Consider the following 72,089-nt stretch of genomic DNA (forward strand, 5'->3'; position numbering starts at 1 on the left):
AGCCTAACTATCAAGAAAACATCTAATTCTGAGTATCATTATAATAATAATTGTACATCTAAGACTTTAGTTCAGAACTCACTTTTAGAATTGAAGAATGGGTAAAAAAAGAATAATACAATGAATACTTGTATAAATTTAACGTCAAAGCATCAGACAAAAACTAAGTTAATAAATTATTATTTGTAAGTTAAGTACACAACAACTTAAATATCTGTAGTAGCATAAAACTTTGGCCAATTCATTAAGAGAATGAATGAATTTTTGGGTTCGACTCTTGGCTGCTGGAAATTTTTTGAATGTTAGTATCTATTGTAACAACCCACATTTTTGACAATATAAATATAAATAAGTTATAATTTATTTTTTAAATTAGAGTTCTTTATTTTTAGAAATTATTTTATTATAAGTAATTAAATTAATTTTATAACTATTTAATTTTAATTAAATTCATAATCTTATATATATTTTTGTTATGATAAAATATTTTACATAATTAAAACTATAATTTTAACCATTTTTAAGTAATAAAAATTATATATATATATATATATATATATATATATATATATATATATATATATATAAAATAATTTGAGTAAATGATATTTTGTTTTCATTGAAAATATCATAATTTAACAAATGAATAAGATGAAAAGTTTTTGTAATTAGAGTATTATATTTATTTCATTCTAAGTCAACCTAAACGTACACAAAAAAGAAGCTTACATGTTAAACATAAATAATCTTTTGACATATCTAGAAACATTACCGATACACATAGTTATATTTTTTACTTAATTTCCATCACGTTTTATGTACATTTTAACCTCCATTACTTCTCTACACAAAGTACAAAGCCTAAATACCCAAAACATTATCCTTACACTTGGTCCATATACACACATGATCCTCCTATTTTATGACCATGACACATATTCATAAACTCACTAATTATCATCATCATTTTATCTTTATTCAGCCAAAACATTTGAAGAAAGAAAAGAAAGAAAACCAAGAAAGAGGACGTGGACTTCATGAAAACATAAGCCTTCTGGCTTCGATTTCTTGAGATTTGTAACTCTAATAAAAAAATCTAATCCAATAAAAGTGTTCGTATCTTTCTCCTTTATACATTGGCGTTATTTTTGTCCAGTAGTAGTTGACGATAACGTAGTTCCTCTTCCCCTTGAGTTTGTCCAATTGGAGTTCTAGGGGCACAGACAATTTCTGATGATTTCTTCTTCACCAACTCGGTCGAAAAGCTTCTCCGGAGTTTTGAGTATTTTGATTTCGTACGGAGGTAGAGTTTGATAACTTTATAATAATTAAATGTGAATTTGACAAGTGAATGTTGATTTGGTTGCTTATTATTTGAGTTTGAATGAGTTTATGTTGAATTATTGTTGTTGCTTGTGAATTGTTGGTTTGGCTATATATAAACGGTCAGCTGGGGTGTTTTGGTAAATTTTGGGCTGGAATATCGTTGAGAATAAAATATAAATTTGGTGAGATTTGATAGTCGAGGGATTAAATTAAAAGTTACGAGGAATCGGTAACTGAGAAACTCGAGAACGGATTAAAATATAAGTAATATTTTGAAAGAAAATGGCCAAAGGTTTCGGTTTTGATATAAGAGAAAGAATAGTATTTAAAATTTATTTTTGAAGGGGTAAAAATGGGTATTTTGTAAAAGATCAGGGTTGTTTTTATAAATATGAAAATAAGTGAGGGTTCAAATATAATTTTATAAAATATTGAAGTTAAAAATAGAATATTAAAAAGTTCGTGATTTAGAAAGTCATTAATAAAAGTTTAAAGTAAGGTTTTATAAACTAAGCTTTAACAGAAGATTATAAATATTATTTTAAATACTTCTTTAAAATTATTTATTTATATTAAAATAAATTATTATTATAATTAGTATTTATCAAAAATATTATCTTGTAAGAATATCATAATGTGTATTATTAATGATAAAGCAAGCAAGCAGAGTAATCTTAAAAGCTTTAGAAAACACATACTTAATTAAAGTACTTTATAATTCTTTTTCATAAGACACTTAGGGAAAGGCGAGGGAATAATGCGAAGATAAATTATATTATGGAATGATAGAAAAGAAAATAAGATGAAAGAAAAGAAAAGGAAAGAAAAATACTAAAGAACCTTAGACAAAAATTAATTAGTAAATTAGGGTTAGTAGGATTTTGGTTCCTAAGGTAGGGGTTGAAAAATTTTTTCGTCCTCGGTCATTTTTTCGCTACAAAATGGTCACAAAGGTTTCAATTTTTTTAAATCGTCCTTCGAACAAAAATGTCCTTCCCCCTTCTTCCTCAAAATGCAGAACAGAAGCAGGCAGAAGCAGAAACAGAATGTAGAAGCAAAAAGCAGAAGCAGTGAAACAACAACAACAACTAGAAGAACAACACCAACAACAACAATGGATAATGAAATTAGAGCAACAACATAGCAAAACCAGAAGCAGAATCAGAAGCAAAAGAAATCCAGAATCAAACCAACAACAATAACCATTTCCTAAAATCCACTAACAGAAAATCAGCATCCAACTAAACTAATCTAGAGTCAAACCAAAAATAATAACCTAAATTATGAAAATAAAAAATAGAAAACATTCTTCTTCTTCTTCAATGAAATCAGAAACAAAAACAGAAGAAATAGAAGTGAAACAGCATCGTCTTCTTCTTCAATGGAATCAAAAGCGTAGAACAGGTTCTCCGTGGGCTCAAGTTGTCCGCGGAAACCAGCCCAAATCCACTGCCGAGATTCCGCAATCGCCGCCGCCGCCATCGTCTGCCTCTTCCTCCTCCCTTGCCACCAGCGTCGTATCAGTCTCAGACCAGCTACCTTCTTCAGATTCTTCATCACTAAAGGCCATAGATGCCTCCCCAATGGTGGACAATAAGAGTGTTGTGACAGCTCTTCGCCGGGGGTGAGCTCTGGTTCGAGGAGGTCCGAGACAGGGAAGGAGAGAAGGAAGGGAGAAGGTCGATGTGGCTCTGGGGTTAGCGCGAAAGGGAGAGGAGGAGCGACGGCGGCGAGAAGCAGCGGTGGTGGCCCTTCCCCTTCCCTTCCCCACCTTCCCTTCCCCCTCTTCTGTCCCTTCTTCCCTTCCCTATACTGAACTAGTGTGAATTGAATCCCTTCCCCCCTTATTCAACGTTTTGTGTTTTTATTTTAAGTTAGGGGTATTTTTGGAAGAAAAATTTAAAATTTGATAAAAAGAACGATTTAAAACAAACTGAAACCTTTGGAACTATTTTGTAACAAAAAAAGGTTGGGGACAAAATAAATTTTTAACATTTACGTTAAGGGCCAAAATCATACTTAACCCCAACTTAAATGTCCACAATAACATAACACTTTGCTCAATTTATGAAAAGAATGAATTTTTGGGTTCAATTCTTGGCTGCGAAAAATGTTTGATTATTAATTTTCTATCATACTATTTTTTAGCCAAAGTCTAATTAGCAAAAAATGTAAAGATTTAATATCGAGTATCATTATAAAAATGATTGTGCATTTAAGGTTTTGGCCCAGGACTCACTTCTAGAATTGAAGAATAACATTTTTTGAGAGAAAAAAGGAATAATACAATGAATATTTGTATAATTTTAAATAAATTTGACATCAAGGCATTAGACAAAAACTGAGTTAATAAGTTATTATGTGTATGATAGGTACACAACAACTTAAATGTTCATAGTAGCATAACATTTTGGTCAATTTATTAAGAGAATGAATTTTTGAGTTCAACTCCTAATGAATAGATGAAAAAAAATAATAGAATGAATATTTGTATAATTTTAACGAAATTTGACGTCAAGGTATCAGACAAAGCATAACACTTTGGTCAATTCATTAAGAGAATAATTTTTTGGATTCAACTCCTGGTTGCAGAAAATTTTTTGAATATTAGCTTTCTATCATACTATTTTTTAACCAAAGCCTAATTAACAAAAAATGTAAAGATCTAATTTTGAGTATCATTATAATAATAATTGTGCACTTAATGCTTTTGAATATTAGCTTTTTATTATACTATTTTTTAGCCAAAACTTAATTAGTAAAAAAATGTAAATATCTAATTTCGAGTATCATTATAATAATGATTGTGCATCTAAAGTTTTGCGTAATGTTAACTAAATTAATATTGAGCTTTTTACATTGATAATTTGTTTTCTATTTAAATAAAAAGTTAATAAATTTTATTTTTATTCATTCAAAATCGCTTGTTAAAGATCTCCAACAATTATTCACATAGTTATTAGTAATACATTATAATTACTTAAATGAACAACAAATGCAAGCCTACCATTTTCAAGGAAATTAAAAATCTCAAATAACAAAATAAGAGAAAAATAAATTCTAACAATAATAACTTAACTCGCAGTTAAACTATTCTATACATCTGTAGCTCCGCTAATAGGCTCTCACATCTGTAGTTGAAAAGGTTGAAAATTTTGGGATAAAAACTAAATCACAAGTTCTTAGTAGAAAATGAAAATATCATAAAAGTAACAAATAAATGCACATAGTTTACTTATTTGTCAGAAGTAATTTCTTTTATTAAACCTTTGAAATTCTCTAAGTCATCTTTAAATGATTTAGTAGTTTCTTTCAAATTATGTGACTTTAAAACAATTTTCAGTTACATTAATCAATCCTCAATTATATCAGTCTTCAATCACATTTGTAAACCAATAAGTACAAATAAAGTATATAATACAAATATATAATATATTATAGTTACTCAAATGAACAATAAATACAAGCCTATTCCTCTCAATGAAATTAAAAATTCCAAACAATAAAGTGAGAAAAAAATAAATTCTAATAATAATAACTTAACTCGCAGTGAAACTCTTTTATATATCTGCAGCTCTGCTAATAGGCCCTCGTATCCGTAGTTGAAAGAATTGAAAATTTTAGGGTGAGAATTAAATTACAAATTCTCAGCAGAAGATGAAAATGCCCTAAAAATAAAGAATAAATGCACATAATTCCCTTATTTAGTTATTTGTAAGAAGTAATTTCTTTTATTAAACTTTTGAAATCCTCTAAGCCTTCTTTAAATGATTTAGTAGTTTCTTTCAAATTACGTCATTTTAAAACAATTTTCAGTTATATTAATCAATTCTCAGTTACATCATCAAGCCTCAATCACATTTATAAACCAACAAGTATAAGCAAGGTACATAACATAAATATACAAACAATTCACACAAATCAAATAGCAAAAAAATTTTCAGATAACATAGCACAACAATAAAAGAGACACAAGCAATTCATACAAATTCATCAATATAATAAATATCTATTTTTATACAGGCCGTAAGCTCATTGTCAATAACCTAACAACATTTCAAGATTGCAACCTAACAACATTTTAAGATTGCATTGGCGTTGCATACCGCCATTCTCATAGAGAAACCATCATTCCGGTCTCAAGTAAGAGATATGTATCACTATTCTACGGAACCTTATCCTTCAGGTCTCAAGTAGGCGTTACATATCACCGTCTCCATTGAACCTCATGCACAATATCTCAAGTGAGCGTTACGTTTTGCCATCCTTAAGAGATTATGTTCAAAATCAAATTCTTTATTCCTAAAAATATCTATCATTAACATTGAAATATATTTCAATTTTTTCATAACTTAAAAGTCACTTAAACCATATCAAAATCAACATGTTCCAAGTTTTTAAATTTATTACTTTTAAGTTGAACCAGATTAATTTTTCATTGTTCACCAAACATCAAACCAAATCAGGCATGTAACATCAAAATTTATCTTTAACTCACGAATCCAAGACTGTCACCAAAACAGTCTCGACAGTCTAACTTCCATTCTATTTTTAAAATTTCAAACGAACTCGGAATCACGCAAACTTTATATTTACACGTCCGTCTCGAATTAAGATTTCTAACAAATTAATGATCATAATTTTCTGATTATTCTGGCTTAAGGAATAAAGAGAAAACCGTGGTTATCCTACAATTTTAAAACCAGAAACACAGCAGCAATGTTCCCATTTCAAAATTTCATATAAAATCTAAATTAAATCTAATAACCCTAAAACTTAATATGGTTCAACTCATCAACTAGACTTATCTAGGTTTCTTTTCAATTAGTTCAAAGTCAATACCATTCTTAATAAGAAAGTTATGTAGCTTGGAGGTTGGGTAATTTTTTACAAAGTTCTGTTTTGAAATTCAGCAAACACATCCTCTTTCAAGTTCCATAATTCACTTCTTAAAATTTGGTTAGCCCTGAAATTTAGTCTACACATACTAGACACACCCAGCTTTCATTTCCAATTGGTCACAACTCATTATCCATCTAGAATTAGGAGTTATAGGCATATCAAGTTACTAATTTAGAAAACGGAATTCTGGTTTTTATTATTCAATGTATCACATTTCAAAAATTCTGAAATTTTATGATAATAAACTAAGTTTATAATAGTTTCATTCAAAATTGGTTTTATTTCAAAATTTAATTTATAGAAATTGCAGCGAAGCGAACAAATTGCAGCCTAATTTGAGAATTCTGCGGAAAACAGATTTGACGACCAAAATTAAAAAGTTCACCATAAATTATATACTTAACAAATAATTCCGAAACTTTTTAGGCTAGTCCTAGACACTCTAATATTCGCCCCAGATTTCAACCCAAGCAATTCTAATCATCATAGAATTAGTTATAGCCTTTTAAAGTTGTCCTCTTTTAAAAGTAATGCAAAAAAATCAGATTTCGCTGTCTAACTTAAAAAATTCATAACTAATTTAACAATTAATACGAACCTCTCAAAATTAAACTATAAAAATTACACTTATTCTAGTTTATTCAGCATTTAATCTCATACAGTTTTGTTTACTATCGATTTACTGGTTCGTTTTCAAAGTTACTGTATTATTTCAGAAATTAGATTTTTAAGAAAACGGTTTGGCATTTAAATTTCATCCTTCCAATAAGTCTCAAGATCAATTCCAACCGATCACAAATTAATTTAGCCGCTGTTACAACATCTCAAATAATCAATCCCGTATTAACCAAATCAACATAATCTCTCAAGGATTAAAATTCCAGCCAAACAATAATCTCTCAAAGATTCGTCATGCCGGGACTAAAATGACCGGTAAAATGCTAATTTTAAGATGTCAAGAATCTATGATGCACAAATACTGACACGGATACGGGATACGATACGACACGGAACACGTCGATACGCAAATTTTAAAATCTTACATGACACGTATATATATAAAATATAAAGTATTTTTTAGATAAATTGAAATGATATTTTGATATTTTATTGATATTAAAATATAAATTAAATTTTTTAATTGTTTTTAATGTCTTATTTTAATTATATCAATTATTTAAAATATTTTTTGTTTTAATAAATAATAATATATACTATATCTAAATTTATTTTAAGAATATATGTTAAGAATAAGACTGGACATGCGGACATGTGATGGTATTTAAGTGTGTCCAGGCGTGTCCGGAAAAAAATTTTTTATTTTTTATTAAGACACGGTTGGACACAGCAGACACGCGTGTCGGACGAGTATCGGTGAGTATCGTGTCCGAAATGTGTCCGACACGCGGACACGATAATTTAGCGAAGTGTCCATGCTTCATAGTCAATAACTAAATTGAATTCTATTTACAAAATTTTAATCAACTACCATAATGAACCTTCATCCAACTGTACAAAATCAGCACAAATCCAACATTTACTGACAAAGTAGGCTACCTATCTTTCACAATCAATGTGAAAATCAAGACCTGTAACCAATTCTTGTGGATTCTCTTCAAATTAAGAGCTATAGAATGCTCACTTCTTACATGAAATTGTTGTGGTTCGCAAACTTTCTTGCTCTATGTTAGTGACATAAACGAACCTGAGAGCAATACAAGGCATAGAGTGAAAGTGTGTTGATTTTCTTTGATCACTCTATTGTTTATTATTCTTCTATTTTTCTTTTAGTGTCTTTTGTTATGTCATTGTTTCAGCTTCAACCCTTTAATGGAATATCTCAGCTTGCAGTGGGGAATCCATTCAATACTTCAATTGCTGATAAATGTTAGATGATATAACAAATAACACTTCTTTGTTTCTAGAAGCTTACATTAATCTTTTCAAGGCATCATAAGAGTATAATCTTCTTAGAAGTTTTGGGAATGGAAGGAGATTGAGAAATGAGGTGTGTGCTTGTCATGGCATGTAACTATGTTCTTCCTTCTGAGAGATAATGTATGTTTTAAAGTCAAAAGTCAACACCCTTACAATTTTCTTATGTTGTTTGGGCTTCATAGGCCCATTTTGTTTTACGGTTTAAATTTCAACATACCATGTTTGGGCTTCACAGGTGTATAGATTGTCCTAATTCCTAACAAGCACAGCACCACAACCCAGGTGTCTCAAATGCTGGAGAATCTTCAACGTTTCTTGTAATCTAGGGCTTACTGTACAAGTAAGTAGAAGGGTCTTCTATTCACGGATTCCATGATCTCTTGGACCCTAACGGTCTCACAGTAAAGGTAACCGTCATCGGATTTCGTGAAACAGTGGTTGAAATGGGTCTTCTTCTCTGCGGGGTCCACCAGGGAAGTCTTCAAGGGATCCTTTGAGTTTGCGGGGAAGAAGTAGGTTTTGGGGAAATGGGGATTTGGAAAAGGAGTTGTTGAAATTCAAGGTTTTGGGAATGGAAGGAGATTGAGAAATCAGGTGTGTGCTTGCCATGGCAAGTAACTGTGTTCTTCCTTCTTTGCTCTATGTTATAAAGTCAAAAGTCAACACCCTTCCAATTTTCCTGTGTTTTTACTTTTTTGGGCTTCATATGCCCATTTTGTTTGTGTTTACTATTAATAGATACTGAAGTGCCTATTAATTTTTTTTTCTAATAATAATAACAACTTGAAAAAAAAGATTTTTTTGAGTTATTTTTTTTAAAAGATTTTATGTAAAAATAAAAATAATTTTATGTTTTGATATCTCGTATAAAAAGATTAGGTATAATAATATAAAAATATTTTTTTATTTATTATATAAAAAATATTTTTTTAAAATATTTTTTTAATATTTTTATTTTTATTATTAAAAATTTATCAAATATATTAATAAATAAAAAATAATTTTTTATTAAAATTTTTTTTTATTAAGATAATAACATCCAAATAAACACTAAAATTACTTAACTCAACTCACTCTTTATCATAGACGTATATTTTAAAATAACACATTTTATGTCTAAAATATTGTGATTATAACATTAGAAATTTGTCGGTGAATAGTTAGTCCATAATGTTCAGTTTAGTTAGATAAACTCATTGATGGGTTAATTGGTTTGCACCGGAGATAACATTTTTTTCCGTTAGTTCAATTACAATAAAAATATTCATATTTTTTTAAGAGTAAAGCTTTAATTCGATTTTTTCCTATTTTTACAAAGGATAAGATATTATTTTGTTTAAAAAAAAATACTTTGACTCTTAACTTTTTTTAAGATAATATAATTTTTTGTTAAAAAATTTATTAAATAATAACGAAAATTAATTTTGTGAAAATTTTATCTATAATTTATCAGGATTTTAAATTTCTATAGACTATTAATAAATTTATTTTTGAAAATTTTTTTTATCAATTGTGGTTAAGTGGAGAAAGACCATTGCTAAAAGTGAAAGTGATATCGTAGAAAAAAAAGTAATTTCTGTACAACGATCTTTTAAAGAGAAAAATAGCATCGAACAAAAAATAAAATAAGATAACAATAGAGAAAATAACGATGATAATAAAATATTGTTACACAATAGAAATAGTAGATATAAAAATAATAATGACGAAAATAAAAAAGGTAGTAGTAGTGGTCATAATTGATTATATTTTTAAAAAGAACTTTGTGGGATTTAAAAATTCAATAATTACAAATAAAACTCCCACAAATTAATTTTCGTTACTATCTAACGAATTTTTTAGTAAAAGAATCGTATTATCCTAAAATAAAAAAAATTAAGGATCGAAGTGTCTTTTTTTTTAACAAAAAACACTTTATCTTTCATAAAAATAAATAAAAGTCAGATTAAATCTTTACTTTTTTAACTCAAAATATTAGCAGCGAAAATCAGAATTTTTTATTTTTAATATTGGAGTGGTAGTAGTGTTTTTTTAAAATGTGGATTGTTGGGGTGTTATACTCAAATGTGGAATCGTTTAACTAGAAAAGCATAAATCGGACCGTCCGATTTATTAGAGGTATAAAAATCGGACCATCCGATTTGTAAAGGTACAAAAATCGGACCGTCCGATTTATAGAGGTACAAAAATCGGACTGTCTGATTTGTGAGAGGTACACAAATCGGACCGTCCGATTTGTGTTAAAAAAATTAAAAAATTTAAGGTACAGAAATCGGACCCTCCGATTTGTGTACTTTCACAATTTTGAAAAACACCAAAATTTACAATGTTAAAGTATATCACCACTTATACTTCCATAACAAAAAAAATAGCCCGGAAATCATAGTGTTTGTTTATTTATTTATTTTTATAAACCTTCCAATTGTGCACTAATTGGATGTCTAACACAAATGTTATAAACTCAAATCAAAAGAGAACATTTTAGGAACATTGAACTTTCTTCAAGGGAACAAAAATCATCCTCAAACTTACCGAATAGTTAGTTTAAAACCTTAAAAGAACAAAAATAGAATGGCTAATTATGATGAAATTTTTATTCCCTACAATTTGCACATTTTAATCGTACACTTATTCATAAATTTTCATCTTAAGGGAAAAAAAAGTTGCATGATTTATTTTCCATTGTTCATTAAACCTGCCAAAATTGTGTTCTTTGCTGAATAAAACTGGTCAAGTTTAGTATTAACCATGAAAATGTGTTGCAACAAGTACAATAATGACTGAAACTAGCAAACTTCACATTTTCAGTTTGCACATACAATTGGAAAATCAAATTCACTATTTGATTCATTCTTACTTCTCAGACAATCAATAGAAGTAATCATTTTATTCCTCTTCTATTTGTATAATATGGTAGCATAAAAAATGTGTGGAATGACATGTTTCTGCTTTAAGCATTTGAATATAACAATGTTGTATTATGGTACATTAATTAATCTTATATCTATAGCCAACCTTGCATAGGACGAGCTCGGTTGCTGTTACGGATATTAATCTTATATCCTAGAGGCTTCGGCGGTGACTTGGCTCAAGGCGATGGCAGTCTTCGAACCAGACGGGCGCCCCAATTGCTTGCTGATGAAGTCGCCAACCGACATGAGCTTTCCGAGATCAGTGTTGGTCTTCACACCAAGTCCATTCAGCATGTACACAACATCTTCAGTAGCAACATTTCCTGAAGCACCCTTGGCATATGGACACCCACCTAGACCGGCGATGGAGGAATCCACCGTACTAATCCCCATCTATTGTTAACATGCAAATTAATATATTTTTTTCCATTAATGGTTTTCAAGCTTGTTTATGGAAATCTAAAACGCATGTGATAAAAAAAAATCTTGCATTGCTCTAGGTTGAAACTAGCAACACAAAGATCAAACAAGTAAAAGGTATAAACAATTGTTTGATGACTTACTTGGAGCGATACAAGAATATTCGAAAGGGACTGGCCATAAGTGTCATGGAAGTGGACTGCGAGCTTCTCTGTCGGAACAACAGCCATGACAGCCAAAAGCATAGGAACTACAGTTCCTGAACATCACAGAATGAAAAGAAATCAATGCAAGCATATTATCAACGAGCTGATAACAATTCTTAAGAAAATTGAAAGCACAAAGTTTGATATTCATTCTCAATCTAAGTAAGCCAAGAGATGAATATTTTTTTCTTATCAAGGTCTTACTTAACAAGATACTCTAAAAGGAGACAGAATCTAGTTTATTATTGAAACAAAAGAAAATTGCTGCTAAGGAAATGTTTAAATTTTAAAGATAACAAAAATCCATCTAACTTTTTACCTGGTGTGCCGACACCAATTGTGTCACCAAGGGAGATCTCAAAGCAGCCCATATCATATAGTTCTTTAGCAACATATGCCACTTTTGAGGGAGGGATTGGTCCTTCCACTGGGCATCCGATAACACAAGATACATATCTATGATTGTTCAACACAGAAAACCATTAGAATTCAGAATAGGCAGAACCCAAACAGAATTGTAATTTTTTTAAGTGATTTTTATGGATAAATAAAGAAAATAAGAGACATACCCTCGAACAGGAATCGATAGTTCTTTAGCAGCACGGGTAACAGCCCGGTAACGAACAAGACTCTCTTCAATATTACAGTTAATGTTTGATTTTGAAAATGATTCAGATGCTGATGCAAAAACAGCTACTTCTCTTGCACCAGCTGCTATAGCAGCGTCAAAGCCCTATAAATATGATAAGTAAGAAATATGAATGTGAATCTTCAATGAATATTCCTATTTTTTATGTCTTTTTTAGAAATACATACCCTTAAATTAGGAGTCAGAACTGGCAATCTGATGCCTTCCAAGCCATGAACCCCTTGCATCACGTCCTTTGCATCAGCCAACTGCAAGACAAAAAAAAAAAAAGACCAAGAAAAAAAAAGGGATTTAAAAAACAGATCGAGAGAAAAGGAAGGATAATATCTATAGAAGTAATTCAGAATGAAATGGTTGGATTGTAATTTTATATGTAAGTGATTCAAAAATATTGTATCAATAACCATTCGATGCTTCAGATAAGTGAACACTGGAGAAAATCAACCACCACAATCACGATTAAAAGCATCAATATCAGGTTACAATAACAACAGTAAATCTACTTCACCTGTGGTACCCATTTGGGAGATACAAAACTTGTAGCCTCAATAACAGACAACCCGCAAGAAGCTAGTCTATGAATCAATTCAATCTTTACAGCCGTTGGTACAGTGTTCTTCTCATTCTGTAATCCATCCCTTGGACCAACTTCAACTATCTTCACATAACTCGGTATGCTACCCAGAAACTGCGTTATGCCATTTTGAAAATTTTTAATATTCCAATTATCAAGTCAGGAAAATATGGAAATATACAAATCACAAAGTTTACAATCTATACATAAATCAAAATGTAAAGTGCTAATGTCTATAAACCAACCTTAGTAGCAGTAAAATAACTACAAAAATACTGCAGCCGTTGAATTACCTTATGTGTTGAATGTGGTATGTCTTTGCTATTCCCCCTTGGACTAGAGTGGAAATCAGATAAAGAATCATCAATCATTCCAAACTTCATTGAGTTTCTCCCTTTGGTCGTAGTCTTTTGACTGAAGGTGCGACATTGAGCAATGTCTCTTGTGTGCCTTTTCCATGGGTAAGTCTCCGCTGTATACTCTTCATTGTCTTCACTGCAACAAGATACGATGGGGTTAATGTTATGGATACAGTATAGAGATGACTAAATAATACCATGGACTAGAATCCAATTAAGTTTCTAAACTTAAATTGAAACATTTGACTCACTCGCAGCTGTTAGATGTGCTGCAACTTCGTCCTTCAATAAAGCAGATTCCCATACCAAAGTTATCTTCTCTAGGACGGCAAGCACCAGATGAGAACCTCTGAATCCTATCAATGGTATTCATGCTCGGCAACTTGTCAAGACCAAGCGGTTCCTCCAAGCTCGACATGTTGAAGTGGATGAACTGAAGGAAATTGGCAAAAGATACAGTGTAAGCAAGGATATCCAATAACATTATAAGTATATGCAAAATTTCATCTACAAATTATGTGTCTATTTATCCTCACACAAAGATATACAGTTCTGATTTAACATTCTCCTTTGCAATCAGTTAAATTTTTTAGTTAAATTCATTGCCCCTATATATCATATACAAAGTAATGAAATAGCTTGTAATGCAAATTAAAACTCCGCGAGAGGAAACAGAAACATTATGAGCTGTAATTAAACTCGGCTCTGTATTACTTGAACAGGTGGAACATGAGGAGACAATTGAAAACGAACTCAGAATATAAAAGGTTTAAATTTTCAATCTTCAAAGGCAAGAAAATCACTTTCAACTCACTTTCATACTTAGTAACGACCAAAAAATTGTGGTGTGGAATGTAAATGAATCACATTCTTCCACTCACAACTTCCTCAAATTTGTGTTGTACTAAGCATATATTAAAGTGAATTCTTCATTCCCCATTTTATAAGATCAATATCAATAAAATTTCAACAAATAAACAGCATTGTCTGCTAAATTATCATGCTTTATTAGGGGGATTTCCAAAATTGCATGTGATCACAATTGACTCCAACTGTGATAGCAATACCAAGTTAGCAACCAGCAAAAACTTTTATTCTTTTTATTTAAAAAAAAACGCAAATCTCACAGTTAAAGGTTGAAACATAAGCTCAAATCAGAAGTAATTAATTCAACATATAAAAGAAATTTAGGGAACCAGTCATAATCAACGAAACCACAAAAAAAAGGAGGGAAAAAGCGAACTGTTTAAAATATGAATATGCGAAATCGGGTTAATTGAAGACGAGCAAACGAAATTGAGAATCGGAAGAAGCAGACGGACCTGGAATGAAGGGAAGAAAGAGAAAGAAATCGCGGGAATTGAAGAAGAGAAAGGAAACCCTAGAAATTGGGGGTGAAATAGAAGTAGGTGGAATTAGGAATCAGTTGGTTGTTGGCGTTTTCTTTTTCTCTCTACGCTTCTTTTCTTTCCCTCTTCTTTCTGCTACACACAATATCTAATTTAAAAAAAAAAAAAAGAAATTTTATATTAATTTTTTTTTTAAGAAAAAATAAATTTTCCCCTCCACAATTTTGGATCTTTGATTTTTTAGTTAGCCGACCAAACAATTTGTTTTCTTTCCTTTTTTAATTTGGCTTGAAGTGTGATTGTGATCTTAATATATAAAATACAATAAATATTGAAATAACTGTTTTATACAAAATTTAAAAATTAATAATAATATTTCAAAAATAAATTTGGTATTTAAATATCATTTTATATATTGTTATACAATCAAGAGTGTCTATTTATAAATTTAATTATAATAACAAAATCAATTTAATATCAAATTAAATAAACATAAAATTAATACAAGATATATATTTAGATATTATTTTAATATATAATATCCTAAATATATTCTAACATAAAATATTTAAAAAGAATATAATCAAATATTTAAATTCTTAAATTAAACCCCTCCCAAAAAAAAAAATTGGTTACTCAAATATTTGCATTTTGCAAAAGAATCGAAAGTATTAATTTCTTGAGGGCTTAAGAACTCACACAATAAAATTAAATGAAATATAATATTTGGTTCATTTATTTATTTTTGTCTTAAGTATGTGATATTTATGTGGCATGTTTTCACTCGATTTCCGCAACCAATAGATGGTTTTCTATTGGTCGGTGATTGGTAAGAGTTCTTCTCAACCACCAACTTAACCAAAATAAGACATATGCAATAAAGGCCTAAGAACACAAGCCAATTGTTCAATCATTATTTTTATATTATTATTATTATTTGGGAAGAATTTATTTGTTTAATTGTGGCGGATAACACTTATTTCTATCTCTTTTGCGTGTATGTTTGTTTTTCTTTTTTTTTCTTTTGTCATGAGTTGTATATAAATTTTTTGAGCTTAAGTAGGGAGTTAATTCTTTATAGTTAATATTAGTGATTTTTTTAAATTATTTTTATTCTAAATTTTAAATCTTAAATTCTAATCTTAACTCTAAATCTTTGAGGATTAAAAAATAATTTCATAGTAAAAAATTAATTAATATTGACTATTTAAAAATTAATTTTTTATATTGATTCAAAATAGTTATTAACATAGATATATAAACGTAAATTAAATAGTTTATAAACTTTTCTAGTTTTGTTTAAACATATTCCACTCCTTCAGTAACAATTAATTAACAAAACCCTTTTTTTATGGTAAGAACAAGATTACGATTAGGGTATTCAAATTTAAACCTATTCAAGTTAAACGTTCATTCAATTTAATTTAAACAGAAAATTGATTAAAATTGTACTAATTCGGATTTGATTGGATTCTATTTTTTGTAAACAGTTGAATTGAATTAGATTTTGCATCTATTTTTTATAATCAATCCAATCCAAACCACACAATGTGCTATAATATTATTATTTTATTATTATATTTATAATTATACTTATAACATGTTCAATTTGTTATATATTTTTATATTATTTATATATTATTATTATTTAATAAATATTTTATCATTTTATGTTTAAAATATTATTTATTTATTTATTTTAATTAACCTATAATTTTATTTCTATTGTTATGTTATTATTTGCTTTTTAAGATATTGTTGAGACTTGTTGTGTCATTATTGATTATTTAAAATTTGATGTTAGAAATTTGTTATATGTATTTAATTTTTTTACAAAATCGATCAAAACTGTTTGAAATTGGATCAGATCGGATCTTTTTTTTAAGACTAAAGTATTCCTTTTGTCCCCAACGTTTTGATTAAGTTCTAAAGTTATTCCTAACGTTTCAATCGTCCTATTTAAATCTCTAACATTTTAAACTGCACTACAAATAAATTTAATATTCGAATCAGATGAGTTTTTAACTCAAAATCGATCTAAACCGCACCACAAACACCCTTAATTATGATTTATTTGAAATTTTAAACGGATCTAAAGTAATACCATATTTTAGCAATAAATTGCACTGTAACACATTTAGTATAGATTAATCATAATAATCTAATGACATAAATCCTATGATGCACGAACACCGATACAAATACAGAACACGATACAATATGAAATATATTAATACATAAATTCTAAAATCTTATAAGATACAAAAATACATATATATATAAAATATAAAATAAAAATCATATAAAAATTTTTTATATTATTAAATCAATATTGTATGTCTATTTCAGGAAGGTAGCATGAGCCTATCGCACAGTCCTTTGTGCTTTCAATGTAGACATTTTTCTTGGCGTATAGTTATAGCTACCTTAATTGATATAAGTAGTGAAGTTTAAGAAACATTGGTGTGTCATGATCGTAGCAAATAAATAATAATTAAGTCAAATAACACTACTGCTCTTCTAATTTCTTACGATGAAAATGAAGGTTAATATCTTGTTTTTATGCATTTAATATAAGAAAAGTTCAGAAAACTTGTCAAAACTAAAATAGTTAATTGAAATAATGAATAAAGATTTACTTCTTAGACAATAGAAATGGTTGAATTGATTGCACTCAACGGAGACAATTGCAACAATGATTGATTGGGTTTGCTTGAAACAGAATAAGAGTAATTTAGTGTGACATCTTCGTAATGTTATTAAATAAATTTATGAATTGAACATGACGTGAAACTAATTTTTCTAGAAATATCTGTCACATTTAACCTTAAAAAAAAAATCCAATTACTATCTTTGGTATAAAATAAAATAAAATAATTCAAAACAACAGTCAACAAAAGTTATGCCATGTAATAGGAAAATCAATTTAAGCAAATTCTGTAGCGTCTATAAGTTTGGTGTCGAATTTATTGAACTTATTTTTTATGATAATAAGTTTTAAATATTTAAAAATTATTTATTTTTATAGTTTTAAATTAAATATTAATATTTATTCTTTTTTAATAAATTAGGTAACTATTTAGTATTTACAGTCAACATAACAAGCACCATCAATTTAAATGGGCAATCAGTCTCTCTTAATAGAAAAAGACACACCATGATGACATCCAGTTATGTTTTTCTTTTTAAATAAAAAATTCATTATATATATTATGTTGATTATTTTAATATATAAAATATTATAAAGCTTGTTAAAGAGATTTTAACTTTCCTGTTTAAAATTTTTTCCAATGAAAAACTCAAAATACATAGTTGTTTTAAGAAATGGATAAAATAAAAAATGCTATTTATAGTTTAAAATAACTATTATATTATAATTATCAATCATGTTGTGTATAATTTTTTTAAAACAAAAGTCACTATGTAAATTTTCAAAATATTCGTATGTTACAAGTTTAATTATTTTAGTGTAGTAAGTTTGATTATTCTAATAGTTAATTATTTAGTTAATCAATATAACATATTTGCATAATTATATCGATTAGCTTGTATATACTACTTCATAAAAAAAAGTAATAATAGTAGCAAATTAAAATAAATAAATAAATAAATGAAAAGAAAAGAAACATGAAGCATGAAAACCAGAGGAGTGAATAGTTGAGAGAGCAAACCTTTTTTGCTTATTTTCTTACTTCTTCTTCATCTTATGCATTATGCATTGTTGTTAAGGAATTGGTTATAGGCTACTATTATATATATTATTGTAGGTGCATGAAAATTCAGCAAGGTAACCCAAAATTTCAACATTGATAATAACTGCCATATTAAATATCTTAGTACCAACTCAGTTACATTAATTTACCAATTAAACAATGTACTTATACCAATTTGCACATACCAATTCACAATTTATTTGTATATCAAAACGTCATACCCTATCAGATTGATTCATATAAGCTATTCTCGTCCAGTGGGATAAGATTTTGTGTTTTGTGATCATCCAATTGATAGAAAAACCAATTTGATTAATTACTGTTTTAGGGACTAATTTAAAAATTTTTGGAATACTAAAGACTATTTTGACTATTGACTCGCTTAAGACCATTTTGATTATTAATCCACGTGAAAAAACTTTTTTAAGATTGAAGTAGAAGGGAGGCTGCTGGTGAATGCACTCTTAGACAACCAACATTTTGTGTTGTTGTCTTAAGGTATATTTTCAACCCAATTCTTTATGTTGTCTAGACTTTAGACATGTTTGGTTTGCTGGATTTAATGTTTGGCAGTTATATCTTGATCAAGTTTGACGCCATCTACACCAACTTGTGTAAAAGAACTTTCAACAAATTGTTGGTTGACAATATCCAACATACTTCTCCTTTCATTTGACTATTAGTATCATTTAATTTGGCAATATATCGATACAGAATGTTAATCATTGCTTTTTTAAATTTATCTATCTTTTCTTTATATTAATATTAATATATATCATTGTGAGAAAATTTTTTAACTGAACAGTGATAAAATAAATAATCTTTTCAAAATGATAATTATAGTATTCAAATCCAAATTAACTTTAATTGGTTAAGTAATTACATGATTCATTCGTTTAAACAAGTGTTCAGAATTCAAATTCTGCCTTATCTATATAACAATCAATTGTCTAATAATAAATTCTTAAATAAAACTCAAATTCAGGATGAATTAATTTTTAACTTATCGAGTATCAAGATGCTGTGGACAACAAAAAATTTAAATCCTGATGAATTTGTTTCTATCTTTATTTTATTTCTCTTGAGATCAATGTGGATGGCTTGATAGAAATCATAGAATCCAGCCAGATTGGTCAAAATGGTGGAGTGTATCTGGTTTTATATGCGATAAAAAAGTGCCTTTAAAACTTAAAGGTAAATTCTATCGCACTGCTATAAGACCGGCTATGCTTTTATGGTACGGAGTGTTGGGTGACCAAAGGAGAGTACGAACATAAGTTGAGTGTGGCAGAGATGAAGATGTTAAGATGGATGAGTAGTTATACGCGATTGGATAAAATAAGGAACGAAGATATAAGGGAGAGAGTTGGAGTAGCACCCATTGTAAAAAAGATGGTTGAATCGCGTCTCATGTGGTTTGGACATGTGAGAAGGAGACCGACAGAACACCTAGTCAGGAGGGTGGATGAGATGGAAGAATGACAAGGAGTGAAAGGTAGAACAAGGAGTGAAAGGTAGAAGAAGACATAAGAAGACCGTCCATGAGGTGGTTAAACGAGATCTACGTGTAAACGGCCTCTCTATAGATATAATACATAACAGAACACAATAACATCTATCGTTTGATTCATATAGCCGACCTCACCTAGAGGACAAGGCTTTGTTGTTGTTGTTTATTCTATCTTCTTTTGATCTGATATGGTCTTAATTGTAACCTTTTTTCATATTAGTATATTAATACTTAACAGACACTAACATTTTCGTTAATTCTTTTTAATAAATTAAATGTGTATAATAGTAATAAATAGAAGTTAGTAAAAAAAATGATATACACTAATTAAAAGATTTTGAGTATGAAAAATATAACAGGCCAAGTAGTTAGATTTTGGTGCGAAACTAAAAATTCTTCCGCAGTTGAGATTGTTGTGTATTTATCTAATAATTATTATTTTTATTATTTTAATTTTTTGTTGATGTTTTAATAGATAAATTCTAGTATTTGTTATATTATGATTTTTTTTTTAATTTTAAATTTTTTATTAAAGTAAATTCTTTTTTCAGTTTTATGGTTATATCAAATTAAATGTAAAAATGTATTAAAAATTATTAATGATAATAAACTTTATTTGATAATAATTTAATAAAATAAAATCAAAATTAATATTGTAATGGAAATAACAAACCATTATTGTTAATAATGAATAAATTCGTCTATGGTTCATACAAATGAGTATAAAAGAAAAAGTATGGAAAAGCCAATAGTTTTAAAAAAAACACCCAATCTTTCAATAACAATATATTACACATATTTAATCAATATAAAAAAATTAACCAAGAGAAAATAGTGATAAATAAAGAAATAAATAAAATGCAAAAGTAAGCTTCAACTAAACTTGGAATATTAAAAGGTTAAAATAAATAAATAAATAAATAAATAAATAAATAAATAGTAAATAACTCATATAGATGTCATATATAATTAAATATTCAAATACTTTGACAAAGTACAATAAAATTACAATGGATAATTGTTGAATCATAATTCAAGAGGAGTAAAGCATGTATCTAATTCTTCTTTTGAACTCTACGAAGAGTTTATGAAGCTTCTGCCAGCATCTGAATTCAACTCTTCATAGACCTAATAAAATGAACCATAAAAAATTAATAATAATAGAAACCAAAATGAATTTTTATAAAAAAAAAAGGCACTAACAAAGAGAACATATTTTTACTGTTTTATTTTCTCTGAAACTTCATTTAAGAGATTGTATAATTTTCTATCTATATTTGTTGCAAAACATGCATTAAAATAATTTTCTAAAGTCACTATAGACATGGTTCACAGAGTTATTTTCTGAATCTATAAAAGAGAATTATAAAGAAGACCTTTGTGAGAACAAAATTATTAGGTTTCCTATGAAATTGTACGTACCAGTTTCTTGTGAACTTGTTGGAAAGCCTTGCAAAATCTCTCGGCCTCTTCTAGACCAACCTGTTTCAAATTTTAGAACCGAAATGCTGAGTCTCAATCTAAGTTTTCTTAAGAACTTGTTTAACAATCATTGGAAAATGACATAAACAATATTATAGATGAAACACTCATTCTCCTCGACCTCTTTTCTCTATAACTTCTAACTTCTAGTCTTTTTGCATGTAAACGTTTATGTTTTGAACCCTCACAAACAGGTTTATAAAAGAAAAGAGAATGCTGAAAACTGAATATAGGTCACGCATAGAAATGTTGATTAGAATGTTTCTCTACTACTACAACAACAAAAGCCTTATCACATTAGGTTAGAAACGCGTTCTCTCCTCCCTCTATAAAATCGATAAAAATAAAGCCAATCAAAAAATGAAATTTTCAATTGAGGAAGGAAAACAAGTATACTTAGAAGTTTGTATAACCAGCTTCAAACTTGAGAGAGTGTTTTGTATGTATTGAAAAATGAGGAAGGATTTAAATCACGGCTCAAAAGAAAGTCCTCAATAAAAATGGATTACATTATTACCTTCTTAGCAGCCTCTGACTTTAGCTTGCTCCAAAATGAATCTGTAGGTTTAAAGAATTCACATAAGCACGACAAAAATTTCAAAAGCATAACGCAGTAGATTGTTATAATTTACAAGTTACTACAGAAACAATTCAATGAACTTTGATGCTCATTCTAGACAGATAAAGTTGACTAAAATATTGCAAAGATAATAGAGAGGTTAAATTTGTTCAATAACAAAGGTTATATGTGATACTCACGTGGGTTATTTCCTTGGTTCTCGAAATTTATATCTCTTTCATTCCATGCATCTTGCCATTCCCTATACTGCAGCGACAAATAAGTTAGCAGCCATGCCATACATGTTCAGAAAAGAAGTCAACAATGCACACAGCAGCTCCAGCACTACTACCTCATCCTTTGCAGATCCAGAAGCTTGTCTGGACGAACGCCTAGATGATGTTTGTTTGGCCTGAAATTTACCAGGTTTCAATTTGTTAGCCGAATACATTCTCAAATATAGAATGAGCTTAGCAAATTGTATATTTAAGCTATAATATCCAAATTTGGGTTCTAGGCCATCTAGTTCCTCGGTATACTTTGGGAATCAGTACTTCAACATCATGAAATAATTATATGCTAACCATCAAATATGTAAAATGATTTTAGGGAAGATGAAAAAAACAACCCAAGTAACTGATTCTAAATACTGCCAAAGTGCCAATGTCTCACTCTCACATATAATATAATGGAATGGAGAAAACAATCGTGATTTTCCAATGTCAGCATCTGATACAAATCAAAGTGAAATCAGATAACAACATAACATTAACCGTTTTGTAATGCAACTGCCTGGACAAATCCTCCTAGCATCAGCTGGTTGATCTCCATGATGCAGACGGATCAGAAAGGAGGATTTACTTCTAGGTCAAGCAGAAAGTTGCCAGAAAGGGAACACCGAACACGATACATGTAAATTCTCCACTCATCAACCTCAGGTATATAGAGCCTCTACTCTAGTGTCTAGTTGAACTTCAAAGTTCAAAGTGGCTGCATTGTTATCTCATTAAATCTCTTTTGCATGAACTAATATTGAATTCCCCCTCTTAACCCCGGTAAATATGTCATGTTTCTTATAATAATCAAATCACTCAATTCATGTTTAGGACCTTCTTAAGATCTCACCCTACACCCCCACCTATTCTTTGTGGTACAACCATCTTTTACCAAAACAGAGAACAAAAAATCAAAACCATAGCATCCGCCTCAAATTTCCACACTAGTCACACACTACGAATACTTCAAATTCCAAAACTCTCTTAAAAACCTAAGTAAAAGGCAAAAGGGCATATTACTGCATTAGATAGAAGCAGCAAGCAAAAAATCGAAAATCATGAAATGGCTCACCGAAAAATCGAATCATTAAGCTATGTCAGAATATATTAGGATCAATTAGCATTCATTATAATTATTTAGTAAAGCGAAGTGAGATTGATTATGCAGCGCAACATGGATTAAAAAAATCAATGAGACGGAGACATTACAAAAGCATAAACCCTAAAAATGCATGTAAAAAAGAATCACAGGAGGGGAGAGAGAAATAGTGAGAGTACACAGTAATCGCGAGAACGAACAACGGGGAAGAGTTGGAGAAGGCGTTGAAATTCAGCTTCGTCCATTGTTGAACACTACTGAGTTGAGTGCGACGAAAATGTGAATCCTTTCAAGTCTGAAGGAGGAAGAGACGCACAGTAGGAGAAGCTCAGTCAAAATATTATGACTAACTCAGATTAATTAATTAATTAAAAAACTAGTAAAGTTTATAAAGAATAATATCCCAAATAGGTCCCAAAAAATTTACTATCTGACAGTTTTGTCTCCACAAAATTTAACTAAAATTTCGAGCATGAGGTTTTCAGATATATACCAGATACGTCCCCAAAACCGTTTGATCCAGTTAAAGTAGTGACGTGTTAGGTTAACTGCGACATGTCACCTCTAGGACATTTTGGTCCCCATCTACGCGGGATAAAATGACGTCGTATTAGAACCAAGGGCAAAATGATATCGTTTCAAGGAGGACAATTTCGTCTCCACTTAGACAGAGAATGCAAACGGTGCCATTTTCATGTGGGGGGACCTAATCAGGGCCGAGAATTCAGGGAGTGTTAGTACTGAGACAATATCAGCTGCAACCAGTGGCATAGTATCTAAGTTGTTCAAATTCATTCCAACACCAGGATTGAACCAGTCTTTCAAGAAATGACGCTTCTAAGAATTAGTGTGAAAGTTGTTGTCTTAGTTATGTTACCACCTTTTGTTATGTTGGAGGAAGAAGACTTTAGGTTGTTTAGAATGGTTTCGTTTAGTTTATGTTGAAAAAAATAAATCTTCTTTTGACTTGATTTGGTTTGTGTTGCTATTAAAGCCAAATGTTTGTATAGTTAACATGTTTGGGTTCTTAGGTTTATGTTACCATTTTGATAAATGAACAAACTAATGTCAATGTGTTTTTAAGGTTTGTGTTGAAGTAAATATAGATTTTTTTAACATCAGGAATTATAGGTCAAATAGGTCCCCTAAGATACTATTATAAGACAAATAGGTCCCCCACATGAAAACGGCACCGTTTGCCTTCTCTGTCTAAGTGGGGACGAATTTTTCCTCCTCGAAACGACGTCATTTTTTCCCCTGGTTCCAATACAACGTCGTTTTGTCCAGCGTGAATGGGGACCAAAATGTCCTAGAGGTGATATGTCGCAGTTAACCTGACATGTCACCACTTTAACCGGATCAAACGGTTTTGGGGACGTATCTGGTGGATATCTGAAAACCTCAGGATCGAAATCTTAGTTAAATTTTGTGAGGTACAAAACTGTCAGATAATAAATTTCTTGAAGACTTATTTGCGGTATTACTCGTTTATAAAACACTGATTTAGTTTTGTTTCTATAACTATATTTAATTATACATTTATACCCAGTAAAAAATACAACTATATAGTCACTAAAAAATATATACTATATGATGAATAAATTTTGATAAATGAATTAAAAAAAAGAAGTGATAAAATCCTAGTTACTTATCTCCTTGTGTATAACCAGTTAACCACATAAACAGAAGTGCTTGATATACTCGGTCAAAATCGAGAAAATAGTATGATCTCTTAAGTTACATTCGAACTTTAATTTAGTCTTTAAAATTTTAATTGTTTTAATTTAATTTTTAAATTTTTCAAATTTTAATCACAGATGTTTTCGTCATTGAGTCGATTAAAAAATTTGGGGACTAAATTGATGTAATTAAAACTTCAAAGACTAAATTAAAACTTGAATATAATTTCAGAAACTAAATTGAATATTATCTGTCAAATTCATAATAGTTAGGTCGATGAATTTAAGAAGAAAAAAAAGCTCAGAAATCATAACTTGCATTCTAATTTTGTCATAAAATATTTTCACGCAAACACGCAATTATGTCAATATTAGATAGATTAATATACTAATTTAGTCGTCAAGAATATCTAACTTTTAGTAAAATACCTTTTCAGAAGAAAAAATATTTTTATTCTCCAACAATGATTTTAATTTGACAAAATGCGTCAAATATTGTGAAACTAAGATCATATTTAAAGGGTCAAACATCATTTTATTAAAAATTAAAGCTTGTAGAGACAAAAATAGTAATTTCCTCTTATCCAAAAATTTAGTAAATAAAAGTACACTACACAGTCAAATTCTTGCCTTTGAAAGCTATGTTCAACTCATGGGAGAAAAACATTTGTCTGCTGAATGTTTAGAATAGTTGAGAGAGTTGAAGTTGTGTATTATCTCAATCTTGTGATAAGGATACTATTACACCTTATGTGGATGTCCATTTTTTATAAGGTGTAGTTTTTTAAGGATGACTATTATTTAATATGATCTTAAAAAGCTACTCATGTACATATATAAATAGGCTTACGCCTCTAGAGTATTATACACAAGTGAAAAATAATAATAAAATAAAAACAAATGCTATTCTATCTCTCTTTACTTTTTATATTCCTTTCTATCTTTATATATATACTTATGCAATTCTCTCTCTATTTACTTTTTATACTCCTTTCTATATATATATATATATATATATATATATATATATATATATATATATATATATATATATATATATATATATATATATATATATATATATATATATATATATTACAACATATAATATTATTATTATATATATATATAAAAATTATTATTGAGCTAATTATTTTAATACTAGATTCTTCTATTTATACATCTTTATTTTATATATCTTTTATTTTACAACACGTTATCAGCACGAGACTCTGATCAAATTTTTAGGAAGACTCAGGTAACAAATTTTTACTATGTCGAAACTCTCTCATCTTGAATTCAGTGCTCTTGATATATCTGGAAACAATTATTTATCATGGATACTAGATGCTGAAATCCATCTTGATTCAATGGATCTTGGAGATACCATTAAGGCTGAAAATAATGCATCCCAGAAGGATAAAGCCAAAGCCATGATTTTTCTCCGTCGTCATCTTGACGAAGGATTGAAAAATGAATATCTCACATTAAAAGATCCTGCAGATCTTTGAAAAGACCTTGAAGAAAGGTATAATCATAAAAAAACGGTGATACTTCCTCAAACCCGATATGAATGGACGCATTTGCATTTACAAGATTTTAAATCTATAAATGAATATAATTCTGCAATGTTTCAAATCACCTCACGAATGAAATTGTGTGGGAAAAAATAACTGATCATGATATGTTGGAGAAAACTTTCTCAACCTTCCATGCCTCGAATGTGCTCCTGCAGCAGCAGTATCGAGAGAAAGGGTTTAAAAAATATTCTGAGTTAATTTCTTGCCTTCTTGTTGCCGAACGCAACAATGAGTTGTTATTGAAAAATTATGAAGCGCGTCCAGCTGACACCGCCCCATTTCCTGAAGTAAATGCGGCAAATCATTACCCCAGAAGAGGTAAATGGCAAGCTTTTAATAACAAGAAAAATTATGGAAGGAAAAAGAATTATGTTCAAAAGAGAGGATCTCACCAGAAGTGGGATAAAGAAAGAAATATCGGGCAGAATAAATCAACAGAGGATAAGTGTTTCCGTTGTGGTGGAAAGGGTCATTGGTCTCGTACCTGTCGTACCCCAAGGCACCTAGTCGATCTTTACCAGGCATATTTGAAAAAGGATGACAAAGAAAAGGAAACAAATTTTGTTTCAAATGATGCCGAGAACTCCACCACTCATTATGATGTATCTAATTTCTTTGAGGATCCTGAAGGAAATATTGGTCATTTGATCAATGTTGGAATAGTTTAATATGTGGGATTGTGAAGTATCTATGTAAATAAATAATGTAAAGAACTTATTGTTAAGTTTTATTTTCTATGTATTTAAGTTTCAAATGTGATGTACATAAATAATGAAATATTAATGAATTTTGAAATTATTAAATGTGTCAAATTTAAAATAAAATTTTAGTATATGACATTATTTTATGTACAGTGTTTCTTAGAAGAATAATTCTGATCAAGTATTCAATTTAACTGTGCATACTACTCATTTTATTATTATTTGTTTTTTGAAGAGAATGGCAAGGATATGTAATGAAGATGTATGTCTTGCGGATAGTGCAAGTTTACACACTATTCTCAAAAGTGATATATATTTTACCCATCTTGTGCCAAAAGAGGAATATGTTAATACTATTATTGGCTCAGACAATGTGATAGAAGGCTCCGGAAGAGCTATAATTTTGTTTCCTAGAGGAACAAAATTTATAATAAATAATGCACTGTGGTCTACCAAGTCTCGAAGAAACTTGTTGAGCTTTAAAGATATTCGCCGAAATGGATATCATATTGAGACTATGAATGAGAAAAATCATGAGTATTTATGTATCACAACTCATGATTCAAATAAGAAAGTTATATTAGAAAAATTACCCTCACTTTCATTTGGGTTGTATTATACCAAGATTAGTGCAATTGAATCACATGCCACTGTAAACCAGAAGTTTACTAGCCCAAATGAATTCATAACTTGGCACGACCGATTGGATCATCTGGGAACAACCACGATGAGGAGAATTATTGAAAACTCTCATGGACATTCACTAAAGAACCAGAAGATTCTTAAAACTAGTGAATTTTGTTGTGCTGCATGTTCTCAGGGAAAGTTAATTCTAAGGCCATCACCAGTAAAGATTAGATTTGAGTCCCCTGAATTCCTAGAAAGGATTCAAGGTGATATATGTGGACCTATTCATCCACAATGTGGATCTTTTAGATATTTTATGGTTCTAATAGACGCATCTTCGAGATGGTCACATGTGTGCTTATTATCTTCTCACAACCTGGCGTTTGCGAGATTATTGGCTCAAATTATTCGATTAAAAGCACAATTTCCAGAAAATCCAATCAAAGCAATTCGTCTTGATAATGCTGGTGAATTTACTTCCCAAGCTTTTGATGCTTATTGTATGGCTAATGGAATAAGTGTTGAACATCCAGTAGCTTATGTTCACATACAAAATGGGTTAGCAGAATCACTTATTAAGCGCCTCCAATTAATTGCTAGACCCTTGCTTATGAGAACAAATATCCCAACCTCGGTTTGGGGGCATGCTATTTTACATGCCGCAGCACTTATTCATTTGAGGCCAACGAGTTATCATCAATTCTCTCCTATGCAATTAGCTATTGGCCAGGAGCCAAATGTTTTCCATTTAAGAATATTTGGGTGTGCGATATATGTTCCCATTGCACTACCTAATCGCACCAAAATGGGACCCCAAAGAAAATTGGGAATATATGTTGGATATGATTCTCCCTCTATAGTGAGGTATCTTGAGATACAAACTGGAGATGTATTTAAAGCCCGGTTTGCGGATTGTCATTTTGATGAATCAAAATTTCCAACATTAGGGGGAGATAATAAGCTTCCTGAAAAAGAGCTTAACTGGAATGCATCATCATTGATGCATTTAGATCCTCGATCAGGGCAATGTGAACTGGAAGTTCAAAAGATTATACATTTACAAAGAATAGCAAATGATTTGCCTGATGCATTTTCCGATACAAAGAGGATAACTAAATCTTATATACCAGCGGAAAATGTCCCAATTCGAATTGATGTCCCAGTAGGACAAGTAGCAACTGAAGCAAATTCACGCCAGAAGCGTGGCAGGCCTGTCGGTTCCAAAGACAAAAATCCTCGAAAGAGAAAAGAGGTAAATAATATTCCTGTTGAAAAAGACATAGTAGAGACACCTGCAGTTGTCCAAAATTCTGATATAACGCCAAAAGACGTTCAGGTACCTGAAAATTGTGAAAATGACGAGATCTCGATAAATTATGTCTTTACAGGAGAGAAATGGGACCGAAATAAGACAATTGTCAATGAAATATTTGCATATAATGTGGCATTAGATATCATGCATGAAAGTAAGGATCTTGAGCCAAGATCAGTCGAAGAATGTCGACAAAGGAATGATTGGCCAAAATGGAAAGAAGCTATGAAGGCTGAATTAGACTCACTTGCAAAACGTGAAGTCTTTGGACCTGTAGTCCGTACACCTGAAGATGTAAAACCTGTTGGATATAAGTGGGTATTTGTGAGAAAACGAAATGAGAAAAATGAAGTTGTGCGCTATAAAGCCCGACTTGTGGCACAAGGTTTTTCACAAAGGCCCGATATAGATTATGAAGAAACGTATTCCCCTGTAGTGGATGTGATAACATTGCGTTATTTGGTCAGTTTATCTGCATATCATAAACTGCATATGCATTTAATGGATGTGGTAACAGCCTACTTATACGGCTCATTAGATCGGGATATCTATATGAAAGTCCCTGAAGGACTAAAGATATCTAAACCATCCAATGAATATTCGCAAGGGTTATACTCAGTCAAATTGCAAAGATCTTTATATGGTCTGAAGCTATCTGGACGAATGTGGTATAGTCGTCTTACTAAGTATCTGACCAAAAATGGATTCAAGAATGATGATATCTGTCCATGTGTTTTCATAAAGAAATATGTATCTGGATTTATTATAATTGCTGTGTACGTTGATGATTTAAATATCATTGGAACTCTTGAAGAGATTCCAACGATTATAAAAACTCTGAAAGAAGAGTTTGAGATGAAAGATCTTGGAAAGACTAAATTTTGTCTCAGCCTGCAGATCGAGCATACAAAGAATGGGATCTTTATTCATCAAGCGACATACACAGAGAAGATATTAAAGAGATTTTATATGGATAAGTCACATCTTTTGAGTACCCAAATGATCGTAAGATCTTTGGATGTGAAAAAGGATCAATTTCGTCCTAAAGAAGAGAATGAAGATATCCTTAGTCCTGAAGTACCATATCTTAGTGCCATTGGAGCGCTAATGTATCTTGCTAATAATACGCGACCTGACATATCATTCGCGGTGAATTTACTAGCAAGATATAGTTCCTCTCCAACCAGAAGACATTGGAGTGGAATCAAACAGATCTTTCGATATCTTCATGGAACGATTGATATGGGGTTGTTTTATCCCTATGGATCCAAGTCATAACTAGTTGGCTATGCAGATGCCAGATACTTGTTTGATCCACATAAAGGGAGATCTCAAACAGGATACCTGTTTACATATGGGGTACAGCTATATCATGGAAGTCCACGAAACAGACTATAGCAGCAACCTCCTCTAATCATGCTGAAATACTAGCAATTCATGAAGCTAGTCGCGAGTGTTTTTGGCTGAGGAGTCTGATTCAATATATTCTGTTATCATGTGGACTGATTGATCATAAGATAGTTCCAACTGTCCTGTTTGAAGATAATACAGCATGCATTGCTCAACTTAAGGGTGGATACATCAAAGGTGATAGAACAAAGCATATTTCTCCCAAATTCTTCTTCACTCATGATCTTCAAAATCAAGGGACAATTGATGTCCAACAGATCCGCTCAAGTGACAATCTGGCAGATTTATTTACAAAGTCACTCCCAAAATCTTCCTTTGAAAAATTGGTATATGAGATTGGAATGCGCCGTTTTCAAGACATTAAATGATGTTGGCAAGAGGGGGAGACTGTACTCTTTTTTCCTTGGTCAGGTTTTTTCCCATTGGATTTTTCTTGACAAGATTTTTAATTTTTTCCCATTGGATTTTTCTTGACAAGATTTTTAATGAGGCAGTCATCATCACTAAAGGATATTGTACTCTTTTTCCTTCACTAAGGTTTTTTCCCACATAGTTTTTCTTTAGTAAGGTTTTTAACGAGGCAATAATCCTAAATGGTCATCCAATGGGGAGTGTTGTGATAAGGATACTATCACACCTTACGTGGATGCCCATTTTCCATAAGGTGTAGTTTCTCAAGGATGACTATTATTTAATATGATCTTAAAAAGCTACTCATGTACATATATAAATAGGCTTAAGCCTCTGAGTATTATACACAAGTGAAAAACAATAATAAAACAAAAGCAAATGCTATTCTATCTCTCTTTACTTTTTATATTCCTTTCTATCTTTATATATATACTTATACAATTCTATCTCTATTTACTTTTTATACTCCTTTCTATCTTTGTATATATATATACATTACAACATATAATATTATTATATATATATAAATTATTATTGAGCTAATTATTTTAATACTAGAGTCTTTTATTTATACATCTTTATTTTATATATCTTTTATTTTACAACAAATCTATTAATTTAGTCACATGAATTTTGATTATATTATATTATTGGTTATGAATATATGATAGGTACACGCCATAATTTTCTTAAGCCTCTATAAAATGAGGCCATTGATTTTCTTAAACATTTGACCAACGAGCACGAACCTTCTCTGCAAAAAAAAAAAAAAAAAAAAAGTTAAGCTGCGATAACATTAGAACAATGATTGGCGTGTTAAGAGAAATTTCAAATGATTAGAGGGTGCTGTTTACTCTACGATATTCAATATAGTTTTAAGTAAATATTTTTTCTGTCTTAATTTACATGCACTGAGTTTGAATATTTCATGTATTGCAAATTTGCAACATTAACTAAGAAGAAATTTGTTGTCTACATTGTAAAGAATGTCACTGCAGTTGCATAAGGTACAGAATTCTATCGTCAATGTTAGATATTTCATCCTGTAAAGTCTAGTGTTTCCAGTCTTGAAGAATGTTGAGACACTTTCTTAATAATGACTTTGCCTCTTCGTTCTTCTCTATCTCATACTGGTGAAGGAGCTCATCCTTGAATCCTTCATCGATGGCACTCACTGTAGGCACTTCCATGGAGAGTTTGAGGACTTCAAGAAGGCATTCTGAAGCAGAAACATGAACCTGATTTTGGGCACAAGAAACGCAAAAGATGAAACAAACTATGTATAACAAGGCGCAATAGTATCCTTTTTATTCATTACATTTTTTAATTTGCTAATCTTCATCTCAGGAAAGGTAGCAATTTATAGTTTTTCTCTGAAAAACCTATGTTTCATGAAATGCAACACCCTCCCTTAATTTAAGAGTCACATCCAAACACGATTATTTTTTTTAATCATTAACAGGGATTGGTACAACAAAATAGCTTAGCCAGCATCTACAAATAGAGCTAAATATGAAACTAGAACTAAATTCCAAAACTGATTAAACCTGAGAACAAACAGAGACCAAACTACAAGTAGGTATTATATTGACTCCTTCTAAACACAAGATTTAGTTAACCCCCCCCTCCCCCCCCCCCCCCCCTTCTCTCTTTTTTTCTTCCTTTTCTCTATGGGGAATCTAACTCGTGAATACTGTTCATGCATGCAAAGATAGCAGCATACCTGTGCAATTTTTACTGTGCTTATGCAATGTAATATCTTTGGTGATGTAGAATGAAATATCTGCAGGAAGAATGAAGTTGATTTTAGGATGAATCTAAGAATCAGAATTCAATACAAGAACAACTTCAAATGAACCGGGATTTACCTCCTGAACCAGGGAAGCTACCCTGGTAATGTCGTGACTTCCCGAGGAGTCCTTGATGACATTGTGGAGCCTTGAGCAAAGTTCTTTGATGGATAAAAACGCGGTAGTTTTTACTGCAGAAAGGTAACATTCTTACATTTTCTTTCTTTTTAAAAAGAATAGCAGAATTTGGGAAATGAAAAAAACGAAAGCATAAAAATATACCTGTCCATTTATGTTCAGGTGATAGAAATGCTGCGTACAAGAGCATTAAGTTCTCTTGATTTTCAAGAATATCATTTATATTGGCCACATGGATGCAAGAGGTTAGACACTCCACAAGTTTGGTATGTGGAACAAAAATTTCTTCAACACCGTCCGAATCTGCAAAGAAGAAGATATATCGGTAAAGAAGTTTGTAGAGTCTGTGGCATCAACATCATAAATCAAATGCCATTGCCATGTAGTATCCAATCATAAACCAAATATATAAACAGACCATTGAAATCTCAAATCTTTCTTAAAAGTTCTACCTATAGTTTTTCTTCCTTTTGCTACTAATTATTGGAGTACCCTCCATTGGTCATAAACTATCTAATGAGTAAAAAGAATGGCAACATATAAATGAAGATCTAGAACTTGTCATCACCTGTTTTTGCGGTATCACCAGCCAAAGGTTGCTGCCCAGATTTCGCGGGCGCTGACTTGGTCATATCAAACAGCAAGGGAAATACCATATTAAAGAAATCTGGATTGCCAAACGCTTTTATAACCTGATAAAGTATACCAAAAGTAATCAAGATTCGATACTAGTTATTTCTACTGTTTTATAGGAAAAACACTAAATTATTGAAATAGTTATCCTCTGCTGTTTTTAATGAACTCAATACTAGGCACAAACCTGCTCAAGAGCGGAAAATGCTGCTTCACGATATTTTTTTGCCTTTTTGCTGCATGCAGAAGACACCACACTTAAAATTGCAATGGAAGGCGCAGAACCTTCGGCGGATATCGCCTTATGGCAGGATGTAGATAGAGCACCTAATGCTAGTAATAGCACCTCTTTTCCCTGTCGAGCATAATAAGTAAAATATCCATATGAAACTTGAAAAATATTGTCTAAGACTGATATTTGATAATAAATTGTCACGTATAAAAACTTCAAGTGGCATCATTGTTAATAAAAGCACACTAATTCAACATCCAACTTCCAACCTCCCATAGGCGACCAGGAATTTCCTTCATCAGAGACTGAAGCAGAACTTCATGATGGGAAGAAAGTGAATCACCCAAAACTTCACTGAGCCTACATATAGCCTGGGCAGACTGCAGGTACAACAGAAAATTTGTGAATCTCTAAACGAAAATAACTCAGCTGAAATAAAGTTTAAATCAATACAACAGCAAGGGCAGAAGAAAACCACTTACTTTTCTTTTACTTGCCCATGATGATGATGACATGCCTTCACAAATAAGGGAAACAATTTCACCTAAGTACAAGTTAAGGGTGACTCGTTCCCCACTGGTATATTCTTCCCATAATTCTTCAAATATATTGGAAATACTTTTATCATCCTCAAATCTGCATGAGAATTAATATTTTTTAGTATTCATGCAGTACTTTTATTACCACCATGAGATTGTGTTAGGTGGACTGTGAGCATATTTAGTAAAACAGACAGCCTACCTTATCTAGATTTAAAATTCAGATGTCTGTAACAATTTACACCCAGGTATACTCATTACATAATCTCACCAGTGCATATAAAACCAATACACCGCTCCACGTAAAAGATACAGCTTTTTTGCAACAGTTGGTCCTCAAATGGCATTAAAATCATAGTATGAACTACAGAGGCCAGTTTCGTCATTTATCTAAATAATTATAACTGCAGCACGACATATGTTGGAGTGTGATGTGTCCACCTTACAATCTAAAGTGACCTAGAGTTGGACACATTTCAGCTATATTCTTAAAATTCTTTTTATTAAAACAGGAAAGATATTTCTCAAACTGCCAAGTGATAAGTATAAAGTGAAACATATTACACACCCTTTATATTGGTATATGAGAAATCAAAATGCACAAAGAAAAAGATATACGATATATCAGATAAGAAGTCATAAGCACCATGATGAAGTCGAGAACTGCTTCAAGGCAAATGAAAAAACCTACACCAAGTGTTCACCAGGAAGTAAAAGCAAACTATTCTAAATGATAGAGGATAATTGGTGCAAGTCAAGAGCAAGAACTTTAGCCTAAAACAATGATTTGAGATTTGATATGTTATGAGGCTTTTATAAAATATCAATATAATAAATCAAATCAGAGAGGAAGAATATTCAGCTGTTACTAACCTTGAAAGGAAAACAACAGGAATAATCACTGCATGATATCCACCAACCACATCTGCCGCCACACTCGAATAGCTCTTTAAGAGATATGCACATGCAATTTGTGAATTCTTGTCACCAGCATGCAACGCTACAGTATCTTCAATAAGTTTTTGTGCTTGCAACACTGGTACATACTTTAGTACTTTGGCACAGGCACTTGCAAAAGCACGCTTTGCAGTAATACTTTTTTCCTCCTTAACAACTGGAAACAACAATCTGACTAGCATATTTGCATAGGGCTTGATGTCAACCCCAACACTTTCAAGCAATAAGGTAATAAAATTAGCAACACCAACCCTGCCATGAAAATGACAACAGGGTGTTAAGGCAGTGTTTCCTAAAAGAACGATGAGAACAAGGGTGATATCAAGTTTTAAGAAATATAATGAAACAGCTCCTTCCAAAACATAGTATAATTGGAATTGATGTATTTTTGTTTCTCCTACTTCAACAACAAACAAATATTTACTAGTACAAAGATATGCAAGTTTCGGGTGGAAACCTCCACAATAAGAATTAAAAAAAAAGCATAGAATAAGGACAATCTAAATATCAAAACAACAATGCTTGAGAACCAAAGTATCATGATGATCATCATATTTATCACCGAAATTGTTTTTTATTTATTCGAGAAATATACATTATGGAAAACATGATGCATCTACACCACTTGCACACTCCTTTCTACTAAACCCCCAAACCCTGTCTACTAATCCCTATCTGAATTGACAGAAGCTTCTCAAAAGCATACCTGGTATTGAGACCCACCCCAGAACGCACTAAATGAGCAAGTCGAGGTATCAATGTGTCCAGTGATTCTGCATCAATAACTCTTATGCACAAGTCCAAAGTCTCCCACATAAGAGAGCCTTTGGCAATGGAAATTCTCAAATTTTCAAGCTTATCCGACTGTATTCCGACATTTGCTGCGTGAAGCTATAAGAGATAAAACATATGAATGAACAAGCCTTAGTGAGTAAATTATGCAAAAAATGAATGTATCACTCAAACAAACCTCAACATAATTGAGCCCTTGGTCTTCTAGGCTTGATAAACTTTCGAGCATGCAGCAAACCAGATCAGCCATATGTGGACGGATTGCAGTTCCAGCATGCTGAAAAGAAACCATAATGAGTCATGTCTATTTCAATATAAAGAAATTTTTACAACAACATAGTATAGCTTCTTAAAAAATAGATCACTTATTAATTGAATATAATGAGTCAATACTATTGGATAAATTCCTAACCTTTGTAAGCTTCATAACAACTCCAATTGAAGCCTTCCGAACACTGTCAACCTTACTTAGGATACCTTCTGTAAGCAAAAAGGGTAAAACTATATTCATTGCTTTGCGTGCATCTGATGTATCAGTTAGAGAGACATCGCAAAGCCTTGTTGTCAGTGTGGTTATGGCACGACATAATCTTTCACCAGAAATTCTAACAGTTTCCTTTATATCATCCATTGCACGAAATGCAACAGTCCATAATCCTTTTAAATGCTTTTCAACCTGTGGATGGAAAAAGATAAATGAAAAGATTAAGAACTGGTCAGGTTATAATTGCTAATATGGTGACAGTTTCTCACTTTTCACCTCTTCTTTAACATTATATTTCCCCCCTTAAATTTTATCAATATATATAATGATATAAATATGGAAAGAAGGACATAATTTTAAGCATATTTTTTTTATAATATTATAGTTCATTGAGAACTTCGAGTGTGTTATTTGAACTCGAGAAACGAAAGTAATCTTAATGACCTCATAAAACTTTCGTCCTTGAATAATGTCCGCAAGCGCAAGACACGATGCCTCACGTGACCGCCAAAGCCTGGATCCACATTGTACTAGTAAGTCGTCAATGATGAGATCTAAGTTTTCATCAATGGTTTTCTTTGAGTCAGCCACTAGTGACTTCCATATATGTACCATTGCATCCTAGACAGAAAAATAACAATAAGAGGTCAATAAAATTTAATGATGAATATGAGAAACGATAAACAGGAAAGGTTTCTTGGGGAAAAATGAATTGTTTGGAAGGTTGCAGGTCACAGAAAAAGTACAGTGGCAGAACTAAACTAAAAACTTCAGAGTGAAACATATATATTTTATTTTGAGTTTTGATTATAGCATGTTACCTAGATGGAATTCAGGTAAAAATGATATTTTTTACGGATTCAATGCAGGTTTATAATCTTGACAAACTTGATGATACCAAGTCTTAGAACCCAAGGGGAAAAAAGTCTTCTGATATGAAAGAGGAAGCGTATTGAATACTGATGAACGCTTCCGAGTTTTGAATACCAAGGAGTAATTGTCAAAAACTTAATTTCAACACACTAATATAGTAAGATTAAATATATTTTAACTATATTATTTTTAGTAATGTTATGGACTATTGAATAATGAACTGGAGCTGTGATGTTAGTATTATCGTACAGTGTATGTGCTCCTAATTTGTTTCGAATATAACATCACTAAGTTAAGGAAAAAGTTGGGCAGCTTCCCCTCCTTGCTTCAACGATTTTCCATCAATGATGGTACGTACCTGCACATTTTTATCAGGATCATACTGGTACCGTACAAGTCTTGGAATTAGAGAACGTAAATGTGGCTTAAGTGCATCCCCTGCTTGTTTAGCTATTTTGGAGAATCCAAAAGCAGCACCCCTCTTTGAATTCAAAGAAGCTTGATAATTAGCTAAGTCCATGAATTTGTAAATTAAATCCGGTTGTCCCATCTCATTTGCTAAGTTACACAACTCTTTGTAAGTGTTCAGTTTTCCTCCACTTGCACTTTCACCGAGAGCTCCCTCTTGAAATACTTCTGTATCTTCAACAAGCTGCACAACAAAACTTCAGAATTTAATTTTCAAGTTCAAAAGGGAAACTTAAAGATGAGAGCAACAAAAGGACAACCTTGTGCCATATCCTGCCAGGGTCAAGAAAGTAACAATTGAAATGGTAAATAGTAACACAAGACCATTAACTTACTTTGATGGCTCTTTTTCGTTTTCCTGAACCCGTCAATGTAGTCACAAGTGCATTCACCAAACTATTTTTCATAGATTCATCACCCAGGTCATAGACAATGCTCATGCCTTGAGAAGCCAACTCCTGTGTGAGTTCATTTTGTTCACCGAGAAGGTGAGAAAAGGCCTCCTGCATTCACATGATAATCGTCAAATAAAATCATAGGTTTCGCAAAAAGCAAAGCTCCATCCCATCAATCACCCTGGTTTCTTTATACTTTCTTTTATATGTATAAAAATTTAATCAAAATATAAGACAACTTGATATGATATGGTTCTATCATGATTTCTATCAATAACTATACATATGAACCACCACGACATGAATTGTTGTTTCTTCCAAAATGAAATCAAATTTACAAACTCAGTGCAGATGACCTTGAAAAACAACACAGTACCATAAAGGAGGTTCGATAGATTACTTAAAAGATAGGAGAAACTAAAATATTTCATTTCATAATACAAAACCTGAATTTCTGGGAGCATTCTCTGAATGGTAGGATGATGTCCACAGTACTTTATGAGTGAAACTAGCCAGACAGTTCCAGCACATCGCTCTTCTTTTCTGCTACTATACAAAAGAGCATCGAAGAGTTTTTTGGTGATTGCATCTCTTACACTAGCATGATAATCTTTATTATATTCACTTTGTCGATTAGGATCCTGATTTGACACAGAAGAGTTCAAATCTCCCATTAAAAAATTTGAAGCCATGGATAGTGAAGTATAGTTTGTTTTAAGGATTATGTCAGCAGTGAGAGGAACACCACCCCACAAAAAAGAAAGGGCCTCCCCGGCAGCAAACAGAACATCCTCAACCTGAAAATTATACACACATAATATTTCAGGCGCAGCAACTTAGAACAGAAGAGGGGAAAACTGCACACTTAGGCTTAAAACAAAGAGCAGAAAAGCAAAATAGATAATAATCCCCACAAAAGTTAGCCTAAGAAACAGCAAATCATACAAGAAAAGGAGGAGAGAATCTGAATCACCTTAGATCGAGAAAGACCAAAGATTAAATTTAGGGCAACATCCAGCTGTGTAGATGATGTTTCCTTTACACATATATGTCCAATGGATATAGCAATCTTCTGTATTGCTTTTGTGTCATCACCCGAAATAATCTTGCTCAATTTATCATGTAAAATTGTCAGAATTCCATCTGCATTTTAATTATTAATCAGATACAACCTATAATGGCTTCCCAAATAGCTCAATTGTTGGTCAAAAGAAACCAATCAGCCAGCATAAATCAATTTACTTTACCTGAATTAGAATCATCAAGTGGAGGTATTGAAATGCGCAGTCCAATATGACCTAGCGCTTGCATTGCAACAGCAGCAAGTGCAGAAGTTTCAGATTTAACCACATCAACTAGACATCGAAGTGTATTCTGGAGCAATAATTCTGGCATCTGCAAAAGCTTATGTATAAAGACAAATGTACATGTAGAAAAGGCATTACCTCAAAAGATATGTTAAATGAGGTCAAGATCACAATCACACATGATTCAAATGTCATATTATGAAACTTCTATTCTATGTTAACGAGTGTCAAGGCCCAAAAATATGACATCTTATTGGTCCCAATTTAAGCTTTGCATGTACATGTTCTAACCCAATTACTACAAATTTAAACTTACAGATGGTGTTCTACACAAAATATCCGCAGATATGTATCCAATTGCACAAAGCGCACCATGCTGAGTCTCGAACCTATGAATAAATCAATTCAACATTAACATATAAAAATGGATTAAAAAAAGGCTCAACAACTTTAGAAATGCAAACCTTGATTTATGTGTTTGACTAAATAAGGAAGTCAATTCAGAAACAATAGCAGATGATGTGGCAACAGGAAGACCAGAAGACACAATTCCAAGTAAACGTGCAACAAATTCACGAGTGTCCCAATCCACATGACTTAGAAGTTGCTTAAGCCATGAAACTTTTGGAGCATAATGTGATGCTAACACCTATAAAAAGATAACTATGTTACCAGGAATGCAAGGAAGAAAGCAATCAAGAAACTCAAAGAACTGACCTCGGGCATATGTGATCCAATTATAAGCAATGCCTTCGAAGCATTGACATGCAAATCAACAGAGCCTTCAAATGACATAGAATGTTCCAGGAGCAAACAGAATGTCTTTACTGATGACAGAAACTCAGACGATCGGTCTGAGGACTTCCTCTGCTCTAACTCAGATTCAAAGCACTTCAACAAAAATTTTATCATTGCCACGTATGTATTTGAAGGGAAAATAAGGTTTTGGTCTCCAATTTCAGTGGACTTCAACAACTTTGGCTGTTGTTGAAGAATATAATCCAGCATCATTTGAAGTTTAGGGTACTTAAGACCAGAAACTGGACTTTCGCTTTTATGAAGATGAAGACCTTCAAGTGACATTTCTCTATTTCAAACCATAAATAAAAAGTAAATCCAAGTCAAGGGAGCAACACATGACTGGTATAATGAATTCAAAAGACTCCAGTTATGGAAACATCAAACTCAATCAACCACTGAATCTGTATGGAGCTATATAAGTTTTATTACGGCTCAGTATGGACATGTTATCCATATTCCATTGACTTGAGTTAAAAATAACAGTGGAATAAAAGTAGCTACTTTACATCGATAAGTACATTTCAGGAAGCATAGTTACTGACGATAATAATAAATAAGTATGAGGCCTAGTGTCATTTCTTAGGTAAAACATAACACATCTATATGTCATTTTCTCTTACATGAAAGGTATACCATTTCAATTTGCATATTATGGTGGTGGTACATGCATTTTAGAAACTATGATGCTAGACTAGAATTTGAACAAGGAAAATATCGAGTCAGAATGAATAAAGACAGTATAAATAGTTCATTATCTAGTTATGCCTCATTAAAAAATATGCTAGCACTTGTCTAGACCCTTTTCAATTAAGGAATCAAATAATAAGACTCGGTCATTATTTAAATGTAATAAGACAGTGTAGAAAATTGAAAATATTTGGGAGAAAAGTTATATGAACACAAAACAACTAAAAATAATGAAAAGCATCTCTGAACCAAAGTTGAATCCATCAGCATATTTGCGAGGGAAACCCCTTAGAAAGGGCATGTGCTTTGAATAATTACAGGAATGTCTGGCAAATTGCAAAAATAATTTGTAATACCTGATGTCTAATTTGGTATCTGATGCTCCTAGCATACAAATATAACGACTCGGGCAATGTTCAAAATCAAACAAAGATGTTGCCCATCTTACAACACAAAATCTTACTTCACTTTCCTCCTGAAATCACCGCAAATCATGTTACAATTAGCATCATCTATATCCTTAGAATTTTAATTTTGATAAAAAGGACATTTTATTTTGGATAGAAGAAGACTTTCATTAAGATGAGAAGGATACAACAAGATTGGGGATAAGCATTCACCTATACAAAAGCAAAGCAAAAGAGGTTTATTTATAAAGCAAAGCTTTCCAATTCTCAACATGTCTAAGAGGAAAAGTTCTTTAAAAAATAATCAGCTTTACACCAAATACATGCTAGGCGTCTAATACTATCCTGTACAACATGTTTGTCAGAAAACACATCTTTGTTTTGGGAACTAGAGCAAAGAAAATAAATTTATTATTGGTTCTCAACATTATTGTCAAAAGAAAGAAAGAAAGAAAGAAAGAAAGAAAGGAAGAAAGAAACAATAATAAACACCATAAGCTTGTTTGAATAAGATAATATATCTGCATAAAGTGCCCTAGGAAGAGGAAAGAACAGCAAGTGTCTTACCATTTGATAATTGTTAAGCAGTAAGGTCTCCAAATCGCGAATCACAGCAATTGGGGCTCCCTGATACAAAAGATAATACAGGGAATAAAAAAAAAAAGTATATTCAGGGCAGTGTCTCAAAACTATGATCATAAGGGGATGATAAGAAGTTTGTAAATTGCAAATAGGCTCCCACAATTATTATTTCTTAAACCAACAACTAAGAACTTAAACTTTAGGGATAATTACTTCCTTAACCAATTAGAATGAGATAAGGCTTGAATTTAAATTGGTCTTACTATATGTAATGACTATGAGAGGGTTTAAATTATATGTTATTTTTCTGCAACAGAAGCAGTATGGTGAGCATGGAGGTAGGTAAGCCAGGAACCAACTATAAAAGTTCATTGAATCCAACAAAATGCTCTGAGAAGGAAATCTAGTAAGAGCAAGCAAGGAGCAGTTTGCAGCACATTATCATCATGTCAATTGAGTTGAAATGATGAAATATCAAATGCATGACTAATTGACTAGACTTGACAAACTTAGTTTCAAAGTAGAGTAAAACTTAAGACTTCATAGCATGTATAACACAACAAAGCCCATGAATAAAAAACATATTCAAACAACAGGCAGAAAAGGCAACATACCTTGTATGCTGCAGCAAGAGATATTGTTGCTTCTTGAACAACATGACGAAGAGATTGGGATTCAGCTTTCAGTGCATGAAAAAGGTGAGCAGCCATGTCAATCTTTTCCCTGGGAGGACAGGGAACAGCTCTATTAGTAACTACATAACACAATTCATACAGTATCTAACTTCAAGGAATGAAATTCTCTTCTGTAAAAAAAGAACGATTTATTTAAAGTATAGTATATTATACAAACGCAATTAGGTAACACAATTGTCAATATCCAGTACATAAAACAAGCTCTATGCTAATAAGTATATTATCATATTAAAGATAAAAATGGTAGATTATTTTATTTCAAGAGCTGCAAAATTTTGCAATCTAAACAATCTGCAAAATGATGTCAACAAAAAGGCAACAAATTCTAACCCCAAAAGAAATTTATGATCATAAAAAATAGAGGGACAGGAACCTGAAAAGGTTAGGCATACGCTGAGCAAGCAGCCCAATTGCCTGAAAAGCATAAGTTTTGACCTCCCGTGCACTGGCATCTGAATCAATACTCAAAACTTAATATGAATCAAGCTAACTCTATTGAAACAATTGCATCAAAAGCTTCAGTGTCTTAAAGCAAACCTGCTTCTGAACTTGAATAATTGTCAAGGGACTTCATGATTCCACTCAAAATAACTGGACCCATTAACTTAAGCTGATCAATTTTCGCCTGCACTTACAGATATTAAGATGATCAGAGAACAAGAACTTGAACAACTTCAATAAATGCAATGCAATAAAAATAATAGAAAAATATGTAATTGCGGAAGAAAGGATATAAGGGACAAAGGAAGATGTGAAACATTCCCATTGCATTGTCAAGGTAACTCATCACATAGAAGCAATGTTCTTGAATTGTTGTCATTTGTGAAGAAGGAACGGAAAAGGAAAAGGAAAGGGAAAGGGAAGGAGATTTTCTGTTATATAATAATAATAATAATCATAATAATAATAACAATAACAATAACAATAACAATAATAAACCAACAACAACAACACTACTACTACAAAAGGAAAACAAGGAACTAACCTGGCAGAAGACTTTTGATCTCGCCAAAATTCAGAGCCAACATTTTATATGAAATATTTGAAACACAGAACAGCAGTACATAACTACTGGAGCTAATAATTTAATAAATATCTAGATTTCTGTCACATCAGCTACTGGTCAAGTAAGACTACCAACCCAAAAAAAGAGCTAATATAACAGTCATATAAAAACTTATAAGCTCCTTTTAAATCAGCATTTGAGTTTCTAGGATAGAATTGATTTTTGTTAGAAATTAAAATTTAAGATTACTATCAAAAGCCAAGTAATATCACACTCACATGCTTAAATACCCATACAGTAAATTCCATTCCCAATTGCTTTAACCGTGATGTGGTGTCATTCCCTATAAAATTCAAGAGTATATATAAGATCAAAGATAAAGATTAAGAGAAGAAAAGCCAAAGGTAGAATAAATATAACATGAAAAAAAAAATTGCTGTAACAAAATCATTTAATCCACAGAATATTGTGTTTAAGAGTTCATATACGGATAATGAATGCAGAATTTTATTTAGAACAACAGGACTATTTTATTTATTAAAAAATATAGACGAAACTTCAATCCCCACAGGATGAAAAGATATCCACTTGCTTTCCATATGGCATTCAGACCATGGCTCACTAAAATTCCAATAGATTACAATTTCTGTATGGTGATGAGGACAAGTAATCCATTCTCCCCCTTTAGTCTGCAGTCCATGATTTACTTGGGGCCATACCATATTTGATTATTAGAGAGATCCAAGGGATTTGTTAACAAGATCCATGTTTAGAAGGAATAATTTAATTTTACTGTTTAAATCAAAGAAAATATATTATCAAAAAGAAGTATTATACTACCATAGATGCAACAAAAAATGCACTGCAATGCTGATGGGAAACTGTTTGCTGCTGCAATAGACCGGCAGAATATAGACATTAATTTTGCCTTCAAAGCAGGACTTGCTGGACTGACTCTTGATTCTGAGTCAACATTTTCAGCTCCAGAAGTACCTGCAATCAGTCTCAATCATACACCAATACTGAAGGGAAAACTAAAAGAGAGATAAATTTGCTGCAATATAATAATGCATACAAAGAGGTTTACTAAGTTTTTATAATATGGCTATCTTTTACATATATACATACAATCAAGAACAAACAGAAGAAAAAATAAATTAAAATATTTCAATTCTATATTTTGACAGAAATAAATATTCTTATGTATAGACTAAAGTTTACAAACCATACCATTGAATAGCAAAAATAGTCTGTTGATCAGATTTAAATCATCTAAATTAGCACCACTGGCCTTCTTCTTTAATAGTTCCTCGCCTCTCTTAACAACAGGCTCTTCACTTGAGTTAATGACCAAAGAACACATTTGATGATCCACAAATCATACACCAAAAAGATAAAAATTAATACAAGTAGTTAGGAAGGAAGTGCAAACATGATTTGAGTAACATGAAAACTTAAACATACCAATCTACAGAAGCAACAACATATAGAGGATAAGCAAGCTCAGGGGGAAGATCCATAGCTTGAATGATGTTCAAAATACCCAACTGCACCAGGAAAATAACAACAGTAAGATAGCATGTAGCTGTCTGAGTAAAAGCACAATAGAACATTCTTGTATTTATTTAGAACATGGAAATACTGACAGTTTGCATGTGAAAAATTTATAAAGATCAAACAAAATAATTGCATAGCATATTTAGGTGAGGAATTCTTTAATCAAAAGGAATTTCTTCTGCAATGAGAAGCAGCATGCACTATTTGACCCTTCAATGGTAAGACAATTCTGAAACCATTACATAATTACCTTTCTCAATAAAATTTCATCTTTTTGTAACTGTTGTTTCCCTGTAACACGATTAGCTTGACCAAATGAAAGTCCAGGGTACCCACCACTGCAATAAAGAAAAACCACTATTTGACTTAAAAATCAGTCAGACTAAAACAGAATTCATATATGATAACCACCTTTTAGCATAGACCCATTTCCAGACCTTTGAGAAACTCGCTGGTACAACATTGTATGAAGACAAAACTCAATAAACAGGTCTCTATCTTGAGAATTGTTCACTTTTTTATACTTTGCAGCAACTTCATCACCAATTTGGCTTGAGTGGCATTCACCAATTACCTAAATGCAAGCAGCAATTGATTAGAAGGAGCAGCATACCCAAAAGATGCATGGAATGAGCATGACTCTTGCTAGCACATAATAGGGAAGATAAGACTCCAAAAAGCTAAATCAATGAAATACATCCACAGAATTCCCATGCAAAGAAGTCAATGCCTAAGCTTTGGACTCAATCTCAGACTTGTTCACTTACAAAAGCCATAAATAATCAGAAGTATATATTAAAGAGATATACAATATATCACAATTAAAAGATTCAAGAAGGTTGATACCTTAACAATGATTCTAAGGATAATTTCCTGGTGTTGAAGAGGAAGTTTTGAGATGTTCACCAGGAGGATAGGTGCCAAATCTTCTTTTTCCTATTCCAAAGGCATGGGGCGTTAGATTGTCTTCATAAGTTCCTTGACAAGCTTCCATAGCATATATTGATATATAGATATATTTATGTATCTATTGTGAAATTACTATGTGTCATATTTTATAGTCAGGTGACTGACACAGGGGGAATATGTCAATTTCTCTACCTGGTAATGAAATAGAACTTCGTGTTTGAATCAGCTTATTTTGAGTTCAAAAAACCTTATAATTGAAAACTTCCAAGCATATTTTGAAATGGGAAAAATGAAAAATCAATGATTTCTCCAAAATATTCAATACACTTTTAAATTTTGGCCAAATAATAAAAGAAGAATTATCAATATGGAAATCCACATTGCATTCACAGAATAGAATAAACAAACAGGCACTAAGATTTCAAAATATCCAATACAGGATGATGGACCTTTGCACTGACGCGCTGAAAAGCCATTTCAATATAGACAATGCAAAAGTTCCTTATTATTGGAGTAGCACCAGATTCTGAATACAACTCCCACAACTCGGATAAAGGCAAACCAATATCAGGCTGAAGTTTCACTCTCTTGTTCACATGACTCAAAATCTCAAGAACCTGTTAGCAACAAAATAGAACAATTGTCAGTGATATAAGACAAATTCAAGCCCTCGACGCAATCCTTAATGCTTTTTCAACGAATGCTGCTCTGTGGAGCCTTCATGACCAGCAGACCAGGTACGTAACCAAGAATATCCGCACCAGCCTCCATGACTCTTACTGACTCCTGAGTCTCCACCTAGTAGCTAAATCTTTTAGGATGATCAATCCACAAACAACAACAGCTATGCTCACTCCACTATCAATTCCACAAGCAGCTGATGCAAAACCTAAATTACACCATATAAGTAGCAAGCACACACACAGCAGCTAATGCAAAATCTCTCTCGCTCTCTCGATCAGTTCAACCAGCTAGTAGCTAGAACACTACAATGCAAAACTATCTTCCCTCCTATATTCTAATTCTAAGTCCCCTAAGTCACTCGCAAACGCAAATGTGAAATCCTACGACATTTGCACACTCAACACAAGAATTCCACAAAATCGAAAGCGAAACGAAACTCCAGCAGTAGCATCTTCAATTGCAAAAGCGAAAACACTCGAAATTGCTGATTAAAAAAAATAAGCTAGAGAGAGATAGAGAGAGGAGAATCGGCGAACCTTATTGCGAACAGCGGCGGAGTTGGAGGAGAGTGAGGAGATGCAGAGAGGGAGGAGCTTGGAGAGCAAGGGTTCAAGCTTGGAATCGTCGCAGAGAGCCAAACGAGTGAGCATCCGATCAAGAAGCTCCTCGACCTCCGCGTCGGACTTCCCTGCCACCATTGACGATACTTTTGCTGGTTCCGCCATGTCTTTGCTTCTTCGTAAAACCAAGTTTGGGATCGAAATTCGGGATTAAGAGTTAAGAGTGGTTTGGGCTTTTTGGTCTTTTTAAGTCTCTTAGTCTTTCCCTTCCTCCAAGTCACCTCTTGGGCTTTCCTTACGGAAATTGCGACTTGTCTGGTAAAAACCCACACCCGGGGTTCGAATCTCAGTAACACCAGATGAAACCTTTAAATAGTGTTAAAATGTGTATGAATGTGTGTGAAACTGTGAATTGTATGACCAAAGAAAAAAAAGTTAACTCTTAGAATTTTTTCATATCACAATTTTGAATAATCCAATTGATTTTAAAAATTCAGAGGTTTAATCAAAATAAAATAACAATATAAATTTATTTGTTAATAAAAATCGTATCAATTCTTTAGTTTTGATATGCTTTTTACACTAAATTAAATCAATTATGTAATCTATTTTGTATTATTTATGACGATGTCAATTTGATTGTGAATATTATAATAATAATATTTTTCATGATATCTTTGAAATTAGAATCTCAATATTATAAACTAATTATCTCTTGAAAGCATCTTTAATTTTATGGCACTTTTTTCCATTTGGATTGCTTACTAATTTATTTGTAACTACTATAAGCCTATAAGGGAGACATTATGTTTTTTTTTAACCTATTACAAAGTTGTTTATATGGTTAGAAATTAATTGTTTGTAATTGATGTTCAAGGGCTAAGTTTGAGAGTTTTTTTTTTTTTCTCATTATCTCTCCCAACCTAATAAGTTATTAGGTTAAGGATTAATCTATCGTGAATCTAAACTTTAAGAGTTTATTACTGATCAATTGATTGCTATATGTATAAGGCGAAATTCAAACTTTTGACACTTATTTAAACGAACGAGTGAATTGGCTACTCATCCAACTCAAGTAGTTAAGAGTCTAATTTCTATTTATAGAAGCTGAAATTTATTATTATATTAATATTAATTATATCAGATATTTGTCCAAAGCCCCTCATCGCACTGATTTCAGATGTCTCTGATTTTCTTCATTGAAGGAGAAACGAAAATTGAAACTAACTCATCACCATGGCAGGGTCAATTGGCTTTGCTAATTAAACTGAGTTGCTACCAATATCAATTGAAAACATTAAAGAAAATAGGAGAACTTAGCAACACAAACAACAATAAAGGATGCAATAATTAAATTATTTCTAGTCTACAAATAATATATATATCCTCTTTCACAATCAATTAAAATATAAATACATAAAAATAGGTGTAAAAGTGTAAAATCTATCAAATATATATATAAAAATCTCTTACTCTCTCTATAGGACTCAACTGCAAGGTATATTAGGTACAAATCCATGGTGTGTAACTATAATAAAACTCGAAAATGAGAGGTTTACCATATCAGCCGATGATAAGAGTATACGCTGATAGGTGAAAATTGTTAGATAATAATTTAGTCAAACATATCAAATTATTTAACAATTTTCAACTATCAATTTTATGAAAACTAATGCACACGTAAATTTTCACCACCACAAGAAAACGACCAATAACAAAGCAAGAGACGCAAATAGTTTCGTATGAATTTGATCATAAATCGACACAGAATCAGAACTAGCTTTTCCTTTTGCCTTGCTATCATTGTCATCGTCGTCACCACTACTATCACTATTTTCATACTTGGGGTGATTAAAATTTGCCGGAACAATAGTATCCGGTGCTGCATCATCGTCGCCGGCAACACCACCGCCACCGGTGCCGGAAGGAGAAGGAGCAGAATCCTCAGAAGGATCCTTAAGGCTCTTAGGTAAACCTTGACCATGAGTGACATTGATTTGGAACCTTTGTCCACTTCTACATTGGTCACCATCATAGTCACTTGAGAAGAAGTAGGTGACACCTTCCTTCTTCAAAGGAACTGAAACTGAGATTGGATGTGTTTCTGTGTTTGATGGATTTGATTGAAGCCATTGGTTTGTGTCTTTGTCTTGTGCATCATCATAGTCACATTGTTTGTATGTTGTTGCATTGTATGTTTGGACAACTGAGTGATTGGTGTCTGTGTTGAAAACTTCATGCATCAAAATTGAACAACAAAATCACCCAAATTAGTTAAAAAGTAATTGTTTTTATGTCATAAGAGAAACTACATGGATTAGAGGTATCAAAAAAATCCCGCTAGGGAGCCAATTGAGTATTTGTACAATGTGTACAATGAGCTATTTATTTGGCCCAATATGAGTTAAAAAATGAACATTCAGGATAAAATATTACTAATTTCTCAAACACAATACACTCATACTATCCAGAATAACCATCTGAGTACCAAGAATAATAAAACATCTGATATCTTATTGAATCGAACGTCTCTAAATCTCATTGTACACATTGTACAGATACTCCATTAACTCTCTATCCTTCCTCTATGAAAAATTGATAATGAACAACTATGTAATTTATATGCATAAGTGTAAAAAAAAATTAAAATATTTAATTATAATATGACTTCATTTAGCAACAACCTCATAAAACAAAATCACAAGATATTATATTGAGATAGTTAGAAATTTAAAAATATATATATATATATATATATATATATATATATATATATATATATATATTTGTTGTCCTATATAGGTGGACAAAAATCATTGAGAAAAATATATTTGCCACAAAAATATTTTATTTATTTTCTACCTATCTTTTTATCTAAACATATATATTGTCATTTAATTATCTATGAATTCTTAACTTAATAGAATATATAACATAATCATATTTTTCACTCTAAGTACTTCAATAGTTAAAAAGAAAGGTATCTAATTGGATGACAAAATCTCTTGTAGTGTTAGGCATCAAATTAAGGCTTATGTGAAAAAAGGAGAGAAAAAAAAAAAGAGCTAGTTAAGTGTTCAACCTAGTTCACCTTCAAAGTGTACCCTTACTTTGAGATGATATAAAAAAAATAGTAAGATCATGAATACTCATATATATCAAACAACTAATTATTGTGTAAGATTAATAGATTATAGAAATGAATAAGATTATTGAAATGAAAGATTTATTGAGACAATAATAACTATAATATTGGAATAAATGATCTATTTTCAAACATTGACCTACCTTCAACCCCCAACTGAATGCTCTAAAGTCTAAAGTTATACATGAACATGACTTGTCAGTGCCTTTCTTCACTATTTCCACCGTCACAAAATATTCTCATAATATTTAAAAAAAAAAGTTAAAAAGAAATTTTTTAAAAGAAGGAAGCACTATTCAGTATTCAATATCGGAAGAGAATATTTATTAAGTGTACCAAAAGAAAAGAATAATGGTTAAGAAAAAGAGATTTTGTTTTCTCAAATGTTAACAGTAATTTCATTTATTATTTTCTGTTTTTCTACACCTTTTGCTAAATGGAAGAAATATTACTTGATTTAAGGCTTTAAGCAAATATAAATTAATGCCATTTTCAGATATACATATTCTGCCACATATTATATATTTCAGGATTAAAATATATTAGAGAAGAGTACATTTTTGTTCCTGCTCTTCATCATATCTTATCAACCTTACAAAGGATAAAACCAAAGTACAAAAATAAAATTGAAAAAATAAATAATTTTTTTTCCAATATTGTTAAAATTTCTTGTAAACATGACAAGATATTATATAATTAGTGTTAAACTTTTCATCTAAACAAACAACATATCAACGGAAAATTGAAGATAAAGATTCAAGGAATTGACACTTGAAAGCTCATGGCATGATAAGAAAACTTACTTTCATAAATGTTATATATATATATATATATATATATATATATATAATTTTAATGCAATGACTGTGTTAAATAATTTTATATGTATATTTAATTACATAACATCATATTAATAAAAATAATTATTTTTTATATTGATGGTGTAAATTATTATCTAAAAAATAGATATAATAATATGATTACACGGTCAATACATAAAAAATAAATTCATATATATATATATCAACCACAGATTTCAAAATAACCACATGACATAATCACTTAGTAACCAAAATTAAAATTTAAATAGCCAAAACAAAAAGAACACTGAAGAAAAAGTGAAGATGAAGAATAATCAGAATGATGTGTTAGAAATGAAACTCACTTAAGAAATCACCCAAGCTGAAAACTTTATTGGAAGCCCATTTCTGGTAATTGATCTCAGAATTCATGGTACTATCAAACCATCCTAAAGAATCTCCCACTGTGTAATTCTTGTAAGCATCAACAACAACAAAAGATCCTGAAGAACAAAGTACTATGATGATGAGGATAAGAGTTGAGAACAGAACATCATTTGATGAAGTGGTTCCTCTTCTTTTGTGTTCCATGTTTTGGGGATTTGTGAATGTGCAAAGACACTTAATTGCAGAGATAAACTTGCTTTTTATTATAGGATTGAAAGAGAGAGATTAAAGTAGATGATGAGAATTGAGAAGAAGAGAAAGAATGATGTGTGGATTCTTATGCTGTTCCTGTGCCAGCTCTTTATGTTCTATCTGTTTTTTTTTTTTTTCCACATGAACCCTGGATTTCAGCTGAATTACTAAATTAGTCACACTTGTTATATTGGTCTCAATAATAAGGTTCTCATAAGAATATTGACATATTAAGGATGTGTTTAAGAATGTTGAAAAATTTTAAATTTATTTTTATAATTCATTTTTTAAAAATAATCGATTATATGATCATTAATTTTGTTTAAATATTTTAGTTAAAAAGTAATTTTAAGATAATGTATTAGGTTTAGATATATATTAAAAAATATTTTTAAATAGCATAATTCTAAAAAATAAATTCAAAATAATTGTTTATATAAATATTTGAAATTAAATTGATAAAATTATTTTAATTAAAAAATAATTAAATACTTACTTATAATCATAGTCTTCAAGATAGTATTTTCCCTTATTATATGCTGTTTTACATTTTTTTTTCTGTGTTAGCCAAACATGCTTTATGTTTATATATAGTAATGTGTATATTCATAATTCGTCTATTATCAAAATCTATTAATTGATAAGAAGTAAAGTATTTGAAAATTCAAATATTAAATTTAGCAATTAGATCATATATAAGGTAGCGTTTGTTTTGAGGTATTGAGACAGAGATTGGGAGATTGAGACTCAGTATTATATTATTTGTTGGTTCAGAGAATGGTACTAAAATTTCAGTCTTTGTCCCTAATATTTCAATATTTTAGTACCTCCAAAAAGTAGGAATACAGGAGATAAAAAATTTTTAGAGTTGGAGACTGAAACTTTAATAACATTTTATACCTAAAATATCCTCATTTCAATTAATTAATTCCAATTTTATCCTTTGTACAAATTAAATTAGAGTTTTATTCTTGTTTTAATTTTTGTCTCCCATTTTGCACCAAACAGAATATTGAAATTTATTCCAATTTCTGTTTTTTAGTCTCTGTTTCTCAATCTCAGTCTTTCTGTCTCTATCTCTCCACCAAACACTACCTAAATGAGTCACCGAGATTATATTTCATACATTTGTACTAAATATATAAACATTTATATTATGTAGAATAATTTTTAAATTTTGAAATACATTATTCATAATATAACACATTATATAGTCTGATCTCTATAATTAAAAATGAATATATATATTCTTTCCAACTTTATCTATATTCATGATAAGATACATTCATGATTTATCTGCATTTATGTATTTATGTTGGTATTTCTAATATGCAATTTTAATTTTATTTTATTTTGAATCTCACAAAATATTATATTAGTATTTATATTGTAGTCTAATATTTAGTTTTAATTTATTTTAAATTTTACATAATAATATTTAATTGATTATCTACTAAAATAAAACTATTTCCTTAAAATAAAACCAATATCATATTATCAATTATTTTTAATATAAAATAAAATTTAATAATTTTATTTTATATACACATCAACTTTAAAATTTTAAAAATAATCCATTAATATCATTTCCATATTAGGAAAAAAGATATTAGTTATTGGCGGTGGGGTAAAAGCAAGAGAAAGAGAAAAAACTAGGATCCAAGTTTCACAAGTTCCCAAAGGGGAAGATCTCAACAGAGATCAAATGGATTGAAACAAGTTAACAATCACTTCGGATGTCAGAGAATCTCACCATGAAAACTCAAACACGTGGAACCAACTAAACTAGTTTATCGGTTAGACCATATTTTAATTGAATCTTTATTTAAATTAAATGTATAATTTAAATCTTTAAAAACACAAATCGAAGTAAAAAAAATATTCCGGTAAATATTTTAATTTTTAAAAGAATAATTAGAGCAATCCAGTGAATGCACTAGAGAATAATGCATGCTAAGGAATAAATTAGAAGGGTCTATCATTATTTAATTTTTTGTTGGTATTAGCACTTAATTAATTTAATTAATTAATTATGGTAAAGTACTTGCCGACAACTCTGGTTCTATATATAGTTTGTTTAATTGCTTTAATTATATATATATATATATATATATATTATATATAATATTTTGGTTAGGTTGACAATGACAAATTAAACTTTAAATTGAGACGCTATGTAAATAATTGAATGCCACTCTTTTAACAGCTAATGAAGTTGTTGTGAGTTTTGTTCTTTAGTGGAATACTAGAGTTGTAAACAACAATTTCTATAAAGCAACGAATCAATGTAACTACTTGGATTTGACCTATCTGTTTGACAAGTTTATATTAGTAAGCACTGAAAGTGATATTTAAACGGTGATAATGCTATGAAATAATATATTATTGTTATTTGTTTATCAAAAATATTATTTATATATAAAATAATTAATTATTATATATTTAGATATAAATATATATTATTCTTTATTGTTAATATATAAAATAATAACTGATTTTTTATATACTCAAAACATCATTGTTTATTTTTTGCGAAATCTCGAATTGACTATCGATCAATGCATATTGTTAGTTTTCTTAGAAATAATTACTATAATATCAGATATAAAATTATCAATAGATCAATAGATAGATTGAATAGAAAACGAAATGTAAAGCTTCAACAAGGTGAATTTTGAAATATTATTAGAGAAATGTTAGAGGATCATAATTTTTTTATTTTTAGTCAATAGTTAATTAGTAATATTTAAAAATGTGAGTTAAAAATATATTATTAGACTATATATATATATATATATATATATATATATATATATATATATATATATATATTTTGTCAAATTCATGAATAAATTTGTTGATGAAATCGGATTGACTCAGACTCAAACTTGTATCTTGATTCTTGATAGATGCAATCGGATTCAAGTAGATTCGAACAAACTCGTTCAAATTTATGAATCTATTTACGAGTTTGAATTTTGTCCCAACTTAATTAAAACGGTATCGTTTTGTGTCTTTTTTTAAAGAAAAGAGTTAGAGAATCAGATCATTGCTTAGTGTTATACTAAGTCAGCAAACATCTAACCAAGAGATTGGGCGAGAAAGTTATGTGTCGTTCCACTTCCGCTAGCTCTTTCTTTCATCCTTTGTCACTCTTCTTTGACCGTCGAAGTTCCACCTCCGCTAGCTCTTTCTTTCATCCTTTGTCACTCTTTTTTGACCGTCGAAGCCACATGTTTCTATGGTCATTCACCGCCGCATTGCCATTCCCACATCCACTCTCTCATCTTCCCTTGTCATGCTTCTCTTTCAAAGCACGCTTCTACAAAAAATTGTCGTCGCACTACCATTCTCAACTCCACCCTCTATTTTTCTGTGCTCATCTTCTTTGCCTGCATCTGTTGTGTACAGTTGTTTATACCACGCCTTTTTCTTTCTGTTGAAAGTTGACTTTCTTGTTCTTCTGCGTTCATTCATCCTTTTTCGTTGCTTTTACTTCTACATCAGTAGTGCAGTCACGTTCCTACTTCATGTAATTTTTTTAACAAATTATTACTATCAATCTATGCCTATTTCAATTTACAGGCTTATTATGTTATAGATTACTATGTGTAATTTTATAAATTATGGTTCATGGTTCTTATTTGTTAGTTAGTTTATGAGTTTTATTAGTTAGTTAATGATTTTAAATTTTAATTATTGGCTCGACTAGGTAGACAACGGAGAATTTGAATAAAGTGAACAATGGATTAGAAATTTGGTCCAACGAAGTTAAAAAAAAAAACACTCCACCCAAATTACCCAACTAAAAAATCTCATTCAGTAATTCAAAAATTTTAACCATCCGTTATACCCTAATTTACCAAAGCACCAACTTCTCCCCCAAGCCCTCTGCTATCGCCGCCTCACCAACCTGCCGTCCGCGTTACTCTTTCACTCACCGAACATCATCATCACCTCCTGAGTTCTTCACGCTATCGCTTGGTTGCCAACCAGCCCCCATCGTCGTCATCGGGATCCTCCTCACTGCCGTTGATTCGTCAACAAGGACCTTCATCGGCGTCGTTCTCCTCTAGACCGAAAATGAACGGCGCCGCCGGACTCCTCCTCCTCCAATCCAATCAAATAACCATCCACTTAAGGATAAAAATAATCATCCGTATACACAGTGAATTGAACATCCAGTGTAACACCCTAACTGTCAAAAAGTCACGCTTCCGGCTGCGGCACTCTGATAGCTCGGGTATTACGACGACTCTTAAAATTATTTAATACTAAAATATGAGCCTGTTAAAAACTTAAACCGTGTAACCGCTCAAAAGACTTTTTAATAATAACATACATCCATACCTACCATGCAAAAACCAATACTTACAAAGGATACATATATATATATATATATATATATATATATATATATATATATATATATACATACATAATATTAATTTTATAAGCAATACATAATCAAATTTCTATCCCTCTTATAAAAACTCGTAAAGATAAAGGCGAGAGAAAAAGTAACTAATACAACACAAAGCTTCATTTAAACAGAAAAGGAATAAAATAAGCTTTCCCGAACTTCGTTACCCAAGACCTGAAAAAGAAAAGACCTGTAGGGGAGTGAGAACATCGTCCTCGCTGGTTCTCACTATCGGATTAGAGAATTACTATAATAGGATACGTGAAAATAGAAACTATTTTTACAGTACAATGATTGCTACTTGCATTATGTATCTTTTCAAAATTATAGATCCATATTCAAAATTTGAAATCCTTTTAAAAGAGAAATCCATTAATTCTCTAAAAATCCAAACCTTTTTAAAAGCTTTTCCTAGGCAGTATGAATGACCAAACTGTTCCAAGCATAGGTTCATTAAGTCTATGCTGAACCAGTTTAATTTTTCATACTTTACTAAACTAAAAACACAAACTATTCACGGCCTTCGGCCCATCACATAATCAATCACGGCCATAGGCCCAAACATTTCAATCAACAGTCAATCCACCATAATCCAACCAGTTTTCAATCACAAACACAAGTAAGAAGGTTCAAACATAATCAAGCAGTTACACTTACACTAAGTAGAGCAATCAGCAATTGGACATAATTATTCACATAGGTAAACCAATTACAATATTCACACAGCACACTCAAACAATGTCACATAGATGCAAATGATGAATGTCTGTCCTATGGCTGATGAGTCTCATCTGTCGGTTATCAAGTCAACCCGACAAGTCCGGTTTGCTAAACCCTTGGACTGTCCCCTAACGCGCATCCTCAAGAGTCTATGCATAGCTTTTTCTCAAATATATATAAAATTGCTCAATGAGGATCAACATTCCTGAGAATTTATAAGTGCACGGTCACACTTACGTCGTAGGGTCAACAGAGTATCGAGTCTCAACTTAGAACACATGGTGGCAAGCCATGATACTTTACCCAAAGAAACTTGTATTTTAGATAAAAGAAATGCAAAAGCCACATATTCATTCATCATCATTTTCGCACTTCATTAACACTTTATATCAAGTCAAAACATCATTTCTTCCATATATCACTTTCTCCTCAAATCACTTTTTTTTTAAAAACCAAAATCAAACTCATCTTTGTCTCAAAATTCAAAATTTCTCATATCTCAAATTATTCCAAGTTCATAATCCACTTTTTCCTCAAAATCGATTCTCTTTCAAAATTTAGCCACCTTATGTGACATTTCCCAAACTTCCAAAAGACTTTCAATCATATCATATCAAAAGGAAATTTTCTTTGAAAAGACTCAATCCTTCACTTTTAAATCATTCATTTGACCATTTCAAATCAGAGTTATTAATTAACAACCTTGGCAAAGACTCAAGACTCTAGGGAAAATAGCCAACCTCACTTCTTAAATATTTTTAGAAATACTTGAAATCATAGTTACTTGAATTAAAATCGATCAAAATAAAGATTTAAAACCAAAACCAAGGCATGTAAGCTAAAAGTTCTGAACCATTTTCAAAACCAAAATTATTTATGCCCAAAGGCTAATTCAATTTCATTCTTAAATCGAAAACATTTCCAAGGCTCAGAAGTGTTTAGTTTGTTGAGTTAAGAAATTAACTAAATTAATTAGTGATGACAAACATTATTTTTGGACAAAATAAATAATTAGTGTTGATTAATTATAATTACTTATTACTAATTATTTATTGTTACAGGCCAAAATTCAATAGCCCAAATGGAATAAAAAGCAATCAGCAAGGATGTTGGGCTGAAAGTAAAATTAAGAGCCCAAGGAAAAGCAAAGAAAGAAGCCAAAGAAATCAAAACGGGCCAAGCATATTACTACCCGATCCAAGCCCGATCTGATTTCAGAAAAGCAAATTCCTCTCTTTTGTATAACCAAAAGCAACGTTCACCTATGTGAGTTGGTCAGAAACTCAGAAAAGTTAGAAAGAGAGAAAAAGCTTCTTCCCTAAGCTAATCACCAAAGAAGCAAGAGAGAGAAGGATTAAGCATGAAAGGCAGACGTTAAATCACTAAGTTCAAACCAAATCAAGCTTAGGTTAAAGGTAATCCATTTTCCCTTGCATGCATCAGAACTTCTTCTCTTCCTCCCAACTCTCTGCTCTATTCGAAATGGGATACAAAGGAAAGCTAGTTTCTGTTCTTCCCTGCTGTGTATCCACAGTCTTAAACATGACTTGGGGACCAAGTTGGTTTTCAAGGGCTCAGATCAAGTTGACCATTGGAAGACTCATGTGGTTGCTGCTTTATGGCTTTCGGTCAAGATGAAGAAGTCAGAAGCAAAGTTTCTAATCTGGGGATTAAGGAGAAAAAAGTGAATCTGTGGGTTGGTGAAGCTCAAGGCTCAAGGTGTTGACCTTGGAAGAAGAACCAAGGAACATGCAAGGAGATAAAAAAAGCTTGCTGTTCATTCAGAAGGCAAGGAGAGAAAACCAGAGTTTGGTGAGTAGTGTTCTGAAAAAAAGTTCCTCTACTTGGATAATGCTTTCTTTCAAAGAAGCATTCGGCCAATACTGAAAAATTGAATTTGAGGTTTGCAAATATGGTTTATTACATAGCAAAGAGGCTGTTGATAAAGTCAATCTCCTTTATGTTTTTACAGATTGTAATGTACTTTTCAATGTTTATCTTTCTGTAATTTCTTGTGAGAAAAGGCATTGTGAAAAAGCTCAAGTAAAAGCCATGAGTGGAAAAAGGCTGAGTGATACACTTGAGAGAAAAGCCTAGAGTTATTTTCTTATTTCTTTAGGTTGGTTAAGTGTCTTGCATCTTGTACCTGTTAGGTATCCCTTTCTTAGTTGGGTTAGCACTAAGGGTGAATAGTTAGGTGTTAGTATAGCCAATGTCAAGTTAGGAGAGAACTTGAGTGTGAAATTGGTGTATGTAATACTTTTAACTATAGTGAAAATTCCTCCATTGTTGTGGAGGAGACTGGACGTAGGTTGCATAGCACAAGGCAACCAAACTAGGATATATGCTGGTGTTAGCTTTTCTCTTCTCTGCTAAATTCTGTTTTCTGATATTCATGAGACAAAAATAAATTATCTCATAAATTTCTGCTGCTGAGTACAAATAGAATCAGAATTGAAAGTTTCTTTTAAAAAGGTCATAACAGCAACTCAAAAGGAAGGCATAGATTCAACCCCCTTCTCTAAGCCTACCATAACCTTCAATTGGTATCAGGAGCTAAGGTCTCAAGAATTAAGTTTAACCGCTTGGAGCAAAAATCCAATGGCGAACAACTTGGGTACAACCACAGTTGCCTACACCCTCACTGAAGGCCAGTCAAACAACCGGCCACCTTTCTTCAATGGGAAGAACTATTCCTACTGGAAAGAAAGGATAAGGATCTTCATCCAATCCATTGACTATAATACATGGAAGATTATTGTGAGCGGTCCCAAGATCCCAACAAAAACAAGTGCTGATGGAGTGGTGACTCTAAAAGAAGAAGCTGAGTGAAACGAAGATGACAAGAAGAAGATAGAGCTGAATGCTAAAGCAATCAACCTTTTTCACTGTGCTATCAGCTTTGAAGAGTACCGGAAGGTGTCTAGATGCAAGACAGCCAAAGAAATCTGGGAAAAACTCTAGGTTACACACGAAGGCACTAAACAAGTCAAGGAAACGAGGATTAATATGCTGCGAAAAGAGTACGAGATGTTCAGCATGAAGGATGGAGAAAGCATTGATGAAGCATTTGAGAGATTCTCAATCATAATCAACAACCTTGATGCTATGGGTACAAACTATGCAGAACAAACCTTGGTGAGAAAACTCCTTAGAAGCCTTACAAAAGAATGGGAAAACACTGCTACTGTCCTAACCGAGAGCAACAACATAAGTCCCATAACCTATGATGAGCTGAGAAGAAAACTCCTTGCCTATGAAGCCACACACACAAACACATACTCAAAGAAAAAGGAAATAGCCCTCAAATCTTAGATAGAACCGAAAGAGAGTAAGTCTAGTGATGGTATTTCAGATGATAAGCTTTTGTTTTTTGCTAGGAGATTTAGAAGGATGATGAAGAACAAGGGCAAATACAAGGGCTCAAGTTCAAAGGACCACAAGTTCGACCTGAGCAAGGTGACGTGCCATCACTGCAAGGAGGCTGGACACTTCAAGCTAAACTGTCCAAAGCTCAAGAAGGAGGACAAAGGAAAGAAAGAAAGGAAGAGAGTACTCATGGCAGCTTGGGAGGATCTTGAGAATGACTCAAATGAAAAAGAAGAATCTGAAAGTGAAGACAAAGACTATTTCATGGCTGGAAACAACAATCTTGATGAGGTAAATTACTATGATTTAATCATAGATGATTTACATGCTATTATTGATGATCTCACCTTAAATACATCAAAACTGCTAGATAAATACAATGAGTGCAGATCTGAAAGAGATGTGTTAAGAGCTGAAAATGATTTTTTGAAAGAAAAGGTAAAGGAAACTGAATGTGCTTTAGACATTATTAAAGAAAACAGATTTTTAAAATCTAAACTTGAAAAATTAAAAGGAAAGCACATCATGGATCCTTCTCATGAGTTAATTGCTGAAAATGAAAGATTACATGATATGATTAAAAGGCTGAATGGTGACTTAGCAAAATTTGCTCAAGGTTCAAGTAACTTGGACAAATTACTTGCAAGTCAAAGACCATTGTTTGAAAAATCTGGTTTAGGCTACATAGCCAAGGAAGATGCAGTTTCCAATACTTCCTCTATAAAGTTTGTGGCTTCTTCATCAAATACAAAAAACACATATAACAAATCTGGTATGGGTATGTTCCCACACTTGAGGAGAAATTTGATGAAGTTCACACAAGCAAAACTGAACCTTCACCAAGAACCGAACCTACTTCAAATAGGCCAGGTTTGGGTTACATTTCAAAAAATGAGGCTGCTTTCAAGAAACCAATTTTCTACAACAAAACCTCATTTTCGAAAAATCCAAAGAGTTTCAAAAATTCAGGTGAAAATATTTTTGCAAAGAGGAATAATTATAACCAAAATCAGTTTGTCAAAAGAAATCCATCTCCTCCAAAAACTAGTAAATTTCAACCATTTAATCACTTCAAGCAATATAACTCACCTCAATTTCAGCAACACACATCAAAAAATCATTGTGTAAATTGCAAGAAATTTGGTCACTCATATGCACAATGCTTCATTGAAAAGAGAGTTGTAGGAAACAAAATTTACAATGTTGTTTGTGATTTCAATGCACTTGGGCAACTAAGATATATTAACTTCAAAGGATCCAAATTAATTTGGATACCTAAGGCTACTTGAAACTGTTCATGCAGAATTTCCTAGCATCAAAGAACAAAAAGGACATGTGGTACATGGATAGTGGATGTTCAAGGCACATGACTGATAGGTCAACCTACTTCATCAAACTAAACAAGTATGATGGAGATTTTGTGACCTTTGGAGATAATGGTAAAGGTAAAATTATTGCTGTTGGGAAAGTAGGTAATGAGCAATCTACTTTCATTGATGATGTAATTTTGGTATGTGGTTTGAAACATAATCTCTTGAGTATAAGTCAGCTGTGTGATTTAGAATATTTAGTGACTTTCAAAAAATTTGAATGCTGTGTTGTAAATGAAAAGACAAATGAAGTGATGTTTGTTGCCAAGCGTTTTAATAATATGTATGAACTTACCCTTGATGAACTAAAGGATCAAAATGTAGCTTGTCTTCACTCTAAAGAATCCGAAAAGTGGTTATGGCACAAGAGATTGGGCCATGCAAGTATGTTTCAAATAAATAAACTTGTAAAGAAAGAATTAGTAAGAGGTCTTCCGTTGATAAAATTTGACAAAGACATCACTTGTGATGCTTGCCAAATAGGAAAACAAACAAAAAGTTCTTTTAAACCAAAGGAAGACATCTCTACTAAAAGACCACTTGAGTTGCTACACATTGATCTATTTGGTCCAACAAGAACTCAAAGCCTAGGTGGTAAACATTTTAGTTTAGTAATTGTGGATGACTATATTAGGTTTGGTTGGGTTTTATTTCTTGCACACAAAAATGAAGCCTTTTCGGCCTTTGAACCTTTTTGCAAGAAAATTCAAAATGAAAAGGATTTGAAAATATCTTCTATAAGAAGTGATCATGGAACTGAATTTAAAAATAATTTATTTGAATTCTTTTGTAAGGAATTTGGAATATCTCACAACTTCTCTTGTCCAAGGACACCACAACGAAATGGTGTGGTGGAAAGGAGAAATAGAAGCATACAAGAGATGACAAGAGCTATGCTTTGTGAGAACAATGTTCCAAAATTCTTTTGGGCTAAAGCGGTTAACACGACTTGCAACATTTTGAATAGAACTATCATAAGGAAATTTTTGAAGAAAACCCCTTATGAACTTTGGAAAGGCTACCCACCAAACTTAGACTATTTACACATCTTTGGATGCAAATGTTTTGTTTTAAATAACAAGGATAATTTGGGTAAATTTGATCCAAAGGCTTATGAGTGTTTGTTTGTAGGATATTCCACAACTAGTAAAACATATAGGGTTTATCATCAAGATGCTAGGATTATTGAGGAGTCCATACATGTTACATTTTGTGATACTAACTTGGTGCAAAGCATTTTAGAAGATTGTGATGCAGAAAATCAAGCTCAAAAGGAAGTTAAAATTGGGCAAAATCAAGAAAATGGAAACTCTGCTCAACCTGATCCAGAAACTGCAGTTGCTAAAAATTCGAGAGACAATTCCACTTTGTCTCATGAATCTGAGGGAGATCCTGAAGACAGCAGCACCCAAAATTTCTTGGTAACTGAATCTGCCTCCAAGTCCTCCAGACCTCGTGAATGGAGATTCTTGAAGAATTATCCAGAGGAATTTGTCATTGGGGACATTTCACAAGGGGTTAGAACTCGGTTATCCACTAGAAAGGCAAATGAAGGATCAAACATTGCCCTTCTCTCACAAATAGAGCCTCAAAATATCAAGGAAGCCCTTAGTGACCCTTCTTGGGTTAAAGCAATGGAGGATGAGCTTCTTGAGTTTGAGAAGAACCAAGTGTGGACTTTGGTTCCAAGGCCGAGTGGAAAGAAAGTGACCAGCACCAAGTGGATATTTCAAAACAAGTTAGGAGAAGATGGCAGGATTGCAAGAAACAAGGCAAGGCTTGTGGCACAAGGATATGACCAAGAAGAAGGAATAGACTTTGATGAATCCTTTGCCCCTGTTGCCCGAATGGAAGCCATAAGACTTCTCTTAGCCTATGCTGCATTTTGTGGTTTTAAATTATATCAAATGGATGTGAAATGTGTATTTTTGAATGGTGTGATAGATAGAAAAGTGTATGTGGAGCAGCCACCTGGTTTTGAAAATAAAGAGCATTCCAATCATGTTTTCAAATTATCTAAAGCTCTCTATTGTTTAAGACAAGCTCCTAGAGCTTGGTATGAGAGACTTAGCTCTTTTCTTTTGAAAAATGGTTTTCAAAAAGGCACCACAGACACAACTCTATTTATCAAGAATTCTAATGAGTCTTTTATTCTAGTCCAAATATATGTTAATGACATTATTTTTGGATCAGCAAATGAATCCCTTTGTTCTGAATTTGGAAAACTCATGACAAGTGAATTTGACATGAGTATGATGGGTGAACTTAATTTTTTCCTTGGGCTGCAAATTAAACAAACTGAAAATGGTATTTTCATTCATCAAGAGAAGTATGCCAAGGAATTAGTTAAGAAATTTGGTATGGAAAATGCCAAAACCATGGGAACTCCCATGCACCCTAATTCTAAATTAGATAAGGAAAAAACTGAGAAAGATGTAGATAAGACTAGGTATAGAGGAATGATTGGTTCTCTTATGTACTTAACATCCTCTAGACCCGACATTGTGCAAAGTGTTAGATTGTGTTCAAGGTTCCAATCCAAACCTAAAGAGTCACATCTTTTGGCAGTTAAAAGGATCATTAGATATGTTCATGGCACATCCAATTTTGGTCTTTGGTATCCTAAGATTGATGATTTTTCTGTAGTTGGTTATTGTGATGCAGATTTTGCTGGTGATAGAGTTGATAGAAGGAGCACTTTAGGCCTATGTTGTTTCCTTGGAAAGTCCTTAAATATTTGGTCAAGTAAGAAGCAACCGACAGTGGCCTTATCTACTGCAGAGGCTGAGTATATAGCTGCTTCTTCTTGTTATTCTCAGCTTTTATGGTTAAAAACACAGCTTGCTGATTACAAATTAAATGCTGAAAATATTCCCTTGATGTGTGATAATATGAGTGCCATCAATATTTCTAAAAATCCAGTTTTGCACTCTAGGACTAAGCATATTGAAGTGAAATTTCACTCAATAAGAGAACATGTCCAAAAGGGAGATATTAGTATTCAATTTGTTAAATCTGAGGAGCAATTAGCAGATATTTTCATAAAACCATTAGCTGAGGATAGATTCTGCATGCTTAGGACTTGTCTAGAAATTTTGAGTTATGATTCCTTATTTGAAAAACGCTGATGTATTTGCTGGAGCTTTTTGTCTCATAAATAGGTATGAGACAATTCTGGGCAGGTGATGAACGTTTCCTTCAAATCAGTGTGTTCTGGGCTTGTTTCAAGTGAAAGTTAATCTGGGCCAACCTCAAAATCAGATCTAGAGTGGTCCAATGTGTTTTCTTAAATCCAACCATCTCTGGGCCCATGCCCATATATGAATGTTACATTTTTGTTTGGTTGTTGTGTTTGGTGGGTTGTGTGCTTAATTTTTTTTAAAGGACTTTCATTTAATGATTCTTGATCCAAAAAGATTTTCAATTTGATTTAAATTCTTTTAAAAAGTTTTTAAAATTTAAAATTAATTTCCTGTTTAAATTTTTCAATCAAATAAAATCTTTCTTTTATGAGGTCAGGTCTTTTCATGTCATTTCAAAAGGTGATGCAGTTGCATGGTTTTGGAAATCCACTTTTGGGTACGGTTACCAACACTCCCTCTCTTCCCTCAATAACTTCTCCTCAAACCCTTCGGTTTCTTTCCTCTCACTCCACTGCTTCTCTTCCCTCAAAAGCCTAAATCTAACCAACGGGAAAGAAAGTTATTGCTAAAAGAGCACCGCGTGAAAAGATCCATAAGCTTCCTAGACCATCAACTCGCTCTCAAGACCCAACTTTTACTCCTTCACCTTCTCCTCCTACCTCTCCTCCTTGCACTACTCCCATGGCACGAACCAAGACCACGCCAAGGTACCCTGCCCCTACCAAGCCGACACCACCACCGAAGGTCACAACTTCCAAGCCAGGCTCCTCAAAACCTTGTTCTGCGAAGCCTAGCTCCTCCAAGGACAAACGTCCGGCGGCTGAGGAACCTGTTCCCGAACCAACACAACCAAAATTCAGGTCGGTTCCTGTGCGCTCTCAACGAGGTAACATTCGAGTCCCTCTCAAAAATGTTAAAGAACTAGACATTGGACCTTTTAATCACAAAGCTCACTTTTTGACCTCTCACTCAAACTATAACCCTTATAGATTCAAATCTGCCATGAATAATGACTTTTATGATGGGGTTAACAAGTATCGCACCCTATTAAGTGGGATGAAGGAGTTGGAATTTCTTTTCATGATGCATTGGCTCACATTTTGTGAACATGTTTCTTTAGTTGATGGTATTACACCCACTCACAAAGCCCTAGGATATGAGCGTGCTCAGTTGCACCGAATGGTCAACCACATTATTCTGCCTCAAAACGGCTCATATTAAAGGATTTCCAACACTGATACTCTTGTTTTATATGCCCTTCTCACCAAAACTGAAATTTCATTTGCATACTTGATGGTTAGATATATGTTTGACTCTGTTAGGAGTGAAAAAGACAAAGCACTACCTTATGGCATGTTTCTAACTTGCATATTTTAGTATTTTGGTGTTGACTTGACCAATAAGGAATATGAAAATAGACATTCATATCTAAAAGGAGGTAGTTCAGTGAAATAGAACAAAGGACCTACTCGATTTGAAAGGGTGGTCTTAGATGATGAAGATGATGACTTTGTTCCTGAGGATTCTCCATCTCTCTCCACTGAGGGTACATCCATCTCTACTGGGAAGAAATCTGCTTTGCTGAATGTGGTAAAAGATGTTGTTTAGGAGTTCATTTCCTAATCAAAGACTCAAGACTCTAGGGAAAATAGCCAACCTCACTTCTTAAATATTTTTAGAAATACTTGAAATCATAGTTACTTGAATTAAAATCGATCAAAATAAAGATTTAAAACCAAAACCAAGGCATGTAAGCTAAAAGTTCCGAACCACTTTCAAAACCAAAATTATTTAAGCCCAAAGGCCAATTCAATTTCATTCTTAAATCGGAAACATTTCCAAGGCTCGGAAGTGTTTAGTCTGTTGAGTAAAGAAATTAACTAAATTAATTATTGATGACAAACATTATTTTTGGGCAAAATAAATAATTAGTGTTGATTAATTATAATTACTTATTACTAATTATTTATTGTTGCAGGCAAAAATTCAATAGCCCAAATGGAATGAAAAGCGATCAGCAAGGATGTTGGGCTGAAAGTAAAATTAAGAGCCCAAGAAAAAGCAAAGAAAGAAGCCAAAGAAATCAAAACGGGCCAAGCATATTACTACCCGATCCAAGCCCGATCTGATTTCAGAAAAGCAAATCCCTCTCTTTTGTATAACCAAAAGCAACGTTCACCTATGTGAGTTGGTCAGAAACTCAGAAAAGTTAGAAAGAGAGAAAAGCTTCTTCCCTAAGTGGTGCACGGAATTGTGATCATCAACAATGGCGCCAAAAACTTGGTAGCGCTCTCAAGCGTGAATCACACTTAGTCACAACTCCGCACAACTAACCAGCAAGTGCACTGGGTCATCCAAGTAATACCTTACGTGAGTAAGTGTCGATCCCACGAAGATTGTTGGTATGAAGCAAGCTATGGTCATCTTGTAAATCTCATTCAGGCGGATAATAAATGTTATGGAGTTTTCGAATAATAAAAAATAAGGCAGAAAATAAAGATAGACTTACTCATGTAATTCAATGGTGGGAATTTCAGATAAGTGTACGGAGGTGCTGTATTCCTTCTGAATCTCCGCTTTCCTACTGCTTTTATCCAATCTTTGTCACTCCTTTCTATGGCAAGCTGTATGTAGGGCATCACTGTTGTCAATGGCTACATCCCATCCTCTAAGTGAAAAAGGTACAAATGCTCTGTCACAGCACGGCTAATCATCTGTCGGTTCTCGATTATGTTGGAATAGAATCCCTTGATTCTTTTGCATTTGTCATCACGCCCAGCAATCGCGAGTTTGAAGCTCGTCACAGTCATTCAATCCCGGAATCCTACTCGGAATACCACAGACAAGGTTAGACTTTCCGAATTTATCATGCCGATATAGAATTCAATGATGAATATGATCGTGAGTATAGTCTAACCGACACTTAAACTTCGCATCAAACAATCCTACAATCTATAACCGAGAGTACTAGTCTCTCGAGTCGTCCTCCCTTGAAATTGCTAAAGCATGCATCTTATTGATTAGGAAGCCTTGTTATGATTCTTTGAAGGTTTAGCAAAATAAATGACAAACAATCAATCTTTAAAAGACTTGGCCTAGGGTTGGCATTAGAAATCCTATCCTTATAGTTCCTTCAATGATGACAACAATTAGGCCTTGCTTCATTTAGTTAACCCCTAGGTATAGAGGAAAGTCAAATGAGAGTAATTAACTTGAGTCACAAGTTCTAGCTTTACCTTAGGGAAATCTAGCTTTAGTGCACTCCAAGTCAACTAACAATTTCTAATTCCAAATCAACAATTGACATAAACTATTCAACTCTTTCTAATGATCCAAACCCTATGCCAAGTAAGAGACTTTTACTCCATAACTAGTGTTGGCATTTCATCAAACAATTGATGAGCAAGAATGAAAGGCATAGTAAGAATGAGAAGAAAGTAGAATTAAAAATGCTCCATCACAAGAAATTAACAACAATTAACAAAGAACAACAATGGAAATGAAACTCTCAAGAACTTGATAAAATCCAAAACTACAAAGTTGAATCTAGGATCTATGAAAATTGAGCAATTACAAACACTAATTGAGATTGGAGAAGAAGATCTATGACATGAACAAAGTAAATGGAGAATTGCAATGGATCTCAGCAAAGAGTGATTGAAAATTCAGAAAATGGATGAAGATGAACCCTAATGTGAACTTCCTTCTCCAAGAGTGTAACTAACTATAGCAAAAATATCTAGAACAATTACAAATGAGCCAAAAGTCCCTTAACCCTTCAATCTTTGGTCTTCTTAAGCTCTTCCCGCCAAGGCACTTCCCCAAGATGAGATCCCCCAACTGTCTCCACGCCCAGGTCACGTGACTCTTTTAAAAAAATCATATTCGAGCATCGGCGCGCACATGCAAAGCACGCGTGCGCACCACTGAGGCATCTTGTAATGTGCGCGGGGGCGTAATGTACGCGTGCGCGCCCATGGAGATCATGGCCTAGCCGCTACATAAGCCGGCTTGTAGCTTGGCTCTTGGCTTTGACTTCTAGCTGCTCAATCCACACGGGCGCGCCAAGTGCGCGCACGCGCCCTTGCTGAAGTTTCCAAAGCTCAATTTCTCATGCTCCCTTCCTTTGTGCCCGTTCTCCTTCTCTCTTCCGGTTCATCCCTGCCCTATATTCTGAAACCACTTAGCACACAGGTCACGACATCGAATGGCACCAAGAGAAGATTAGAAATGTATCTAATTTAGTGCAAAATAAGCATGTTTTCATCCATGAGGCAAAGATTAGGAAAGGAACACAAAGTCTTGTATTTTCATATAAAAAGCGTGTGGAGTCATTGATAAAATCCCTGAAATCGATACAAGATAAACCCTCAAAATGGGGTTTATCAACCTCCCCACACTTAAATTCTAGCATGTCCTCATGCTTAGAGAACATGCTTAGAGAAATGCAAAAGACCGAAGGATCATAAAGATATAAGACTTATAAAGGGCAACCTACTTACATGAATGCAACTATGACTAGTGCTACTATCTACTTGGTTGGGAACAAATCAACCTTCCTAAGATATATGCAAGCATATAGGGTACGATGGTGGTCAATATATAGGACTTACCAATTTTCAAGCATCAAGTGCAATATATGCAACCTTGCATGAAGAATGCTCGTGAGAGCTGGGAATCATGAATTAGAGCCTTCGAACCCTCACCGGAAGTGTTTACACTCCATTCGCTCAAGTGTCTAGGGTTGATTCTCTTAATTTTCTCCTAATCATGCTCTCCAAGATTTGTTCTCCATCTAACAATCAACATTTATTCCATGCATGTGTACAAATATCATGAGGTCTTGTCTTTAGGTTGTAATGGGGCTAGGGTCAAGGTGGGATGCATATTTGGTTAAGTGAGTTTGAAATTTGAATCTTTGATAAGCTTAAACTTCCCACCTAACCTATGACATCCTATACAATTAAATTCCAATCTAACTACCCATTTTTTTTCTTTCACATACTCATGTATTCCTTTTTAATTTCACAATACCTATGCATTTATTTTATTGGACTATACTTTGATTTAGGGCATTTTGTCCCCTTTTTATTCCTTTCTTTTCTCTTTTTTTTTCCATATAATTTTCTTTTTCTTTTGTTTTTCTCATCATTTTTTTTCTATACAAGGATCTCAATGCATAAGGTTTTACATTTAACCAATACATGAGTATGCACCCAATTCCCAGTATTTTCAATAGCAATACAAAAACTACCCCTTTTATTCACCCAATGTCCCAAGGTTCCCACACTTGAATGCTACTCACACACACTAGCCTAAGCTAATCAAAGATTCAAATAAGGACTTTTATTGTTTTTCGCTTTAAGGCTTGTAATGTGCTAAATTGAGAACAAGTGGGTTAAGCATAGGCTCAAATTTGGCTAACAAGGGGAGAGAAGAGGTAAGGCTATTTGGTACGTGGGCTAATAAAGTGATGGCCTCAATCATATAAATGCATGAATACAAGGAATAATGGACATATAGACTCAAACAAAGCAAGGATCACACTCATAGAGAGAAAAACAATTGCACACAAGAAGGAGAATAAGTGACTATAAGATGTAGCCACAAAACAAGGCTCAAAGCTCACTAGCTTGTGTTCTTAACTCGAAATCCATGTTCCAAAATACAATTCTTCAAGCAAGTTTGACATCAAAATATTCAAAATTGGCAATGCTACGGTTGTCCCAAAGTATTGGTTTCCTAAGAAAGAGTTTCATTGTTCCAACCAAGTAAACTTATCATGCAAATGATGTCAAAGAAGATCTAATCATGCAACCTATCCTAACTATAAAGGAGTTCAAAGAACGAAAATTTATTCGGGTGTTACCTACGGAGATCGGTCAGCCGACCTCCCCACACTTAAAACTTAGCACGGTCCTCCGTGCTATAGGTTAGGTGCAATGGGTGGTCGAGTCCCGAGTGTCCCTCATCTCCAATGTCATCGCTATTCCCGCTTGAAGTTGCGATGGATGTGGAGATATCTGGTTCCTCCATAGGTGGGGTGACAATGCTTAGAAGTTTCTTCACGTGAGCATATCGGCGTTGGTTACGCCTCTCATAACGGTCCAACTTCTTGTGAAGGTCTTCAAGGCGTTGGGTGGCTGATTTTTGTGGTGTGGATGATGTAGTGGTGTTGGGAGTTGGTGTGAGTAGTCCAATGTCCTTAGTGAATTCCGGAGGCTTGAGGCACCTCTTGGTCGGAATAAAATCGCCCTCGACCGGAATTGAGGTCCTCCTATCCTTAGCCTCTCAGTGGACGCCGGCTGTTGCTACTAATTCGGTCACCATAGCGGGAAATGGTAGATTTCCCTTGGCATGAATGTGATGAGCGGATAATTTATACGCTTTTTGGCATTGTTTTTAGTATGTTTTTAGTATATTTCAGTTAGTTTTTAGTATATTTTTATTAGTTTTTAGTTAAAATTCACTTTTCTGGACTTTACTATGAGTTTGTGTGTTTTTCTGTGATTTCAAGTATTTTCTGGCTGAAATTGAGGGTCCTGAGCAAAAATCTGATTCAGAGACTGAAAAGGACTGCAGATGCTGTTGGATTCTGACCTCCCTGCACTTGAAGTGGATTTTCTGGAGCTACAGAAGCCCAATTGGCGCGCTCTCAATGGCGTTGGAAAGTAGACATCCTGGGCTTTCCAGCAATGTATAATAGTCCATACTTTGTCCAAGATTTGATGGCCCAAACCGGCGTGGCAATTCAGCCTCAGAATTTCCAGCGTTTAACGCTGGAACTGGCATAAAACTTGGAGTTAAACGCCCAAACTGGCATAAAAGCTGGTGTTTAACTCCAGAAAAGGTCTCTACACGAAAATGCTTCATTGCTCAGCCCAAGCACACACTAAGTGGACCCAGAAGTGGATTTTTACGTCATTTACTCATTTCTGTATACCCTAGGTTACTAGTTTACTATTAATAGGATCTTTTGACATTGTATCGG

General features: G+C 32.4%; 4 protein-coding genes across 5 annotated transcripts; all 4 read right to left on the reverse strand.

Moving 5' to 3' along the window:
• Positions 1 to 11,007: 11,007 nt before the first annotated feature.
• On the reverse strand, positions 11,008 to 14,920 carry LOC112702125 (hydroxymethylglutaryl-CoA lyase, mitochondrial). Its single transcript, XM_025753043.3, has 9 exons — positions 14,609 to 14,920; positions 13,538 to 13,719; positions 13,221 to 13,422; positions 12,862 to 13,041; positions 12,521 to 12,601; positions 12,274 to 12,437; positions 12,024 to 12,160; positions 11,642 to 11,757; positions 11,008 to 11,471 (listed from the first exon to the last, which is right to left on the reverse strand). Exons 2-9 carry the CDS (start codon positions 13,702 to 13,704, stop codon positions 11,223 to 11,225), a joined length of 1,296 nt encoding a protein of 431 aa, XP_025608828.1. The 5' UTR covers positions 13,705 to 13,719; positions 14,609 to 14,920; the 3' UTR covers positions 11,008 to 11,222.
• A 5,875-nt stretch (positions 14,921 to 20,795) lies between these two features.
• On the reverse strand, positions 20,796 to 23,643 carry LOC112702126 (uncharacterized). Its single transcript, XM_025753044.3, has 6 exons — positions 23,453 to 23,643; positions 22,252 to 22,311; positions 22,100 to 22,166; positions 21,858 to 21,898; positions 21,281 to 21,340; positions 20,796 to 20,986 (listed from the first exon to the last, which is right to left on the reverse strand). Exons 1-6 carry the CDS (start codon positions 23,516 to 23,518, stop codon positions 20,933 to 20,935), a joined length of 348 nt encoding a protein of 115 aa, XP_025608829.1. The 5' UTR covers positions 23,519 to 23,643; the 3' UTR covers positions 20,796 to 20,932.
• Positions 23,644 to 31,842: 8,199 nt separating this feature from the next.
• On the reverse strand, positions 31,843 to 47,715 carry LOC112702127 (uncharacterized). 2 transcript variants are annotated; one of them, XM_025753045.3, is made up of 35 exons: positions 47,466 to 47,715; positions 46,695 to 46,862; positions 46,183 to 46,272; positions 45,774 to 45,910; positions 45,587 to 45,674; positions 45,244 to 45,326; positions 45,010 to 45,116; positions 44,620 to 44,772; positions 44,058 to 44,122; positions 43,311 to 43,398; positions 43,147 to 43,225; positions 42,693 to 42,801; positions 42,064 to 42,123; positions 41,446 to 41,564; positions 40,319 to 40,688; positions 40,066 to 40,250; positions 39,918 to 39,990; positions 39,542 to 39,689; positions 39,268 to 39,437; positions 38,741 to 39,091; positions 38,235 to 38,402; positions 37,790 to 38,083; positions 37,003 to 37,179; positions 36,487 to 36,750; positions 36,253 to 36,351; positions 35,989 to 36,173; positions 35,199 to 35,534; positions 34,269 to 34,422; positions 34,056 to 34,166; positions 33,742 to 33,909; positions 33,490 to 33,613; positions 33,066 to 33,224; positions 32,862 to 32,974; positions 32,717 to 32,776; positions 31,843 to 32,231 (listed from the first exon to the last, which is right to left on the reverse strand). In XM_025753045.3, the coding sequence occupies exons 1-35, from the start codon at positions 47,652 to 47,654 to the stop codon at positions 32,046 to 32,048; spliced, it is 5,430 nt and encodes a 1,809-aa protein (XP_025608830.1). In that variant the 5' UTR covers positions 47,655 to 47,715; the 3' UTR covers positions 31,843 to 32,045. The 2 variants fall into 2 exon arrangements, with proteins under 2 accessions (XP_025608830.1, XP_072055108.1); XM_072199007.1 differs by having other exon boundaries at positions 46,695 to 47,134; positions 47,466 to 47,673.
• A 1,090-nt stretch (positions 47,716 to 48,805) lies between these two features.
• LOC112702128 (early nodulin-like protein 18) lies at positions 48,806 to 52,279 on the reverse strand. The gene is made up of 2 exons (XM_025753046.3): positions 51,800 to 52,279; positions 48,806 to 49,722 (listed from the first exon to the last, which is right to left on the reverse strand). Exons 1-2 carry the CDS (start codon positions 52,023 to 52,025, stop codon positions 49,178 to 49,180), a joined length of 771 nt encoding a protein of 256 aa, XP_025608831.1. The 5' UTR covers positions 52,026 to 52,279; the 3' UTR covers positions 48,806 to 49,177.
• Between the last annotated feature and the right edge of the window lie 19,810 nt (positions 52,280 to 72,089).

The sequence above is a fragment of the Arachis hypogaea genome, chromosome 7, assembly GCF_003086295.3.
Source record: "Arachis hypogaea cultivar Tifrunner chromosome 7, arahy.Tifrunner.gnm2.J5K5, whole genome shotgun sequence".
Taxonomy (NCBI): Eukaryota; Viridiplantae; Streptophyta; class Magnoliopsida; order Fabales; family Fabaceae; genus Arachis; species Arachis hypogaea.

Excerpts from the sequence above, each read along its gene's own strand:
- LOC112702125 (XM_025753043.3), bottom strand. The coding sequence starts at position 13,704 with ATGTCGAGCTTGGAGGAACCGCTTGGTCTTGACAAGTTGCCGAGCATG. Across the intron at positions 11,758-12,023 it reads AATTGGTGTCGGCACACCAG|GAACTGTAGTTCCTATGCTT; the intron begins GTAAAAAGTTAG and ends TGTGATGTTCAG. Across the intron at positions 11,472-11,641 it reads ATATTCTTGTATCGCTCCAA|ATGGGGATTAGTACGGTGGA; the intron begins GTAAGTCATCAA and ends TGTTAACAATAG.
- LOC112702126 (XM_025753044.3), bottom strand. The coding sequence starts at position 23,518 with ATGGACGAAGCTGAATTTCAACGCCTTCTCCAACTCTTCCCCGTTGTT. Across the intron at positions 22,167-22,251 it reads CTGGATCTGCAAAGGATGAG|TATAGGGAATGGCAAGATGC; the intron begins GTAGTAGTGCTG and ends TTGTCGCTGCAG. Across the intron at positions 20,987-21,280 it reads AACAAGTTCACAAGAAACTG|GTCTATGAAGAGTTGAATTC; the intron begins GTACGTACAATT and ends TCATTTTATTAG.
- LOC112702127 (XM_025753045.3), bottom strand. The coding sequence starts at position 47,654 with ATGGCGGAACCAGCAAAAGTATCGTCAATGGTGGCAGGGAAGTCCGAC. Across the intron at positions 39,690-39,917 it reads TTTTGTGTAGAACACCATCT|ATGCCAGAATTATTGCTCCA; the intron begins GTAAGTTTAAAT and ends AAGCTTTTGCAG. Across the intron at positions 36,174-36,252 it reads AAGGGCTCAATTATGTTGAG|CTTCACGCAGCAAATGTCGG; the intron begins GTTTGTTTGAGT and ends TATCTCTTATAG.
- LOC112702128 (XM_025753046.3), bottom strand. The coding sequence starts at position 52,025 with ATGGAACACAAAAGAAGAGGAACCACTTCATCAAATGATGTTCTGTTC. Across the intron at positions 49,723-51,799 it reads CAGCTTGGGTGATTTCTTAA|TTTTCAACACAGACACCAAT; the intron begins GTGAGTTTCATT and ends TGATGCATGAAG.